Raw genomic sequence first — 72,089 nt, 5'->3', positions numbered from 1 at the left:
ATGCAGGAAGCTATTACCGGCGTCCGTGAGAAGCCCAGGAAGTGTATTTAACAGGGAGTCCTCCAATCAGCTGTTTGGAGGCTGATTGGATTAGATGCCATACAGCTGCCAAGCTGCATGGCCAGGAAAACAGATATCTATTAATTAAATTGAACCCAGCAACGGGGAAACGCAGTCCGTAAGTGCGTCCCCGTTGCTAGGGTCCGTGCGGCTCCGTGCGCCCGGCGTCTAGCGTTGCCAGGGAGCCGGCGGCTGTACGCGCACGGCGTCCCTGGTTGCTAGGCGCCGGGCCGCACCGACGAGCGGACCCCGGCGCCTAACACCTAGAAATATTGAATTTCTTGTCCACCTGACTCCCACCCCGTAATTCAAGTACCTCATCTATAGCTAAAGGGTATGGTACTAATCCTGACTTGCTCTGACCTTGAGGTACTTGTGAGCACACCCAGCATTCTGTCTGGTTTAAGACCTTACCCACTAGTGAGTGGTAATCACTCAATGGATGATGGTCCATGTTGATATTAAGGCTGGACTGACATCTCTGGATGCACCCATCCTCAACTATGTTCTCACAATTCCTACAAATGCAATTTTCTTCAGCCAATAACCTTTCACAGTGCCTCCGAGCTCCCTGACTACCAGATTGTTTTCTGATACTTGCCTTTGCTCGAGTTATGTGTTGGTCTTGGAATTCTACAAATCCGTCCTCGCCATCAGAACCCATTCCAGATTCTTTCTCGACCTCTCTGGGACCCTCACCGAAACAGACTGTTCTGGTCAACATCAGGGTTAACAGGAAAACCCGGAATGCAGTCTCTTGGGGTAAGTCCATCTTGTTAAGGGGAGAGAAAGGAAACAAGAAGGGGGAGGAAAAGGGAAGGAGAGAAGGATGGTAGTGGGAGATGGAGAAACTAATAAAAAAGAAAAACTGGTACGACAACCGCCTCTTGGTCTTGTTGTTCTCCGCGCTAAGGTGCCGTGACAACAGTCCTGCCTCTCAACCTTCCCGGTTGAGAACATAAATCTTGTATTTCAATGTGTTTAACTGTTGTATGAAGTAAACCATCTTTGGAAAGTGAAAAGAGAGGGGAAATAATAAAAAGAAAATTTGTCAGATTTGCGTTCGCCATCAGGCTGTCACACCATCATGTATATCGGTATCTATGCACAGTCTATCTTCACCAGTATTCCCTTTCTCCACCCTTTGTGCATTACCAGGCACACTGATACTGGTGTCCTTATGCTAGTGAGATATACTGGATTTAGGCAGAGCTCTGGCAGACCGAGTAGGCATGTGGCGTTTGAACTATAATCCTGTCAGTGAACGTAAGAGGATGAAGAGGAAACTTTGAAGACAAATCAGAGTTTAGTAACAGGTAAGTTTGTGAAGGCAAAGAAGATTTTACAAAGTTTGACATCTGGATTGGGCACTACGGGGAATGAGTCCCTAATCGATCTGTTCCCCTTAAAAAATTTTTTTTATGTGTGTTATATCTCTACTGGGACTATCCCAGCCATCAATCCAGTGTCTTGTCCATTCTAAGTTCATAGGGAACCCGGTATCCTTGAGATAATTTCCTCTACCTGTGATGGACATGCATCTAAAACAGTGGAATGCAATATTAGTCTCCGTGGGTATTTAACATATTTTGTGCTTCCTGGGTGGGAGCACTCTATATGTATACCATCTCTAACAAAACTCCTGTTAAGTTACTTAGAGGTCACTTCTGCTAGAGAGAGAAGCAGAAGTTTAGAGGCCTTCTCCTAACCCCAGTAAGTTCTGTCAAAAGGGTAAAGTTGCATTTATTCTGTTCTTCCCATTAACCGAATCTGTGTTTTATATATGTGGCTCGTGATTCCTTAATATATGTCCCTTGATCCCGTCTATGTGTTTAATAACGTGGCTTGTTTACTCTGTCTAGGGGTCTATATTGGCTATGTGCTGTACTACTCGTACAATTTCTAGCAAAATGTCCTTTATTTTTACAAATGTAACATATTCTCGGTCTTTTGTTACTACTAGGGTTTTGGGGATTGGTCTGATGAGACTTTGGTGTAAGAGCCTGCATACTTTCAATCCTCAGCCTCTCCTCTTGTAGTTTCCTACGCCTAGCAATATTCCTATGGTGTTCAATTGCGCACTCTCTAAGGCAAGCTACTGTGACCCCTCTCCAACCAGGCAAAGAGGATTGTACTCTGTCCCTCACTGTCTTATCGAGTCCGTCCATCAGCACAGAGACAGCCACCTCTCTGTAATTTTCATCGTTCCCTGCATCCGATACCCCTATGTATCTATCCATTATGTGCAGGGCCCGATGGAAATATTCAGATGCCATTTCATTTTCCCTCTGCTTTATGGAGAAAATTTTTCTCCACTTAGCAGTTGTGGGGAAATACAACTCTAGTTGTCTGTTAATTTGCTCTAAGTTCTCCTGATTGAGTTTGTCAGTCATACAACTATCCGACTCTAATCTACAATCAGTGATGATTTTTTTTTTGGTGTCAATATTAGGGGGTAGGCACGCATTTAAAAATATCCGCCAGTGTTTGTTTGTTGGTTCATACGCCTTACCCAGATCTCTGATAAATTTCTGACATCTGGCTAAATGCTTCCGAGGGTCGGGGAATTCTGAAATGATTGATCGCAGCTCATCTCTGGGCCACGGGCAATACTTTGCATTATTCCTGGTGAGGATTACTCCCTGACTATCGGTTCCCCTATTGGGAGTTACTATTTCCAAGACAGGGTGTAATTCTACCATTCCGTTCCTAATCTGTTTACAGTGAGGTGTTGTTGTCTCTGTGTAATGAACTGTCTCACACTTACCGGTAGCTGTGACCTCACCCGTTCTTTCATTGGGGAATATTGTTACTGCACTACCTGGTTGGACAGGCCCCACCTGAGTTTCCTGCAAGGTGACTGCTTGGAGGAGAGCTGCGATTTGGCTGAATCCTTCATCCTTCTGTGACCTAAAACCTTGGAGAGACTTCAAAACAGGATACATTTTGCAAAAGTTAGGGTTAATACATTGCTCTTTCATATTACTATCATTTACGGATGTATCATTGACTGTAGCCTTCTGTTCCCCTTCGACCTGTGTCGACAATGGTGTGTTTGTGTTCTCATTCCCGCTAGGTTTGGAACCGGCTGCATATGTTAATTTCCCTTGCATATCGCCCTCTTGCTGCCATAAATTTAAACAATCTGTATGTCTAATCCTTTGTTTTCTGGATTTTATTAGACATATCCTACTCCTTACATTGTGTAGTACCTCTGGATCAAAACTACCTATCCCAGGAAATTATGCTTTATCCCCCACCAGTCATTCGTGTCCATTCATCACAAAAGGTCTCAGTGTGGGGACCATACTTCCCCCACATTACCAACCGAGCTGACCCCCCTGGGTCTCAATTCTGCTGTCTGAACCCTGACTGAGGAACGTCCCTGTGTTGTGCACTTGGCTCCCATTGTGGACCCTTTTAACACGGGAAAACTTCCTAAAATGCTCCAAACACAGTAGTCTAACGGTGGAAGTCCTTAAAGTTCTTCCACTAACTTCTTCTGCTCCGAGTACCACGGATCCGCCCTTTTTAGCAGACACGTGTAGCCAATGCAGGCCCTACTTCGGCCTATATCCCCTGGGCCTTTAGGAGTAACTTACCATACCCAGTGAATATCTGCCTAAAAGACAATTTTTTACACAAATCACACTTGCATGTGCTCTACACAACGCGTATGATGACGAGATTTACGCACAAATATGCAAAACTTCGTATCACGTTGCGCCACGTATTGCTCACACAACCGTGCGGTCCAATCGTACCGCTTATAGACACTTGCTATCTATAAGTTGTAGGATCACTGGAGTCTTCACACTGTGCTCCAAAACAGCCGGAGTGTAATACCAAGAAAACAACACCTTTAAAAAGACCGTGCTCACCAAGTTCACCGAGTTCACCAAGCGGGGTTCAATACATTCACACCTTTTTCAGCCCACACTAACACTCTATAGTATTCTGATCAGAAAAATATCCTTTCCTGTTAACTGATAGCTTTCCCCAGAGGTAATACAGTAGAAAAGGTTTTATTTAAACTAAATTTTGGAAACCGAGCAATTTGTGCTATTGTAGCGTGGCTACTGTTCCGCCCCTAAACTAAACAATGCTATTGTGTAATTTGTACTTAGCGGTCGTACCCTTACGCACGTTGCGTAAACACGCGACCATGCGTATGTCTTTACGTTGCGTACGCAGTCCCGTACTTTGTCCGAGACACGTGTACAAAAAACGTACGTCCGCAATAGTACAAATCCCACACTTCTATAAATGTATGCGATATTACCTATAATCGCTCACTTAACACAACACAGTGTCTTTCTGTATAAACCTTTTTAACTAGGCCAGACTGTGTTTGTGTTTTACTTTTACTTCCTTAATATTTATTCTATATTTTTAACTAAACAGCAACAAATTTCTCCGTCTTTTACACAGGTCTAAATAAATCTAGTAATAATCAATAATTCAAATGGTATGATTCAGATTGGATAGCTATCTTGCAGAACATACACTGATATAAATATACACATAATTATAATAATATTATATATAATATATATTTATATAATATATATAACTTGACTCTCATAGAACCCCCACACAGTACACACCTACTGAAATTAATGCATTTCCTTTAAAGTCTCTAATTTGCATATCAATGCTGTGTGCTTTTTGACTGCCTGTTCAAGAGGGTTGTTCACTGCTAAGAAAAAGCAGTTACACAGGTTAATTTACATATCAATGGCTATCTTATAGTAAGCAGAGTTAGCTAAATCTTAGAGGTAAAAGAAAAAACAAACAAAAAAAAACTTTGTTTTTTTTATCTGTGTGTACTTCTTACATCAAGTATTCATCTCACTATTAACTTTCATTAAGCCCCATATGAAACTATTTGTAATTGACTATGGCATGGGTTAAATAAATGCATTGGTAACTCATAAATGGTGATTGATTGTGACCAGGGAGAGCTGATTATTCTTGAGCAGACTGAAAATCAGCCATTTAGAAAAATTACCTTCCAAAAATGGCCGCTGCTCCTCCCCCTTCCACATCCATGAGGGTTACACAAAATGGTGGACAGGCCATGTGGTTAGTCCAAAATGGAGGACAGACCATGCGGCTTCCTTTGTCACAAAGAAATCACACACCATGCAAGCACCTGAAGTTATTTTAGGCCTGAGTTAAAAATAAAACTATATCAAAGCTATGCAAACTTTTAAATATACTTTTAAACCTACTTAAACAGATAAACAATCCAATCTGAATCAAACACAATATGACCCATTTGAACCTTGTTTTGCAACAATAAAAATACATTTTAGCATCTTAAATATTATGAGAAACGCCTTGTCCCTTAAAATTTCATATCAGCGTCTTACTGATACCACAACAATACATTAACGTGGATGTTTTTTCATCAGCTTCTCAATGCATCCATTGGAGCCGGTCAATTACAGCCGCGTTTGTAATGTACAGTGCATCATTAAGAACGTGATATCCCGTGAGAGCCCCCAATTGATAATGTTGATATTATCTTAAACCATAAAGCTATACCTTTAAACACACTTTTACCATGGAGCCGCTGCGGCCGCTAGACTTAGTACACATGCTACGTACTCTGTACGCTATTTGCGTACAGAGTCCCGTACCTTGTACGGACTTAGCGTACAAACGCCGCGCTGGGGGTACAAAGTACACACAGCGCGCATACACTCTTGATATACTTTAAACCTTATTAGTAATGCAATGCAATGATATTATTACACTCTAAACCTTATGCAGCAAAGCACTGCAATGATGTTACACCTTAAACCTTATGCAGCGCTGACGGTACAAAGTACCCGCAGCGCGTACACAACTTATCAATACACTCTTAAACCTTATACAGTTAGGTAATGTAATACGCTTTAAACCCTAGCAGGGAAAAGAGGATACAACACAGATTTGTAGTTAAAACACTGGGCTCCGACACCTCAGCGTATATATCTGGAAGGGGATAACAATACAATTTATACACTACAATACAACAGAGTAAATGGCTACAGTCAATGTACATACGTGAGAATATTCGCTTGCGCAACCTGTTCCAGTCCTCCGCTAATCAGGTAGATAGCGTTAAGAGTCTTCTGACCGGCCAGGCAGCAACAGGCTTTTTATACACTACTTCCAAAAACAATACAATGGATACTGTAATCCCTTTGTCCATTGGACACAGGAATGCACTTTTACAGTATAAGAGAGGTCATAGGTCGATTTGAATAGGTGGGCGATGTCTTTCTTAGCTGCTCTTGTGGGTGGTCTCCTCTGGATTCCCGCCGCATACATAATATACAGTAAATACAGTTTAAACCTATATTCTGCTTCTGCACCTAACTATCCTCAGGAACATGCGATCTTCCTCAAACCAACAACAGAATGTTTCCCTTAAAATACCCTACAGCTCATTACCAAACACCACCTTGTAACCTTGTTCTGTCCCCTCCTATCCTGCAAAGGTGAATCCCTTTGTTCTGTAACCATTTTAAACAGCTATTTCTTTCTGATGTGGTGCAGGTGGGCTATGTGTACAATGTGCACTATTTGGATTAAATATGTAATGTTTGATAACCCTCCATGCGTTCACAAACTCCGCCGTTAATACCCATTCCACGCGCAGGACCGCGGGAGCGACCATACGCAAATTGCGGATATGTGCACGCACGACGGAACAAGTGCACGCGCAGCGGGCATGTGTGTGTGGTTAGTACGTGATGTGTGTACTGGAATATTTTTCGACTTTGACACAGGTTATTCCCATCAGTCCCCTCTCCTACAATGCACACTGCCCCTCCTCTCATGCACAACCTCCTCGTTTTTCCTGATCACAATCTAATACCGATGCAAAATCATTAAGAATGTTTTTGTCTCCAGATTACAAATCATCAACCTAACCTGAGCAAAGTACTTTCAAAACAGTCACTAAAATTTTTAGTACCCATGTTGGTATATGTTGCAGTGGTGGTGCATTTTTTGAGTAAGTAACAACCTGCACCCAAAATAATTCCTTAATTTATATAGCAGATATTTATTTATTACCAGTTATTTATACAGCGCACACATATTCTGCAGCGCTTTTACAGAGAATATTAGCCATTTACATCAGTCCGTGCCCCAGTGCAGTTTACAATCTATATTCCCTATCACAGTGGTGGCCAACGCGTGGCTCTTGAGCCACATGCGGCTCTTTCTTTATTCAAATGTGGCTCCCAACACTCAGTCACGTGACCACAAGAGATCTGTAAACCGCTGCACTCCAGCCAGATATGCAGCAGCACTACGTAGACTGAGAACTGAGGGAGCCAAATACACATGGGGGAGCTGGCTGGAGTGACACAGGCGGGTGCTGGCTGGAGTGACACATGGGGGAACTGAAGTGTGGTATGTGAATCTGGCTTTTAAATAAGAATTTACTTACCGATAATTCTATTTCTCATAGTCCGTAGTGGATGCTGGGGACTCCGAAAGGACCATGGGGGAAAGCGGCTCCGCAGGAGACTGGGCACAAAGTAAAAGCTTTAGGACTAGCTGGTGTGCACTGGCTCCTCCCCCTATGACCCTCCTCCAAGCCTCAGTTAGGATACTGTGCCCGGACGAGCGTACACAATAAGGAAGGATTTTGAATCCCGGGTAAGACTCATTACCAGCCACACCAATCACACCGTACAACTTGTGATCTGAACCCAGTTAACAGCATGATAACAGAAGGAGCCTCTGAAAAGATGGCTCACAACAACAATAACCCGATTTTTGTAACAATAACTATGTACAAGTAATGCAGACAATCCGCACTTGGGATGGGCGCCCAGCATCCACTACGGACTATGAGAAATAGAATTATCGGTAAGTAAATTCTTATTTTCTCTAACGTCCTAGTGGATGCTGGGGACTCCGAAAGGACCATGGGGATTATACCAAAGCTCCCAAACGGGCGGGAGAGTGCGGATGACTCTGCAGCACCGAATGAGAGAACTCCAGGTCCTCCTCAGCCAGGGTATCAAATTTGTAGAATTTAGCAAACGTGTTTGCCCCTGACCAAGTAGCTGCTCGGCAAAGTTGTAAAGCCGAGACCCCTCGGGCAGCCGCCCAAGATGAGCCCACTTTCCGTGTGGAATGGGCTTTTACAGATTTTGGCTGTGGCAGGCCTGCCACAGAATGTGCAAGCTGAATTGTACTACAAATCCAACGAGCAATCGTCTGCTTAGAAGCAGGAGCACCCAGCTTGTTGGGTGCATACAGGATAAACAGCGAGTCAGATTTTCTGACTCCAGCCGTCCTGGAAACATATATTTTCAGGGCCCTGACTACGTCCAGCAACTTGGAATCCTCCAAGTCCCTAGTAGCCGCAGGCACCACAATAGGTTGGTTTAAGTGAAATGCCGAAAACACCTTAGGGAGAAATTGAGGACGAGTCCTCAATTCCGCCCTGTCCGAATGGAAAATCAGATAAGGGCTTTTACAGGATAAAGCCGCCAATTCTGACACGCGCCTGGCCCAGGCCAGGGCCAACAGCATGACCACTTTCCATGTGAGATATTTTAACTCCACAGATTTAAGTGGTTCAAACCAATGTGACTTTTGGAATCCAAAAAAAAAAAACTACATTGAGATCCCAAGTGCCACTGGAGGCACAAAAGGAGGCTGTATATGCAGTACCCCTTTTACAAACGTCTGAACTTCAGGGACTGAAGCTAGTTCTTTTTGGAAGAAAATTGACAGGGCCGAAATTTGAACCTTAATGGACCCCAATTTCAGGCCCATAGACACTCCTGTTTGTAGGAAATGTAGGAATCGACCCAGTCGAATTTCCACCGTCGGGCCTTACTGGCCTCGCACCACGCAACATATTTTCGCCAATTGCGGTGATAATGTTTTTGCGGTTACATCCTTCCTGGCTTTGATCAGGATAGGGATGACTTCATCCGGAATGCCCTTTTTCCTTCAGGATCCGGCGTTCAACCGCCATGCCGTCAAACGCAGCCGCGGTAAGTCTTGGAACAGACAGGGTCCTTGCTGGAGCAGGTCCCTTCTTAGAGGTAGAGGCCACGGATCCTCCGTGAGCATCTCTTGAAGTTCCGGTTACCAAGTCCTTCTTGGCCAATCCGGAGCCACGAATATAGTGCTTACTCCTCACCATCTTATCAATCTCAGTACCTTGGGTATGAGAGGCAGAGGAGGAAACACATACCCTGACTGGTACACCCACGGTGTTACCAGAGCGTCTACAGCTATTGCCTGAGGGTCCCTGGACCTGGCGCAATACCTGTCGAGTTTTTCCCAACGGTTTATAATCCTGTGGAAGACTTCTGGGTGAAGTCCCCACTCTCCCCGGGTGGAGGTCGTGCTGAGGAAGTCTGCTTCCCAGTTGTCCACTCCCGGAATGAATACTGCTGACAGTGCTATCCCATGATTTTCCGCCCAGCGAAGAATCCTTGCAGCTTCTGTCATTGCCCTTCTGCTTCTTGTGCCACCCTGTCTGTTTACGTGGGTGACTGCCGTGATGTTGTCCGACTGGATCAACACCGGCTGTCCTTGAAGCAAAGGTCTTGCTAAGCTTAGAGCATTGTAAATGTCCCTTAGCTTCAGGATATTTATGTGAAGTGATGTCTCCAGGCTTGACCATAAGTCCTGGATATTCCTTCCCTGTGTGACTGCTCCCCAGCCTCGCAGGCTGGCATCCGTGGTTACCAGGACCCAGTCCTGAATGCCGAATCTGCGGCCCTCTAGAAGATGAGCACTCTGCAACCACCACAGGAGGGACACCCTTGTCCTTGGTGACAGGGTTATCCGCTGATGCATCTGAAGATGCGACCCGGACCATTTGTCCAGCAGGTCCCACTGGAAAGTTCTTGCGTGGAATCTGCCGAATGGGATTGCTTCGTAGGAAGCCCCCATTTTACCCAGAACCCTTGTGCATTGATGCACTGAGACTTGGCTCGGTTTGAGGAGGTTCCTGACTAGCTCGGATAACTCCCTGGCTTTCTCCTCCGGGAGAAACACCTTTTTCTGGACTGTGTCCAGGATCATCCCTAGGAACAGAAGACACGTCGACGGAACCAGCTGTGATTTTGGAATATTGAGAATCCAATCGTGCTGCCGCAACACTATCTGAGATAGTGCTACACCGACCTCCAACTGTTCCCTGGATCTTACCCTTATCAGGGAATCGTCCAAGTAAGGGATAACTAAAATTCCCTTCCTTCGAAGGAACATCATCATTTCGGCCATTACCTTGGTAAAGACCCGGGGTGCCGTGGACCATCCCTACGGCAGCGTCTGAACTGATAGTGACAGTTCTGTACCATAAACCTGAGGTACCCTTGGTGAGAAGGGTAAATTTTGACATGAAGGTAAGCATCCTTGATGTCCCGAGACATCATGTAGTCCCCTTCTTCCAGGTTCGCAATCACTGCTCTGAGTGACTCAATCTTGAATTTGAACCTCTGTATGTAAGTGTTCAAAGATTTTAGATTTTAGAATCGGTCTCACCGAGCCGACTGGCTTCGGTACCACAATAGTGTGGAATAATACCCCGTTCCCTGTTGCAGGAGGGGTACCTTGATTATCACCTGCTGGGAATACAGCTTGTGAATGGCTTCCAAAACTGCCTCCCTGTCAGAGGGAGACGTCGGTAAAGTCGACTTTTGGAAACGGCAAGGGGGAGACGTCTCGAATTCCAATATGTACCCCTGAGATATTACCTGAAGGATCCAGGGGTCTACTTGCGAGTGAGCCCACTGCGCACTGAAATTCATTGAGAACGGGCCCCCACCGTGCCTGAGCTTGTAAAGCCCTAGCGTCATACTGAGGGCTTGGCAGAGCTGGAAAGGGTTTCTGTTCCTGGGAACTGGCTGATCTCTGCAGCCTTTTTCCTCTCCCTCTGTCACGAGCAGAAAAGAGGAACCTTTTGTCCGCTTGCCAACAAAGGACTGCGCCTGATAATACGGCGTCTTATTTTGAGAGGCGACCTGGGGTACAAACGTGGATTTCCCAGCTGTTGCCGTGGCCACCAGGTCTAAAAGACCGACCCCAAATGTCCCCTTTCAAAGGCAATACTTCCAAATGGCGTTTGGAATCCGCATCACCTGACCATTTTACTGGTAGAATTGGACAACGCACTTATACTTGATGCCAGTCGGCAATTATTCCGCTGTGCATCATGCATATATAGAAATGCATCTTTTAAATGCTCTATAGGCAATAATATACTATCCTTATCTAGGATATCAATATTTCCAGTCAGGGAATCCGACCATGCCAACCCAGCACTGCACCTCCAGGCTGAGGCGATAGCTGGTCGCAGTATAACACCAGTATGTGTGTAAATACCTTTTTTTGGATACCCTCCTGCTTTCTATCAGCAGGATCCTTAAGGGCGGCCATCTCATGAGAGGGTAGAGCCCTTGTTCTTACAAGCGTGTGAGCGCCTTATCCCCCCTAGGGGGTGTTTCCCAATGCATCCTAACCTCTGGCGGGAAAGGGTATGCAGCCAATACTTTTTAAGAAATTATTAATTGTTATCGGGGGGAAACCCACGCATCATCACACATTTTATTTCTCAGATTCAGGAAAACTACAGGTAGTTTTTCCCTCACCGAACATAATACCCCTTTTTTGGTGGTACTCGTATTATCAGAAATGTATAAAACATTTTCCATTGTCTCAATCATGTAACGTGTGGCCCTACTGGAAATCACGGTTGTCTCTTCACCGTCGACACAGGAGTCAGTATCCGTGTCGGCGTCTGTATCTGCCATCTGCCTGACGGCCTATGAGACGTCTGGACAGGCACAAGCTGAGTAGCCAGCTGTCTCATGTCAACCACTGTTTTTTTATATAGAGCTGACACTGTCACGTAATTTTCAACAGTACATCCACTCAGGTGTCGACCCCCTCACTGTTACAGACACTCTGCTCCGCCTCCACATCATTTTCCTCCTCATACATGTCGACACACACGTACCGACACCCAGCACACACACAGGGAATGCTCTGATAGAGGACAGGACCCACTTAGCCCCTTGGGGAGACAGAGGGAGAGTTTGCCAGCACACACCAGAGCGCTATATATGTATAGGGACAACCTTACAATAAGTGTCTATCCCTTATAGCTGCTTATATCTGTTATTTTGCCAAATAAGTGCCCCCCTCTCTTTTTTACCCTGTTTCTGTAGTTGCAGGATGCAGGGGAGATTCTGGGAGCCTTCCTACCAGCGGAGCTGTGTGGGAAAAATGGCGCTGTGTGCTGAGGAGATAGGCCCCGCCCCCTTCACAGCGGGCTCTTCTCCCGCTTTTTACTGGAAAACTGGCAGGGGTTAAATACATCCATATAGCCCAGGAGCTATATGTGATGTATTTTTCGCCAACTAAGGTAAATTCATTGCTTCCCAGGACGCCCCCCCCCCAGCGTCCTGCACCCTCAGTGACCGGAGTGTGAAGTGTGCTGAGAGCAATGGCGCACAGCTGCAGTGCTGTGCGCTACCTTATGAAGACAGGAAAGTCTTCTGCCGCCGATTTATGGACCTCTTCTTGCTTCAGCATCTGTAAGGGGGCCGGCGGCGCGGCTCCGGGACCCATCCATGGCTGGGCCTGTGATCGTCCCTCTGGAGCTAATGTCCAGTAGCCTAAGAAACCCAATCCACTCTGCACGCAGGTGAGTTCGTTTCTCTCCCCTAAGTCCCTCGATGCAGTGAGCCTGTTGCCAGCAGGTCTCACTGAAAATAAAAAACCTATTTAAACTTTTACTCTAAGCAGCTCAGGAGAGCCACCTAGATTGCACCCTTCTCGTTCGGGCACAAAATCTAACTGAGGCTTGGAGGAGGGTCATAGGGGGAGGAGCCAGTGCACACCAGCTAGTCCTAAAGCTTTTACTTTGTGCCCAGTCTCCTGCGGAGCCGCTTTCCCCCATGGTCCTTTCGGAGTCCCCAGCATCCACTAGGACGTTAGAGAAAATATATTTTCTGCGGATCTGGCTTTTTAAATTATTTGATGTAGAAGTGCCTTTTTCATTGTATTTTATGTTAGATCTGGCTTTTTCAATGTATTTTATACCGGAGCGTGGCCTAGCAGGCACAAGGTTACACCCCATTTTTGCAAGTGCACCTTCGGCTCGCAGTCGGCTCTTTGATGTACCTAACCAGATTTCTTGGCTCTTTGTCTCTGACTGGTTGGCCACCCCTGCCCTATCACATGTACGTGCAGACACATTCACACTAGGATTAATTTTTTTGTTGGGAGCCAATTAACCTACCAGTATATTTTAGGTTTGTGGGAGGAAACCGGAGTACCCGGAGGAAACCCACGCAAGTACGGGGAGACTATACAAACTCTGCACAGTTAGGACCATGGTGGGAATCGAGCCCATGACCTCAGTGCTGTGAGGCAGTAATGCTAACCATTACACCATCCGTACTGCCTGAGATATGTTTTCTATATTACTCAGATTGGATTATTTCCAGAAATGGATAATGTGAAGTTGTTCTTACCTTACTTCACAGATGCATATTTGTGGGTGACATGTCTTAGAACACGGGTTGACAGTGTTTGCCTACAGTACCCCTGCTCTATGAAAAACCACTTGCCTACCCGTGATGGTGAAAAATATTACAACCCCCGATTGAATACGTTGCTGACCCTTACTCTAAGACATGTCACCCACAACTATGCATCACTGCACCATAATGCTGGTCTGCACCTGATCTATAGATAATCCATTATGATTATTATTATAATAAACACATCTGCTATACAAATAAAGACATTACTTACACCATATTAATTTCAGCAGAAATAACGCTGCATTTCAATTGCACGGTTCTGCAGTCCATTAAATGTGCATGCAGACTTATGTCTCTAGGTTGTCAGGAAGACTCTCTGGGACGTGTTACTTGATCATATGTATAGATATACCGCTAAAAACAGTTACAGTAGCTTTCAGATCAGTGACATGTAATAACACCAGATGTGTCAGTGCTAATGTAAGGAAATAAGTAGCTAGCTGTATAGCATGGGTCTGTAAAGGTTTATTTAGCACATATAAAGCTATTGTGGATTCAGCGATAATACAATATACTGTATAAAAAATTAATGTATGACACCACAATACCTAACATGCATGTAACTGCAGCATTACTCGCCCCACTGACATGTGACATGGCCATATACAGTATTTCTCCCTAAAGCATGAGAAACTATGATGAAATGCAATTTATAGTTTGACTTATAAATGCACAAAGAGAGTCCCAGGTTCAGCCATTGTTAAGAATACATCTTTTACAGCTGCACTGCCATTTGATTGAATTAATGAAATGGTATAAGCAGTGTGAGGGCATAGGCTGCTGTGACAAGGCAGCCATAGCCAGCCAGTGCACCATTTTCCTCCTCACGACAGACATGCACAAATAAGGGAAGGAGGCAGCGGCACGTCTCTGTCCTGGTTGCCTGAAACGACCTCTGCTGCAGGTCTGATATTACAGTGTGCGCGCCCCCCCCTCTTCTTCCTCCTCCTCCAAGGCTGGCAGTCAGCCACGTCTGTGCAGCAGCTTGGCCAGGGTTCATGGCTAGGATCTCAACCAATCTCCTCTGCTTGTATTTGTAGTTAGGGGATGCGGGGTTCTGCCTCCTAATAGTAAGTGATGGTGCAAGGCGCCAATCACCTCATGTGCACTGACTGGAGAGGCCGGTCTCCGGCTGCAAAGTGGGAGCAGCAGGGATCATGCGAGGACTGAGCTATGCACTGGTACTGGGGGGGCTTCTGTGCACCCCACCCGCAGCAAAGAGGAGGGGATGCAAAGGAGGAGCTGCGCCCTGGGAAGGGCTGGGCTGCAGGCGGCGGCTGTACCCGGGATTGGCTGGGAGGCTCTGGCTGCCAGACACTGGGGGGACTTTGAGTTGCAGATTATTGCAGACTAAGCAGTCTGGCTCTGCAGTAGCAAAAGCGGAGGCTCTGTGGGAATCCGGCCAGGGACCATGAAAATCAGCTCATTAATTCCGAATATTCATCATAGGTGAAGCCTTGCCTTGCAGAGAGGAGAGGCAGACACAATACCTCCTTACCTCCCTTCCCCTCACAGGGCTGCACTTCTTCCTAGAAGTACTAGCACTACTCTCCAGGAGAGATCCCCTCACAGCACAATGCCCCCTTTACAATCAGCTGTGTGCTAACTATGTAGAAGTAAGGAGAGAGTGGGAGCAGGGCGGCCGCCTGTAAGTATGCCCTCATATCCTTCTGTCTGTCTGTCTGTCGGTGTGTATGCATTGCCTTCCCTGCTCCTGTGCCCGGCTCCTTGCTGCAGCATTGTCAGCTTTTGTGCAGGAGCAGCCAGGGAAAATGGCTTGAGTGCCTGCTACTAGTTGCAGCATGACATCATCCCCGGCTAAACCTGCATTGGCTGAGCAGCTGCACTTCGGGCTCCAGGCAACGAGGCTTTTATATTTTATATATATATATATATATATATATATATCTAGATAGAATATCTCTCTCTCTCTCTCTCTCTCTCTCTCTCTCTCTCTCTCTCTCTCTCTCTCTATATATATATATATATATATATATATATATATATATATAATTGTGTGTGTATCTGCATCTGGAATGTATATTATAGGAGCGTGTATAAGACATAATACCTCAATACCTAACAAACAAAAAAAATATAGCATGTTCTAATTTAGAGTTTAGAGACATAAAAGTATTTTTTTTTAAAGTCTGGTGATTTTGTCATTTGAATGGTTCCAGAATAAGTTGAAGCTGTGGCCATCAGCATTTTCAGTGATGCCCTGGCACAATGAATTGGCCGGCTTTGGTTCATGCTGCACCTAGAAAGGTTATGCAGACTGGCGTTTCTAAAAATAACCCCCAGTGTCAGTAACTGAGTGAGATTTGGGCTATTGTTCCGCTGCGCTGTCTGTGACAGTACAAAGGTACAGTATGTCTGGGGATGTTCCGGGGCGCATGTCTGCACTGGTTGGGGGGTACAGTATATGCCTTTGTCTCATTCCGTCTATGAATCACTGGGTGTATTTCAAAGTTGTGAAGGCAGCTATTAATAGAGCAGGCTATGCAAGGACATGCAATAGGGGGTGCACTGCTCTCAGATGCTAAGCTCTGGAGAAATGGCATACAGAGAACTCTCATCTCTCTGCAATATTATACCCACACATACTGAGCAATATGGAAATGACTATAGTTGACATTATTCTCTAATGACAGTATCCTGCTCAATAACCTTTTTAATATCTTCAAAACACATTCATGTATTTCACTGTTAGATATGTCATTTATTGATTTTCTGTAATTATATATGTATTGTGTTTTTTTGCAGATTGTTCTCCTTGTGGTTATGACCACAATGCAGTCTCTGAACTGCTGCCATGTTGTTAGAATGGTAAGATACAATATTTAGGAATGTATATTTTGCTTTATCATGTCTGGTGTGCTGTATGTTGTGTAACTCCTCCCATTTCAGCTGCCAATCCCTGCAGGGAAATATCTACCTTCCAGCTTGTTGTACTGTCACAGCAGTAAGTAGGGAAGAAAATCACGAAGCAGCTGGTAAGATGAACATGTCATCCTTTCAGAATTAGGTCAGCAGAGCAGAATGAAAGATGTAGGTGTCAGCAATACTACGCGTGTGTTTATACACATAAGTAGCAATAGGAATTCCCCAGGTAATTCAACACTTGACACCTGAAGTCTATCCATACTACAGCATTCCAACTGTTGCTCAGTGCGCTGTAGCTGGTGTCCTGAGGAAGGTTACCTTAGGCTCTGTATTAGTGTCTTTCTGTTCCTGATAGTGTAGAACTACACTGTATGTAGCAAAATAAGTGGTTCCTTCACTAGTATTTATTTCAGGTTAGTTGCATAGTTAATAACCTATGAGCTTATTATTATTATTTTCTTTTATTAATAAAGGTTTCTTTATACTCTGGTGAGGGTAAATGGGCCATTTATACAGCTACACACATTTATTATTATTTATTTATGTATTATTTATGAACCGTTTCTTATATAGCGCAGCATTTTCCATTGCACAGTAATTGAACAAAACTGGGTAAAAACAGACAGACATAAAGGTAGGAAGGCCCTGCACACATATAAATAGACCCAATGAGCATAAAGGTCTTGATGATTCTTTGAATAAGCTCCCAGTAAGTGTGTGCACAATGCTAAAAGCCAAATATTTATTGATATAAAACAAAGCAATCTGTAATCTAATGTATAGAGGTGAGTATTTATTAATATCCCATCATATTACCTATATATATATATATATATATATATATATATATACCAACAATCAAAATCAGAGGCGGCACTCGGAGTCTTTAAAGGCAGTGAAAAAACTGTATTAGTGAGGTCAACGTTTCGGGGACCACCTCCCCGTCTTCAGGACAAACACACAGTGACAATGGTGAGCAATAAATACACACTTACCCCCCTCCTCTTTCTGATGTCCCCGCCAGCGTCCACCGCAGACACGCTGCCGCACTTCCTGTTCCATGTTCAGCATGCTTCGTCTATACCGGAAGTGACGTATCATTGTGGGCCGCGTGACCATGGCGACGCTAGAGGGGAAGGAGAAAGAGTGAACACTTAACCCTTCATATAATATCCTTATCAACAACATATTTAAAATACATATCTAAAACCAATAATACCTGGTGCTAAACTACACCGCTACACTCCGTAAAAATGAGTGCCATAAATACAATTAGTAAAAAATCCTTTTATCATAAACCTGTCTATGTGTTCACCTTAACCCTTTTAATACCAACTGTGCATCAACTTTTAATGTAATAAGACCCATGCTCCAACTAAATAATTATTATTAAGTAGCTGTCGGGATGGGTGTTATATTCATTTGTGCACAATAAAATCACACCCCTATTCCATATATTAAAATCTAGTGATCCAGATGTTTGGCTGCTTGTTGGAAATTCAAATCAGCTTGGGCCTGTTCTCCTTTTATCATTCCCTCTCTCCTAATGTGAAACCCTTTTTATATGTATCCCCAGATCATTTTTTCTGGGGGCATATTTGCTGACAGTTGCTTCTGTTGCATTATATCTGTTACTAGTCTCACAGGAAATTAATTAGGCCTAGACTGTCGTTCAGCCCACCCGGTTTCAAGGTGTTTAACCTGTGGATCCACCTGGACTCTAGTCGTAATAACTGTTGTCCTCGGTTACCACCTCTAGGCAACATTGGCACATGATCAATGATCCTGTGTTTGAATGTTGCCATGCCATGTCTGTTTTCCAAAAAATGCCTGGCCACAGGCTGATCTCCGCTGCCAGTGGCCAGTGCATTGCATATTGCCTGCCTGTGCTGTGCCATTCTAGTTTTGAACTGGCACTCAGTTTTGCCAATGTAATAGTGCCCGCACGGGCACATGATGGCATAAACCACGAATTTGGTGCTGCAAGTTAACGGCCACCTGATGGGGAATTTCTTCCCTGTATATGGATGGACAATATTGTCTCCGGGTGACATATGAGAGCACGTGGTGCACCCTGTGCACTTGTAGCAACCATTCTTCCGTGATAAAAAGTTCTTTGCCGGGGGTGCTTTTAATTTGGACATGTCCGTCTTTACCACAAAATCTCTGATGCTTTTGCCTCTTTTATGGCTTGGCATCAGTCTTTTATCTTTGAAGATTTTTAAATCTGGGTCAGAAGTGACAATGGGCCAAAACTTCCGCACTTTCTTTTTAACGACAGCACTCCTAGTGGAGAATTCGTTAACCCATGGAATGACCTTTGTCATATCCCTTGCTGCAGCTGGTTGCAGTAGCTCTTCTCTCTTTTTGTCCATGGCTTTTACCCTGGCTGCCTGTAATAATTTTTTGGGATATCCCCTTTGGAGAAATCTCTGCTCCATTTCGTCCAATTGGGCTATCCTCTGTTTCTTGTCACTATTCACTCTGCAGACCCGTACGAATTGGGAGTAGGGGAGCCCCTTAATTGTCGTTGGAGGGTGAAAACTATCATGCCTTAGCATGGTGTTTCGGTCGGTCGGTTTCTTGTACAGACTCGTAATGATCTGATTATCTTGGATTTTTGATGTGAATGTCCAAGAAACAGATCTCTGTCCTGTTGCTTGTTACGGTGAACTTAATAGGGCTGGTTGTGGCATTGTGTGTCACTACCAATTTATTTAATGCCTGCTCTGTGCCCTCCCAAAACAGCAATAGGTCGTCTATGTACCTATAATAAATGAACAGGCAATCCGACACCCCTTTATCTGCAAAGAAGAGCTCCCTCTCTACTTCCCACATGTAGGAGTTTGCGAACGAGGGTGCCACAGATGACCCCATGGCACACCCCGTTAGCTGTCTATAATATACCCCGTCAAAGATAAAAAAAAATTGTGGGTTAGCGTAAATTCTAACAGCGAGATAAAAAAAATCTACATCTGGTCCTTCATAATGTCTATTGCCTGTTATCAGCTGTCTCACAGCCTGTAGACCCTGTGCATGAGGTATGCACGTGTAGAGGCTTGTGACGTCTAAGGTGGCCAGTATCACGTCTGTTGGTACCCCCTTAATAGACAAAAACTTTCTGAGTAGCATACTAGAATCTTTTAAATGGGAGACCGTATTCTGGATACAGGGCTGCAGGTAGGTATCCAGGTACACTGCTGCTGGCTCGCACAGAGACCCCCGGGCCGATATAATCGGTCTTCCCGGAGGCCTCTGTGCGTTTTTGTGTATCTTAGGGATGGTATAAAATATGGGCGTTACTGGATGTTCTGGGCACAGCTTCCTGCCAACATCTGCTGTTATCACACCCTCATCCTGCGCTTCCTGAATCAATATCCCTAACTGTGTTCTGTATTCCTGAGATGGATCCGAACTCAGTCTGCAGTAAGTGTCCCGGTCATTCAGTAGGCGAAGACATTCTGTCTTATAATCTGTAATATCCTGCACAACTACGGCCCCTCCCTTGTCCGCATTGCGGATAACGATGTCTTTACGACTACTTAGTTCTTTCAAAGCAGTACGTTCCTCTTTTAGAAGATTATGATGTTTCTGAGGAATGGTGTCCCTTCCTGCTGTTTCCAGCATCCTGTGAAAAGTTTTTAGGGAGGAGTTTTGGGAGACAGGGTCGAACCGTGACTTAGGCCCCAAGCTCTGGATTCTTGCTGGTAATGTTACCTTATCTTTACTGGGGGGTATTTTACTAAAATGTTCCTTGATCTTTAAAGTGCGATGTAACTTGTATGTCTCCACCGTCCATCCAAAATCATCCCCAAAATTTGTGGGGACATAGGACAACCCTTTATTAAGTACACTCACCTCAGCGGGTGTGAGGGGGGTTGTAGACAGATTAAAAATTAGCGTGTCTTCCCCTTGGTGGTTTTTGTTTTGTCTTTGGCTTTGTCCTCCCCGCCGCGTTTGCCTCCTTTTCCTCCCCGAGCCGCCGCCTCCGCTCGGGTCTTTACCCCTAAAGGGGTCCTCTCGTTTGAGGAAATGGCTGAGGATGTGTTCGCTTCCTCCGAATCACTGGCTGAGGTGTAGCCTTGCCTGCCTCCACTTCTAAATCTCGGGTTACGGGTGGGCCTCCTCCTGATGTTCTCCGCTTTAGTATTGCCTAACCAGGTGTATACCCGGTGCTGCGTGTAATCCATCTGAACTTTTCTCAGTTTCTCTTTCTTGAATTTCAAGAGGTTATATTTGTACTGTTCCACTTGCTCATTAAGTTTTATCATCCAGGTTTTGGATTGTTCCAGGGATAAGACTGTAGCGTGTTCAAGTTCAAATTTGCCTATATTCTCTCTGGTTCGCTCCAGCTCTTTAGTGGATTCCTCTATCACTAGGAGTACCAAGTCCATGGAACATTTGTTTAGTACAGCAATCCATTTCTTACAAAATTCCATGCTGTATCGTCCGATGGTAGGAATATTGTGGACTCTAAAGCCCCTCGGTAGCTGTTTCGCTCTATAGTAATCAGACAACGTCCTGCTGTGGTAGAGGTAATCCAATTCACGTTTTTCTCTAACGTCCTAGTGGATGCTGGGGACTCCGAAAGGACCATGGGGAATAGCGGCTCCGCAGGAGACTGGGCACAAAGTAAAAGCTTTAGGACTAGCTGGTGTGCACTGGCTCCTCCCCCTATGACCCTCCTCCAAGCCTCAGTTAAGATTTTGTGCCCGAACGAGAAGGGTGCAATCTAGGTGGCTCTCCTGAGCTGCTTAGAGTAAAAGTTTAAATAGGTTTTTTATTTTCAGTGAGACCTGCTGGCAACAGGCTCACTGCATCGAGGGACTAAGGGGAGAAGAAGCGAACTCACCTGCGTGCAGAGTGGATTGGGCTTCTTAGGCTACTGGACATTAGCTCCAGAGGGACGATCACAGGCCCAGCCATGGATGGGTCCCGGAGCCGCGCCGCCGGCCCCCTTACAGATGCTGAAGCAAGAAGAGGTCCATAAATCGGCGGCAGAAGACTTTCCTGTCTTCATAAGGTAGCGCACAGCACTGCAGCTGTGCACCATTGCTCTCAGCACACTTCGGTCACTGAGGGTGCAGGACGCTGGGGGGGGGCGCCCTGGGAAGCAATGAATTTACCTTATTTGGCAAAAAATACATCACATATAGCTCCTGGGCTATATGGATGTATTTAACCCCTGCCAGTTTTCCAGAAAAAAGCGGGAGAAGAGCCCGCCGTGAAGGGGGCGGGGCCTATCTCCTCAGCACACAGCGCCATTTTTCCCACACAGCTCCGCTGGTAGGAAGGCTCCCAGAATCTCCCCTGCATCCTGCAACTACAGAAACAGGGTAAAAAAGAGAGGGGGGCACTTATTTGGCAAAATAACAGATATAAGCAGCTATAAGGGATAGACACTTATTGTAAGGTTGTCCCTATACATATATAGCGCTCTGGTGTGTGCTGGCAAACTCTCCCTCTGTCTCCCCAAGGGGCTAAGTGGGTCCTGTCCTCTATCAGAGCATTCCCTGTGTGTGTGCTGGGTGTCGGTACGTGTGTGTCGACATGTATGAGGAGGAAAATGATGTGGAGGCGGAGCAATTGCCTATAATGGTGATGTCACCCCCTAGGGAGTCGACACCTGAATGGATGGCCGTAATTAAGGAATTACGTGACAGTGTCGGCACGTTACAGAAAACTGTTGACGACATGAGACAGCCGGCAGCTCAGTTAGTGCCTGTCCAGGCATCTCAAACACCGTCAGGGGCTATTAAACGCCCGTTACCTCAGTGGGTCGACACGGACACAGACACTGACTCCAGTGTCGACGGTGAAGAAACAAACGTATTTTCCAGTAGGGCCACACGTTACATGATCACGGCAATGAAGGAGGTTTTGCACATCTCTGATACTGCAAGTACCACAAAAAGGGGTATTATGTGGGGTGTGAAAAAACTACCCGTAGTTTTTCCTGAATCAGATGAATTGAATGAAGTGTGTGATGAAGCGTGGGTTACCCCCGACAAAAAACTGCTAATTTCTAAAAAATTATTGGCACTATATCCCTTCCCACCAGAGGTTAGGGCTCGTTGGGAAACACCCCCTAGGGTGGATAAGGCGCTCACACGCTTATCAAAACAAGTGGCGTTACCGTCTCCAGAAACGGCCGCCCTTAAGGAGCCAGCAGATAGGAGGCTGGAAAATATCCTTAAAAGTATATACACACATACTGGTGTTATACTGCGACCAGCAATCGCCTCAGCCTGGATGTGCAGTGTTGGGGTGGCTTGGTCGGATTCCCTGACTGAAAATATTGATACCCTGGACAGGGACAATATATTATTGACTATAGAGCATTTAAAGGATGCATTCCTATATATGCGAGATGCACAGAGAGACATTTGCACTCTGGCATCAAGAGTAAGTGCGATGTCCATTTCTGCCAGAAGAGGATTATGGACGCGACAGTGGTCAGGGGATGCGGATTCCAAACGGCATATGGAAGTATTGCCGTATAAAGGGGAGGAGTTATTTGGGGGCGGTCTATCGGACCTGGTGGCCACGGCAACGGCTGGGAAATCCACCTTTTTACCCCAAGTCACCTCGCAGCAGAAAAAGATACCGCCTTTTCAGGCTCAGTCCTTTCGTCCCCATAAGGGCAAGCGGGCAAAAGGCCACTCATATCTGCCCCGGGGCAGAGGAAGGGGAAAAAGACTGCAACAGACAGCTTCTTCCCACGACCAGAAGCCCTCCCCCGCTTCTGCCAAGTCCTCAGCATGACGCTGGGGCCTTACAAGCGGACTCAGGCACGGTGGGGGCCCGTCTCAAGAATTTCAGCGCGCAGTGGGCTCACTCGCAAGTGGACCCCTGGATCCTGCAGGTAGTATCTCAGGGGTACAAATTGGAATTCGAGACGTCTCCTCCTCGCCGGTTCCTGAAGTCTGCTTTACCAACGTCTACCCCCGACAGGGAGGCGGTATTGGAAGCCATTCACAAGCTGTATTCCCAGCAAGTGATAATCAAGGTACCCCTCCTACAACAGGGAAAGGGGTATTACTCCACGCTGTTTGTGGCACCGAAGCCGGACGGCTCGGTGAGACCCATTTTAAATCTGAAAGCCTTGAACACTTACATAAAAAGGTTCAAGTTCAAGATGGAGTCACTCAGAGCAGTGATAGCGAACCTGGAAGAAGGGGACTACATGGTGTCTTTGGACATCAAGGATGCTTACCTCCATGTCCCAATTTGCCCTTCTCACCAAGGGTACCTCAGGTTTGTGGTACAGAACTGTCACTATCAGTTTCAGACGCTGCCGTTTGGATTGTCCACGGCACCCCGGGTCTTTACCAAGGTAATGGCCGAAATGATGATTCTTCTTCGAAGAAAAGGCGTCTTAATTATCCCTTACTTGGACGATCTCCTGATAAGGGCACGGTCCAGAGAACAGTTAGAGGTCGGAGTAGCACTATCTCAAATAGTACTACGACAGCACGGATGGATTCTAAATATTCCAAAATCGCAGCTGATTCCGACGACACGTCTGCTGTTCCTAGGGATGATTCTGGACACAGTACAGAAAAAGGTGTTTCTCCCGGAAGAGAAAGCCAGGGAGTTATCCGACCTAGTCAGGAAACTCCTAAGACCAGGCCAGGTGTCAGTGCATCAGTGCACAAGGGTCCTGGGAAAGATGGTGGCTTCTTACGAAGCGATTCCATTCGGCAGATTCCACGCAAGAACTTTTCAGTTGGATCTGCTAGACAAATGGTCCGGATCGCATCTTCAAATGCATCAGCGGATAACCCTGTCTCCAAGGACAAGGGTGTCTCTCCTGTGGTGGTTACAGAGTGCTCATCTCCTAGAGGGCCGCAGATTCGGCATTCAGGATTGGGTCCTGGTGACCACGGATGCCAGCCTGAGAGGCTGGGGAGCAGTCACACAGGAAAAAAAAAAAAAAATTTCCAGGGCTTGTGGTCAAGCATGGAAACGTCACTTCACATAAATATCCTGGAACTAAGGGCCATTTACAATGCCCTAAGTCAGGCAAGGCCTCTGCTTCAGGGTCAGCCAGTATTGATCCAGTCGGACAACATCACGGCAGTCGCCCACGTAAACAGACAGGGCGGCACAAGAAGCAGGAGGGCAATGACGGAAGTGACGGATTCTTCGCTGGGCGGAAAATCATGTGATAGCACTGTCAGCAGTGTTCATTCCGGGAGTGGACAACTGGGAAGCAGACTTCCTCAGCAGACACGATCTTCACCCGGGGGAGTGGGGACTTCACCCAGAAGTCTTCCACATGATTGTAAACCGTTGGGAAAAACCAAAGGTGGACATGATGGCGTCTCGCCTCAACAAAAAACTGGACAGATATTGCTCCAGGTCAAGGGACCCTCAGGCAATAGCTGTGGACGCTCTGGTAACACCGTGGGTGTACCGGTCAGTGTATGTGTTCCCTCCTCTTCCTCTCATACCAAAAGTACTGAGAATCATAAGAAGGAGAGGAGTAAAGACTATACTCGTGGCTCCGGATTGGCCAAGAAGGACTTGGTACCCGGAAATTCAAGAGATGCTCACGGAAGACCCGTGGCCTCTACCTCTAAGACAGGACCTGCTCCAGCAGGGACCATGTCTGTTCCAAGACTTACCGCGGCTGCGTTTGACGGCATGGCGGTTGAACGCCGGATCCTGAAGGAAAAAGGCATTCCGCATGAAGTCATCCCTACCCTGATCAAAGCCAGGAAGGATGTAACCGTACAACATTATCACCGTATTTGGCGTAAATATGTTGCGTGGTGCGAGGCCAGGAAGGGCCCTACGGAGGAATTTCAACTGGGTCGATTCCTGCATTTCCTGCAAACAGGACTGTCTATGGGCCTCAAATTAGGGTCCATTAAGGTTCAAATTTCGGCCCAGTCGATATTCTTCCAAAAAGAACTAGCTTCTGTTCCTGAAGTTCAGACGTTTGTCAAGGGAGTACTGCATATACAGCCTCCTTTTGTGCCTCCAGTGGCACCTTGGGATCTCAATGTAGTGTTGGGATTCCTAAAATCACATTGGTTTGAACCACTCACCACTGTGGACTTGAAATATCTCACATACGGACAGGGCAGAATTGAGGACTCGTCCTCAATTTCTCCCTAAGGTGGTTTCAGCATTTCACTTAAACCAACCTATTGGGGTGCCTGCGGCTACTAGGGACTTGGAGGATTCCAAGTTGCTGGACGTAGTCAGGGCCCTGAAAATATATGTTTCCAGGACGGCTGGAGTCAGAAAATCTGACTCGCTGTTTATCCTGTATGCACCCAACAAGCTGGGTGCTCCTGCTTCTAAGCAGACGATTGCTCGTTGGATTTGTAGTACAATTCAGCTTGCACATTCTGTGGCAGGCCTGCCACAGCCAAAATCTATAAAAGCCCATTCCACACGGAAAGTGGGCTCATCTTGGGCGGCTGCCCGAGGGGTCTCGGCTTTACAACTTTGCCGAGCTGCTACTTGGTCAGGGGCAAACACGTTTGCTAAATTCTACAAATTTGATACCCTGGCTGAGGAGGACCTGGAGTTCTCTCATTCGGTGCTGCAGAGTCATCCGCACTCTCCCGCCCGTTTGGAAGCTTTGGTATAATCCCCATGGTCCTTTCGGAGTCCCCAGCATCCACTAGGACGTTAGAGAAAATAAGAATTTACTTACCGATAATTCTATTTCTCATAGTCCGTAGTGGATGCTGGGCGCCCATCCCAAGTGCGGATTGTCTGCAGTACTTGTACATAGTTATTGTTACAAAAATCGGGTTATTGTTGTTGTGAGCCATCTTTTCAGAGGCTCCTTCTGTTATCATGCTGTTAACTGGGTTCAGATCACAAGTTGTACGGTGTGATTGGTGTGGCTGGTATGAGTCTTACCCGGGATTCAAAATCCTTCCTTATTGTGTACGCTCATCTGGGCACAGTATCCTAACTGAGGCTTGGAGGAGGGTCATAGGGGGAGGAGCCAGTGCACACCAGCTAGTCCTAAAGCTTTTACTTTGTGCCCAGTCTCCTGCTAAGCCGCTATTCCCCATGGTCCTTTCGGAGTCCCCAGCATCCACTACGGACTATGAGAAATAGAATTATCGGTAAGTAAATTCTTATTTTTTAGCCGGAACAATTCTCGCTGGATGTCTTCCCCAGAGGGTGTGACCGACTCTGTAAACGCTGGTTCCTTATGCAAAATTCTTTCTGCTTCTATGTCCGAGAAGCTCAGTGTGTCATACGTGTCACAGTGGAGCAGGAATGAAGTCAAGTCTCCGCTTTCTTGTGCAGCCATGGCCATCTTGTCACGTTTCAAAGTGCAATAGTGCTGGTGCAATAGTGCTGTGCACAAATCCGTGTATATAAAGTGCTCGTGCTGATAAAATCAGACCTGATGAAGCAGGGTGGTCATGTACCAGTTAAACAGTTACTGGGTGCCCTGAGTAGTCCTTTACGCCTGCATGGCGTGCAAGGGCTAATAGTATACCACAAATGGACTCCGGCACTCCAGTCCTCCCCCTCAGGGTGTATCCTGCTCCGGTGCCCTCCCCAGGGAAGCGCTCCCTGACATGTACCAACAATCAAAATCAGAGGCGGCACTCGGAGTCTTTAAAGGCAGTGAAAAAACTGTATTAGTTGACCTCACTAATACAGTTTTTTCACTGCCTTTAAAGACTCCGAGTGCCGCCTCTGATTTTGATTGTTGGTACATGTCAGGGAGCGCTTCCCTGGGGAGGGCACCGGAGCAGGATACACCCTGAGGGGGAGGACTGGAGTGCCGGAGTCCATTTGTGGTATATATATATATATATATATATATATATATATTTATTAAATTCTTTATTTTGCGTGGCAAATTACAATAGATAAACAGATATCGAGAGGGGGGACTGGTGGTCAGAAGGACCAACGTCCAACGGAAGCCACAATTTTAGAATAAGCCGTAAAAGCAAACAAAAATAACATAGCAGTAATTAAGTATCCAATTTGGGGGGGACGGGAAGGAGGGGGGAGGAGGGTAGGGGAAAGAGAAGACCACGACAGAGGAATCCAATCACAGTATATTTGCTGAGACTAGTGGGTATAGGGTAAAAGATAGAGAAAGAATGCAAGTGAAGAATAAGAAGGAGGCAGAGAGAGGTCAGTCGGCGATGCCCATGGGTCCACGTAAGAGGCAAGGTGGTGGTTGACGTTCAGCTGTGAGCCAGGGGGCCCAAACCTGCTCAAACACATGACCACGGTCATGAAGGTAGTACGTAATCTGTTCCATAGATGCAATATGACAAATTTTGGCTTTGAGGGCTGAGAGGGAGGGGAGGGGTCTTTCCAGTGGAGGGCTCTCAGTGATTTAGCTGCGGTTAAAATATGTGTAGTCAGTTTACGGGAGAATTTATCAAGTGTCGGAGGGGGGTAGCACAGCAGAAAGATCCAGGGATCTCTCAGTACGGGGGAATTTAGGAGAGAAACGATGGAGTGGACTAAGTTCCAAAAGGGGATGATGGACGGACATGTCCACCATATATGTAGCATGTCGCCTCTAGATCCACAATTCCTCCAACAAGCAGGAAAAGTAGACGGAAAGAGTTTATGTAGCCTGTCCGGGGTATAGTACCAACGGTAGTAGATTTTGTAAGCCGTCTCTTTGAAGGCGGTAGCAATGGAGCACTTAGCAATCCCCAGTCTCATGTCCTCCCAGTCGCCACCCTCCGGAGGGGGCCCGAGATCACGTTCCCAGGCGAGCTCGTGAGGCCAGGAGGAAGGAAGGGACGAATCCAGTAAAAGGGAGTAGAGTGAAGAGATTGAGCCTTTGGAGAGGGGATAGTGTACGCATAAACTTTCCAGGGGCGTGAGGGTTCGGAGGAGGGCAGGGAGCCTAAGAAGTTCCGGATTTGCAGGAATTGAAAGGGATTAAGTGGGTGCGAGGGGGTCTTCTGTTGTAGGTCAGGGAGAGACAACCATTGGCCCCGATCGGCAAAATCGGTTGGGAATTTAAAACCCAACGTTATCCATGTACGGAATCTCGTAGCCGAGTATCCAGGAGGAAACAAAGGGTTCTGCCAGATAAGGGTCAAGGGTGAGGGGGTAGTGGTAAGGCCCATCTTCAAGGGATAGGAATCCCAAATTTTAAGATTAAATTTGATCGTGGGGAGGAGTTTGGAGGCTGGGGGTCAGGAGGTCGAGGGCAAACCCCACAGGGGAGACAGGTCCAATAGGTTGAGATAGGCTGCTTCAATATCTAGCCAGGAAGCAGACCCCGGGGGGGGCATAGGAGGCAACAATATGGGAGAGATGAGAGGCCAGATAGTAGAGTTTAATATCCGGGAGACCTCTGCTGCCTGCGGAGGTCGGCCGTTTTAGGGTATTGGCAGCAATGCGGGGAGGTCTGTGGTTCCAGATAAAGCGCACGAGTGCTCGCTGGATAGTACGGAGAAAGGAGGCCGGGACTGCCACAGGGAGGGTCTGGAAAAGGTAGAGCCATTTGGGGATTATGTTCATTTTAACCGCAATGATCCTGCCCAGCCACGAAATAAAAAGACTCCTCCAGGATGTCAGATCAGCAAGCATTTTGGTGAGGAGGGGTGGGAAGTTTTCTCTAAAGAGAGAGTCGTAGCGGGAAGTCAAATAAATCCCTAGGTTTTTGATCCTCGTAGGCTGCCATCTAAAATTGAAATTGGTACGGAGGGAGTCAGCCTCACGGGGGGGGGGGGGGGGGGGGGGGGCGTGAAGTAGCATGGCCTCGGACTTGGAATAATTGATCTTGTAGCCTGATACAAGACTGTAGGAATGGAGGACTAAAAATAGGTTCGGGAGCGAGATAAGGGGCTGGGTTAAGGAAAATAGGACGTCATCGACGAAGAGGGAAATTTTGGGCTCGGTACGACCCACTGGTATACTATGTATACCCTGGTGAGCTCTAATTTGAGAGGCGAGAGGCTCGATGACAAGGGCGAATATCAATGGTGACAGGGGGCAGCCCTGACGTGTACCATTCGATATATTGACCGGGGCGGATGGGACCCCATTAATTAGGACTGTGGCAGAGGGGGAGGAGTATAGCGCCAGGACACCAGAGAGGAAGGCACCAGACAAGCCGAAGGCCTCCAGGGCGGCTCTTAAGAAACTCCAGGAGATCCGGTCGAAAGCTTTTTCAGCATCCAAGGAGAGTATGATAGTGGGGGATCCCCTGGAGTTCAAGATATGTATAAGATCCATAGCGCGTCTGGTGTTGTCTCTCGCCTGGCGGCCCGGGATAAACCCCACTTGGTCGTAGTGGACAAGGGAAGGGAGATACGGGTTGAGGCAGTTAGCTAGAATCTTAGCAAAAATGTTAAGGTCCAGGTTCAGGAGAGATATAGGGCGGTAGCTAGCGCAGTTGAGGGCGTCCTTGCCTTCTTTAGGGATCACCACAATTCTAGCCTCCAACATCTCGGATGGAAGGGGGTCGCCATGGATGATCTTATTAAACAGGGATTGAAGGTGGGGGGAGAGGAGATCGGAGAATTGTTTGTAGTAAAGAGCTGTAAACCCATCCGGGCCAGGAGATTTACCAATCTTTTGTGAGAGAATGGTCTGGGTAATTTCTTCCACCGAGATCTCCCTGTTAAGATGGTCCATGGCGTCTCGGGGCAATTTAGGCAGGTTGGAGGCCGAGAGAAAGTGAGAGATCAAGTCAGAGTGGGGCTGGGAGGAGGGACCTGGCGGGGGTGTGTGGGAGATTATATAAATTATTGTAATAGGATTGAAACGCCGCCCTAATGGCGGTAGGGTCATAGACTAACCGATTAAGAGGGTCTCTAATGGAAATAATATTAGTTTTGGCCCTAGCAGAGCGGAGTCGTGCCGCCAGAATCTTGTCCGCCTTATCCCCCTTCTCATAAAAAGACTGGCGAAGCCATTTAAGACGTTTAGCCACCCGTCTGGAGAGAAGAAGATCAAGTTCCGCCTTAACAGTACGGAGTTCGGACAAGATGTTCTGGTCGGAGGACGCCTTATGCTTGGTCTCGAGTAAATGGAGTCTGATAGAAAGTCTATTAAGCTGGGTGAGGGATTGTTTCTTGGCCCGTGAAGCTAGGCTGATGATGTGCCCCTGGAGGACCGCCTTGTGTGCCAGCAAAAGAGTGGACCTGGAAGTGTCGGGGGAATCGTTCAGGGTAAAATAGTCAGAAAGCTTATCCCGAAGGTGGGAGCGTGTCTCCGGGTTGTGAAGGAGGGAGTCGTTGAGGCGCCAAGTCATGGGGCGGGGGCGAGAGAGAAGACCCGAGAGAGATCGCAGGAGATAGGAGCATGGTCAGACCATATCAGTAGGTGAACATGGGCAGCCCGGAGGTTCAAGGCAAGTTCGTGGCTGAGCATGATCATATCGATGCGGGAGTAAGAGTTATGAGGAGCGGAGTAGAAGGTGTAGTCACGTGCTGCGGGATCTTTGATCCTCCAGGAGTCGTAGAGAAGCTGGGATCGCATGAGACGGAGGAGGGATCTAGAGCGGAGAGAGTCCGACAGGGAAGCAGAGGAGAGAGAGGGAGAGCGGTCTATGTTCGGATTTAACACAGCGTTAAAATCTCCAGCTAGTATGAGGTCGCCCTGCCGGACTTGAGTGAGGAGCGTGTCTAGTTTCGCAAAGAACCGCTCCTGTCCCTGGTTAGGGGCATAGATGTTCTAAGGTGCACAATTTGTGATTAAGTTTCCCCACCAACACAAGGAACCGGCTTTCCCTGTCCCCATGGGAGTCGAGGAGTTCAAAGGTGAGATGGCTGGCAAAATAGGATCGCAACTCCCCGCTTTTTAGCCAAATGGTCACAGGCATGAAACACGTCAGGGTACGGTTTACATTGTAGGGTAGGGTGGGCATCATGTAGAAAATGAGTCTCCTGGAGGAAGACCAGGTCACCTCTGTGAAGTTTAAGGGTGGCAAAGAGCTTACCTCTCTTTTGAGGGCTATTCAGGCCCTTCACATTAAAAGAGAGTACCCGGAGACCCATGGCAAGCAGTAAAGAGGAATGCAGAATAGACGAAGAAGCAGAGCAGAGGATAGCGTGGTCAGAAAGGAGGGGGGAAGGAAAGAGCACCGGAGGGGGGGGGGAGGGTAGGTGGTCGTCCAGCAGTAGAGGCCAGGACCAATGGTGTTGACAGGGGGAAGGGATGCTAGGCGTCGGGAGGGCACCTAGGTCAGAAAACGGGCTCGAAGCCCGTAGGGGGCGCCGCCTGGCATCCAGGCGATGCATCACCAACTGCATGGTGATGTCCAATAAGCGGGTCCCCCCTGGAGGGACCTTCAAAGAGAGGTTGGAGAGAAAACAGGAATGAAGAACGGGTGGAGCGCCAGCTCCAGAGAGGTAGTGAAGAAGAGAGAGAAAAAGAAGCAGGAGAAAGAGGAAAAAGGGAAATAAGAACCATAAACAGGGTCACATCGCAACAAAAGGTAACAATAAAACAGTTGAGAACCGACTAAGGGATCTAGGGGTGAGAACATGGGAGATCTAAAGATAAACAGCTCCCCAGGTGGGGAGTACGACCAGGAAAGGCCGGCATAAACATAGGCAAAGTATAACAACTCAAAGAGCTACAAGTCCATCAGGGATCTAGTGGATGAGTCCGAGAGGTCGAAGACGCTGGAACCGTGAACCACTCCGAGCTGGGGTCGGAGGCAGGTGCCGCTGCGTCCGGGGAGGTAGCAGAGGGGTCCTGTACGTTGGTGTGGATGCTCAATTTGGAGAGCAGCGATTGAGCCTCGGGTGGATTTCTGGCTGTTAGTAGTTTCCCCTGATGCCAGACCAGGATACGGAACGGGAAGCCCCAGCGATACTTGATATTGTGCTGGGAGAGCAGGGAAGTGATGGGCTTAAAGTCCCTACGCTTGGCCAGGGTGAGGGGGGATAGGTCTTGGAAGATCAGCAGGGAGACATTTTGGAAAGTCACAGACCTCAATCGCCGCGCTTCCCTCATGACGGACTCTTTCGCGGTGAAGTAGTGCATTCGGAGAATGACGTCTCTAGGCTGAGAAGAGTCTTGGGAGCGGGGCCGAAGAGCTCGGTGTGCTCGGTCCAGGAGTAGGTGGTCTTCGGGGGTCTCAGGTGACAGGAAGGTGAAAAGGCGCTTGAGGTAAAGTTCAAGGTAGCCCGCTTCAACGTCTTCTGGAATGCCCCGAATCCTTAGATTATTCCTCCTCGCTCTATTATCCTGGTCCTCATGCTCCTCCTGCATCCGGGCAACATCCTGTCGGAGTTGGTGGAAGTCAGTCTCGACAGTTTCTGGAACGTCACCACCTCCTCCACTCGCCGCTCGAGTTGTTCCGTTCTGGAGCCAATTTCGGCAATATCAGACTTCAGGGAGTGGAGAGCTTGAATGGAGGTCTTGACATCCCGCATCTCGTCTCTGCGGGTAAGAGGCGTGAGATCGTCGTCATCGGGGTCAGAGTCGGGGGTACCCTGAGGGTGGTCGGGAACGTCAGGCCTATTCTTGGCAGAGGTGCTCTTTTTGGTAAGGAATGGTGTGAGGTCCGATCCCTGTGGTTTTTATATATATATATATATATATATATATATATATATATTAAAACTTCACTACTGATTTTTAAATATTGTCATGTGGTGGCTCCTCCCCTAAAATGGAGCTTCAGGCAAAAATATTGCAATTATATAGTGCTATATCTGGGCGAGGGTCTTTAGCTGGTGGGAGGGGTTTTGGCTAGGAGGAGGGGCTTTGACTAGGGGGAGGGTCTCCATAAAAAAAGAAAAAAACTTACTGATTTTATATCTTGAAGAGATCCCAAGTGACATAATATGGCCACTTAGGTGTAGGAGACAGGCAAAAATAACATAACAAAAGAAAACAAAATACAGTAAGATGCAGATAAATTATGTTACATCTTCTCATTTCACAGTGAAAATCATAGAGATTAAGATAGATTTTATATATATATATATATATATATATATATATATAAATAAAATCTATCTGTATTTTAGTGATTTTAAAACTTTTTTAAATGGACTGTTTATAGTACTGTATGTGGGCTATATTGTATTCATCCAGGAATCTGCATATCCTATGTTTATTTTTACTGTATTTATGTTTTTGCAATATTTACATGAAAAATGTTTCTTGAATTGCGCAATAATTACTTTTACCCTTATATATGTTTTCCTTTGTTCCTGTGCAAAATAACATAATAAAGTTATTTTATGACTGTGGAAAGTATGTAATTTTGCTCTTTCTCCTTTTGTGCCTATTGTTGCCCTTTTGCACCTGTTTTTTTCTGGTAAGCAGTTGGGTTTTTCTTTATTTGCATCAAGTTAATGCCATCAGTGGGAAGCAGAACCTTACTCTGTCCAGTAGGATGGGAAATTGGGATGACAAATGTGGGCTAATTGCAGTAAGGTACCCTGTGCTGTATCCAGATAGTAAGAGTTCCTGTAGTGGAGTAAGGTAGGCTAATGCAGGTTTTGAGTGGACATTTAGAAAGGGAAACATTGTTTACTGGGTGTCTGAAGAGAATTTTTTGCCCTGTAATATAACTTGATTTTTGTTCTTTGGTGGGTCATTACTATTTGCAAATATTCACAAAATATTTGCACCTCTGCATTATTTGGTTCCCATAATGTTATTAATATTTCTGTATTTTTCATTTAAGCAGTTTTGTCATGTGTATCCTGTGATGATCATATTGATTTAATATTTGTTCTACATTTCACATATAGGGCCTAATTCAGACCTGATCGTAGCAGCAAATTTGTTAGCAGATGAGCAAAACCATGGTGCTAATTCAGACCTGATCGCTGCTGTGCATTTCCGCACAGCGGGCGATCAGGTCTGAACTGCGCTTGTGCCGCAGTGCACATGTGCATGCCAGAGATACAATTGGCATCTCAGCCCAGCGATCGACTCTGCCTGTTCGCTGGGCGGGAGGGGGCAGGCCGGTGGCGTTTGGCTGCCATTGTGGGGGCTCAGACCGGGCAACTCAGGTGTGCCTGGACCATGCGCGGGGGGAGGGGCGTGGCGGCTGCATGATGTCACACGCAGCCACTGTGACCCGGCGAAAAGTCGCCTACCAGCGCTGCAATACTGTGCAGGTAGGGACTTACTCGCCGAGTGCGCTAAGACTGGACAAGTTCTGAGATGCTTTAGCTGGGAACAAGTTGCAGAGCCATGGTATTCCTAGATATACTGAAAGCAACAACTTCCAATAGCTGTCAGGTTCCCATCCCTCTTCTGAAACAGCACTGCAGAGAGATTGGATGAGGATCCAGAATACTGTGGTACAATAACAACTATAGAGGCAGAAGTTACCTATAGTGGAGAATTGGCATCATTTAGGGTCTGCTTCTGAGTTGGGAGTAAAGCTAGAGTGACCATATTATACCTTTTACGTGGGACGCTCATGGATTACACAGGTTCTCTGGCTGATTAAAACCAGCTGAAATGTAGGCTTGAAGTCAGCCAGCCACAGAACCTGTGTAATCCATGAGTGTCCCAGGTAAAAGGGATAATATGGTCACTCTAGTAAAGCAAGCAAAAGCAAGTTAGGCTGGCCGCCGCCGCTGTGAATGCTGGGCTGCGCTTCCCTCATCCCAGCATTCACAGCAGCGGCGGCTGCCAGCCAGTGTGGAAGGAGAGGGACAACTGCAGCGGCGCCGCCACCAATTACAGTGCGCTGCTGCGGTTCCCGAGTCCACCCCTGCCCGGGATCCTCCAGCAGCTGCTGCACTGAGGAGCCTGACGTCTGAGCAAGCGGGGAGAGACAGTAAGTATCTATCCATCCATCCAGTCTACCTAATGTGTAAAAGGTGGACTCTGTGTGCCGTAATGTGTGAAAAGGGGACGCTGTCTGCCGTAATGTTTAAAAAGTTGTACTCTGTCTGCTGTAATGTGTCAAAAGGGAACTCCACCTGCCGTAATGTGTAAAAGGTGCTCTACCTGGTGTAGTGGCGCTAATGTGCGGCGTAATTTAAATCATGGAGACTACTGTGCACCGTAATATGAATTGGTGGTATTTTGTGGCTACACCCCTTCCCCATGAAGCCACACCCCTATCTTTTTGATCTGCGCCTATGGCGCACACTGCTCCTACTTTACATAAGGGGGGTGGGAGCGCAAATGGCATTTCTTTCACACAGCGCTAAAATGTCTAGTTACGGCACTGTGTGTTAATAAGAATACATTGCAATTGGGCACAGTTAGTAACCATAAAGAAATCACAAGATGTCAAATATGAGAAAGTAGGTGAAGAGCAGATCAAGTGACTAAATGGTTATTTTCTGCTGACAAATTCAACACTTGAACGTTGTCAGCTGCTCCATGTTAGCTGATCACTGTGATAAAATATTTCTCTGAATTAAGCAAATAGTTGCCACTTTTTGAAGTTGGAAAGTCTTGATAAAGCATAATCTGTAGTCTTTTCTCATTTTAATCCTTAATATATATATTCCTTTGAGTGGGCTATCAAAGTATTTAAATGTGGAGATAGTTCATATTTGAGGCAATACATTCAATACCACAAATCCCATCCATATTTCCCGCACAACTTGTTGGCTCACTGAAATCCATCTTTGTTAAGGTGCAAAATACATACACTAGTTGTTCAGTAAGAGTTGTAGTTACTTAAGGAATGTGTATTTAGTGGCATGTTGCTTGAATGGGACCCTCCAAGTTATGTTATATGGCTGTTACCTATATTGACAGCATCCAAAGACTCCGTTGTATAGCTTTGTTTATAAATTCTGTTAGACAAGAGGTTCCCAATCTCAATCCTCAGGCACCGTAACAGTCTAGGCTTTAAGGATAACCATACTTGGGCACAGGTAGCTTAATTAGTACCTCATCAAATTTGATTTTACCATCTGTCTCAACCATGGATATCCTTAAATCCTGGACTGTTAAGAGTGCCTTGAGGACCTCATTTGGGAACCACTGTGGTAGACCATTGACTACTTAGTTGTGACATAAATTGGGCCTTCTAAATTGGATTATCTGGGCAGCATTAACTTGTGGTTTTTTTAATGTAGGTTATAAGATGAAATGCGCCTGCCCATTCTGTTTATAATGATGTGTAGTTCTACACAGCTGACAAGCAGTCATATGCCACCCCCTGTGGTACTGTACGCCTCCCACCAGCACTGTCCAAACCACTATAATAGTCCCCAAAAGCAGCAGTATTTAACAAGAGACAAGAATTGTTTCCCGCTCCTTTAATAATTGAAATGAATATAGCCATGATGTACATAACTAAAGGATAACTAATTGTATTTTATAGAGATTTCAGCTGAAGCTTTCTTATTTAGAAAAGGGCTGACATAAGCTATTGTTACATCCTGGGAACACCTGCAGCTTTAATATCTGCCACAAGAGGGTATATTTTGCATAGCGCCAACATAATCATTCTAGGGGTCACCTAAGAAAAAACATATAGAATACTACATTTAAAAATGGAGTACAGTTATTAAGCCTGTCACCCTGTAAGCGAAATCCAGTTTTAAACTTATCCATTTGAGTTTGTTTTATAAACTAGTTCAAAATGCATGATATACTGGGACGGATTCAATTCTTCCATTTCCACTCCTGCCCCCTATCGCGCTCACCAGTGGTATTCTAATGTTACTGCCAACGGGCACGACAGCTTCATTTCAGCTCGCTACCCCGGAGGAGTGAGCTGAAATGCGTGTGAAGAGACCTGTTTAGGCGTCCAAACAGGTCTCTTCACAATCGCGCCCATTACTTTAGTTGGGTTTAGACTGTAATGAGCGCGATCAGCGCGAAAACGGAGCACATTTGAATATCGCCCCTCTATCTCCCGTCACTTAAGGTGGGAGATAGCGGGTGCGATATCATTTGAATCCAGCCTAATGAAACTCACTGGAATTTTAATTCATTAGTGACAGTTTGTGCTACAGTGTCCCACTGTGTATGAACACAGTATCTGTAACTGTAAGTACTGTCGCCATACAAGTAGTGAATGAAAAAAGTTAAATTCCAATACATTGTCATTTAATAATGCATTGAGCCAATATGTACCGTGTTACGGAGTCTCCAGTGTCTGCGATTGTGCAACAATCTTTCTCAAGAAAGTCACTCAGCAAAACTTGGTTCAGAATGTTGTTCTTCCAAAGTATCCCATGAATACTTGTTTGGGTCAGGTCTGGTGACTGAGAAGACCCTGGCATATGGATCATATTATTGGCTTGCTCAGCAGAACATTGAGTCATCACATGTTCTGTCATCCTGGAAGACAGAAATGTTGCAATGTGTTCTTTTTTTTCATGCAACTATTTACACCTCAGATAATTGATCTGCAGTTGGGTGATTGTTGTGGGTTGCAATTAATATACCAACACCGCAATCCTGAAGTGTGCATCTCACCCCACTGTTTCCCTGTATTGATAATGTCTTTCTTTCGGACATCCATGCTGACTTCACTGTTGCTAATTAAACATTAGCAAGTTGTCTTGGTCGTGACGCGATCCAACAAACATGCTGACATATTATTAGTTTAGTTAACATGAGTGGCCACTCCTGTAAGGTATGTGCTTGGTGACCCACATTTGCTAAGGTTTTGCCATTGTTTTGGCCACTGCTTGTATTACAATCCTCAAACATGACAAAGGGCCTAATTCACTATGGATCGGTATTGAGGCTGAAAAGTTCTAAAGCTAAAAATCGCATGTGAAGAGCAGCCCAGAAAGGATAAAAGATGCCCACCAGTGTGGTCGCAAATCTCAGTATGCATTAGCAGAATCGCAATGCGTACGCAAAAAACAAGCACAATCGACAGTTACGGCTAACCCATGACAATGAGAATGCAGTCGCACCGGCCGCCATAATTTTAATCGCAGCGTTAGCAGATGACATCATATACACACCCTGAAAACAACCATGACACGCCTGTGTTTTCCCAACCACTCCCCACAAACGTCATGTTACCACCCGTGAACGGTCACTTCCTGTCAATCAAATTATGATTGATTCACACAGGCTGCAAACGCAGAGCGAATTTGACCTTAGTGCACGTACAATGCATTTGCAGTACATGCGCAGTCTGCCTATAATCGCTAATGATAGTGACTCAGGTCCAAAGACACTATATAAGTGCCCATTCTTGTGAGTAGATGATCCTTCCAATTCTCTGATGTGTACAAATGTCATCTAATATTACCTAGCTCTCAGCATATTTACTAAATATATATAATATTGTTCATTGTTAATGCTATATCATAAATCCGATGAGAGTACTGAGAGATAGCAGAATTTATTTATAATTTAAATTAAGAATGATTTATGAAATATAAAATATGTATTCCTTGTTTATGTCCTGTTCCACTGCTGTTGGAATAAAAATCTGCTGAACAAAAATGTTTAAAAGTTGTGAACATAAAATAGTCCTGTACAGAATATCTGCAGAGAAGTGACTGTATGCGATCTCTGTAAGAAGGAAATGTGATGTCCTTTCTGAATTCTGCTGTTGTAGTGCCCATACACTAGTGCGATTTGGGCACTTTTCATCCAATTCCGCCGCATTGGGCCGAGAAATCGGATGAAAAGTGTCAAATCGCATGTGTTTTACCTCCGATCCGATGCGCGGTCCCGTGCACATTGGATCGGAGCCGGAGATTGCAAGGGCTGCACTATAGATTTATCGGATCTGGCAGCCTTGGCTGGGATCGCATACTATACATCGTATGCAAAGGACTGCATGTATCGTATGCTATCCTGCCGCCTGGGCAGCTGCAGGACAGTTCAAGGGAGATCATATTCTCCCCTCGGAGAAGTCGCAGTAGTGTATGGGGACCTTTAGACTGCCCTATACAGTACAATAAGTCTGGCAGTGAAGTCAGCTTTTACTGAATATATCCCATTATGTTTCCCTTTTTGTGTTCATTGGAAATAATTATTTTTACTAATACAGGTTGAGTATCCCTTATCCAAAATGCTTGGGACCAGAGGTATTTTGGATATGGGATTTTTCCGTATTTTGGAATAATTACATACTGTAATGAGATATCATGGTGATGTGACTTAAATCTAAGCACAGAATGCATTTATGTTACATATACACCTTATACACACAGCCGGAAGGTAATTTTAGCCAATATTTTTTATAACTTTGTGCATTAAACAAAGTGTGTGTACATTCACACAATTCATTTATGTTTCATATACACCTTATACACACAGCCTGAAGGTCATTTAATACAATATTTTTAATAACTTTGTGTATTAAACAAAGTTTGTGTACATTGAGCCATCAAAAAACAAAGGTTTCACTATTTCACTCTCACTCAAAAAAGTCCGTATTTCGGAATATTTGTATATGGGATACTCAACCTGTATATGAAATATTGTTTTGTGGTAAAGTGTGCACAGTATTGCGGAATGCAGAGATATACTCTGTAGCTTCCAATGGTCCACATTACATGATTATTTGTTCAAGTAATTATAGACCTGCTTCAAATTGAAATTGAAATATATTGCTTACAATTTGACAATAAAGACAAATAAAAGGGCTGTATTTACTAACACTTCTTAAAAGGAAAAGTGGAGGAATTGCCAATAGAAACCGATCAGGTTCTATCTATCATGTCTCTAGTACTTGCTAGAAAGTAATATTTAGAATTTGATTGGTTGCGAAGTGCAACATCTCCACCTTTCCTATTTAGAAGCATCAGTAAATCTACCCCTAGGTCAAGCTATAAGAACTCTGAAGATGTATTAGATATAGTGGGCAATTCAGTTTGTTGCGAAGTGCTGCTGATCATCGCTGTGGTTTTGACACTATTAGGACAGTATGAGTGAGCTGCTGGAGTGGGGAAGCCGACCCGGCGGCCCGTAGCAATCACAACACCTGCACCTGAAGTAGTTACTTCCCTGTACTTGGGACACCCACTTATTTAATTTCTACTGTAAACTGCAAATGTAAATACGTGGCCTCTACCCATTCTGGTTTACGAGATTACCTCATCCTGCAGCATGTTATCTTGTTTCTGGGTACAGAATGAGATACATTACTGTGGCTAGCGGCCCTCTGCAATCCATGCAGTTCCTCCCTTCAGGAGAACCAACATGTACTTTCTGCAGCTGCTGTCATTTTCACATGTAAACTTTGCTTACCAGTAAAAACAGAGAAAGTTACCCAGAACAAGGTGCATCATGTCACAAAAGAATTGCATTTTCACTACAGGCCTAATTAACCTTTCACAGTGCTCCTTTCTAAATATGTCTTTGTAATTCATAATGACTGAAGCCTTTTATGTTTTTGTACAAAATGCAGAAGAATGTAACACTTTTGTAATAACTGTCTTTATAGGAATACCATCCACATTTAACAACCTATGGTACAGGAGGCCCATGTGACACCACAATGGCAGATGGAAGATTCCCTAAGGTAACATCTATAATGAATATATTTACCTAATGTCCATTCCTAAGTGTCTATCCGTGGCGGATTTTACCAACTGGCTGCAGGTTTGCAGCTACCCAGTAAATCCTCCACGTACAGGGACTACTATGCAATGGCAGTAACTTCCCATTGGAAGCACTTCCTGCTAATCATAGACAGGCAGCCAGGGAAAGGGGGACGGGGAGGTTTTTTAACCCCATGGGACTGCCAGGCCTTGACTGTGATAGCACAGTGTGCTTCCCAAAGGAAGCCCCTCCCCTGCTATTACGGCAGCCGATGCAGTGTCTAGAAGCCGAGTTCATTTCATCCTATAATCCAAAAATAATTGTGTATGGTTAATTGGTCCTAGTTATTGGTGTAGTTCAGGCTTTTTCAGGGAGTGTGCCGTGGCACACTAGTGTGCCGCGACCAGTTGCAAGGTGTGCCGCAGAGCCAGAGCAGCTTCCTGCACCTTCAGAGTGAACTGTTGGCCCGGGCTCTTCTTAGAGGATCAGTTGTGCTCTGGCCATTACCTATGCCTTGAAAACGATGTGATATCATAGGTCACAGCGGTCGCTTCTCACCACCCAGCCAGCCCACCCGCCTGCGTACACATCTTCCAGTTCCCGCATGCATACACAGCTTTCCTTGCCCACCCACATCCACACCTGCCCGACCGCCTGCTGCTCAGTATTCGCAGAACTCCACTGAGAGACAGAGAGGAGGACATCTGATAATATTTGTTATTTCTCTAACATCCTTGAGGATGCTTGGACTCCGTAAGGACCATGGGGAATAGACGGGCTCCGCAGGAGATAGGGCACTTTAAGAAAGCTTTGGACTCTGGGTGTGCACTGGCTCCTCCCTCTTTGCCCCTCCTCCAGACCTCAGTTTTACACGGTGCCCAGAGCAGGATGGGTGCACCGCAGAGAGCTCTCCTGAGTTCTCTGCCTAAAAGCATTTTTGTTTGGATTTTTTCTCTACTTTTTCACAGGGAGCACTGCTGGCAACAGGCTCCCTGCATCGAGGGACTGAGGAGAGAGGAGCAGACCTTCTTGTCTAAGATAGGCACTGCTTCCTCGGCTACTGGACACCATTAGCTGCAGAGGGGGTGAACGCAGGTTCTTACTGGGCGTCCACCCCCGGAGCCGCGCCGCCGTTCTCCTCACAGAGCTAGAAGACAGAAGTCGTCAGGCGGCAGAAGCCTTCAGCTTCACGGAGGTAACGCACAGCACTGCAGCTGTGCGTCATTGCTCCCATACACCTCACACACTCCGGTCACTGTAAGGGTGCAGGGCGCAGGGGGGGGGGGGGGGGCGCCCTGGGCAGCAATATAAACACCTCTTATGGCAAAAGACAATATACATGTACAGGTGGGCACTGTACATGTATATAAAGAGCCCCCGCCATATTTTTGTAAGTTTGAGCGGGACAGAAGCCCGCCGCCGAGGGGGTGGGGCTTCTCCCTCAGCACTCACCAGCGCCATTTTCTCTCCACAGCACCGCTGAGAGGAAGCTCCCCGGACTCTCCCCTGCTTACACACGGTGAAGGGGTGTTTAAAAGAGAGGGGGGGGGGAAGGGGGCACATAATTGGCGGATAACATATTATACAGCGCTGCTGGGGAAAAACATTTTGTGTTGGTCTCCAGGATCATTGCGCTGGGGTGTGTGCTGGCATACTCTCTCTCTGTCTCTCGAAAGGGCCTTGACAGGGATACTGTCTTCAGGAAAGGGGTTCCCTGTGTGTGTGAAGTGTGTCGGTACGCGCGTGTCGACATGTTTGACGAGGAAGGCTTGCTTAATGTGGAGGGGGAGTGCTTGAATGTCATGTCGGCAACGCCGACACCGGAATGGGTGGATATGCTGAATGTCTTGAATGCAAATGTTAATCTATTGCATAAAAGGTTAGACAAGGCAGAAGCTAGGGATCAGTCAGGTAGCCAGTCCATGCCTGTCCCTGTGGCGCCAGGCCCTTCGGGGTCTCAGAAGCGCACCATATCCCAGATCAATGAGAACCCCCGGTCCCTGACACGAGGGTACACATGTATAAAGGGAAAAAGCCTGAAGTCACCTTTCCATCCTAATTTGAACTAAGTGAATTGTGCGAAAAGGCTTGGGAATCTCTGGATAGGAGACCACAAGTTCCCAAAAGGATTCTTATGGCGTATCCTTTTCCACAAACTGATAGGATATGCTGGGAATCTTCGCCTAAAGTAGACAAGGCGCTGACACGCTTGTCCAAAAAGGTGGCACTGCCTTCTCAGGATACGGCTTCCCTCAAGGAACCTGCTGACCGCAGGCAGGAAATTACTTTGAAGCACATTTACACTCATTCAGGTACTATTGCTAGACCGGCTATGGCGTCGGCCTGGGTTTGTAGTGCGGTTGTGGCATGGGCAGATTCCCTATCTATGGAGATTGACACCTTAGATAGGGATGCTATTCAAATGACCATAGAGCATATCAGAGATGCTGCCTTGTATATGAGAGATGCTCAGAGAGACATTTGTTTATTAAGCTCCAGAATAAATGCTATGTCTATTTCTGCTAGGCGGCTCTTGTGGACCCGACAGTGGACGGGAGATGCCGATTCAAAGCGGCATATGGAGTCCTTGCTTTACAAAGGGAAGGAGTTGTTTGGAGACAGCCTCTCGGACCTTGTCTCTACGGCTACGGCTGGTAAGTCGAATTTCTTACCTTATGTCCCCCCGCAGCATACAAAAAAGGCACCTCATTATCAAATGCAGTCCTTTCGTTCCAATAAAAACAAAAAGGTGCGGGGATCGTCCTTTGTTGCCAGAGGGAAAGGTAGGGGAAAGAAGCTGCACACAGCTAGTTCCCAAGAGCAAAAGTCCTCCCCTGCCTCTGCAAAGTCCACCGCATGACGCTGGGGCTTCCCGGGGGGAGGCAGATCTAGTGGGGGCTCGTCTTCGGTTTTTCAGCCACGTCTGGGTTCACTCGCAGGTGGATCCCTGGGCATTAGAGATTGTTTCTCAGGGATACAGGCTGGAATTCGAAGACTTGCCTCCTCGCCGGTTTTTCAAACCTGCTCTGCCAGCTTCCCCGTCAGAGAGATGGAGCTAGTGTTGGCGGCAATCCAAAAATTGTATATTCAACAGGTGATTGTCACAGTTCCTCATCTCCAGCAAGGAGAGATATTACTCGACCCTGTTTGTGGTTCCGAAACCGGACGGTTCGGTCAGACCCATTTTAAACCTAAAATCTCTGAACCTGTACTTGAAGAGGTTCAAGTTCAAGATGGAATCACTCAGGGCGGTCATCGCCAGCCTGGAGGGGGGGGATTGGATGCTGTCCCTGGACATAAAGGATGCATACCTTCATGTTCCGATATTCCCCCCTCATCAGGCGTTCCTGAGATTTGCAGTGCAGGACTGTCACTACTAATTTCAGACGTTGCCGTTTGGGCTTTCCACGGCCCCGAGGATTTCACCAAGGTAATGGCGGAAATGATGGTGCTCCTGCGCAGGCAGGGGGTCACAGTTATCCCATACTTGGACGATCTCCTCATAAAGGCGAGATCTCGGGAGAAGTTGCTGGACAGTGTGTCTCTGTCCATGAAGACGTTGCAGATACACGGCTGGATTCTCAATATACCGAAGTCCCAGCTAGTCCCTACAACGCGTCTGACCTTTTTGGGCCTGATTCTAGACACAGACCAGAAAAAGGTTTTTCTTCCGATCGAAAAGGTTCAGGAGCTCATAGCCATGGTCAGGAACCTCTTAAAACCAAAAAAGGTTTCAGTGCATCATTGCACGCGGGTCCTGGGGAAGATGGTGGCTTCATACGAGGCCATCCCTTTCGGCAGGTTCCATGCGAGGACCTTTCAATGGGACCTCTTGGACAAATGGTCCAGGTCCCATTTACAAATGCATCAAAGGATCACCCTGTTTCCCAGGACCAGGGTATCTCTCCTGTGGTGGCTGAACAGTGCTCACCTGCTAGAGGGTCGCAGGTTCGGCATTCAGGACTGGGTCCTGGTGACCACGGACGCAAGCCTCCGAGGCTGGGGAGCAGTAACACTGGGAAGAAATTTCCAAGGTCTCTGGTCAAACCTAGAGACTTGTCTCCACATCAACGTCCTGGAGTTGAGGGCCATATACAACGCCCTGTGTCAAGCGGAGGAATTGCTTCGGAGAAAACCGGTTCTGATTCAGTCGGACAACGTCACGGCAGTGGCTCATATAAACCGGCAAGGCGGAACAAGGAGCAGCGTGGCCATGGCAGAAGTGACCAGGATTCTACGCTGGGCGGAAGGCCATGTAAGCGCACTATCAGCAGTGTTCATCCCGGGGGTGGACAACTGGGAGGCGGACTTCCTCAGCAGGCACGACCTGCATCCGGGAGAGTGGGGACTTCATCAAGAAGTCTTCGCACAGATCACGGATAGATGGGGACTGCCTCAAATCGACATGATGGCATCCCGTCTCAACAAAAAGCTAAAGCGGTATTGCGCCAGGTCAAGGGACCCTCAGGCGGTAGCGGTAGACGCTCTGGTGACACCTTGGGTGTTCAGATCGGTCTATGTGTTTCCTCCTCTTCCTCTCATACCCAAAGTGTTGAGAATAATAAGAATGAGCAGGGTCAGAACAATCCTCATTGTTCCAGATTGGCCACGGAGGACTTGGTATCCGGAGCTGCAAGAGTTGCTCACAGAAGATCCGTGGCCTCTTCCTCTAAGGCAGGACCTGCTGCGGCAGGGGCCCTGTCTGTTCCAAGACTTACCGTGGCTGCGTTTGACGGCATGGCGGTTGAACGCCGGATCCTAGCGGAAAAAGGAATTCCGGAGGAAGTCATTCCTACCCTGATCAAGGCTAGGAAAGACGTGACGTTAAAACATTATCACCGTATATGGCAGAAATATGTTTCTTGGTGTGAGGCCAGAGCTGCTCCTACGGAGGAGTTCCATTTGGGCCGTCTGCTTCACTTCCTTCAAACAGGAGTGACTTTGGGCCTAAAATTAGGGTCCATAAAGGTCCAAATTTCGGCCTTATCCATTTTCTTTCAAAGAGAATTAGCCTCTCTTCCTGAAGTACAGACTTTTGTGAAGGGGGTGCTGCATATTCAGCCTCCCTTTGTGCCTCCGGTGGCGCCTTGGGATCTTAACGTGGTGTTACGTTTCCTCAAGTCACCTTGGTTTGAACCACTCAAAACTGTGGAGTTGAAATACCTCACGTGGAAAGTGGTCATGTTGTTGGCATTAGCTTCGGCTAGACGTGTTTCAGAATTGGCGGCTTTATCACATAAAAGCCCATACTTGGTTTTTCACGTGGATAGGGCAGAGTTGAGGACTCGTCCTCAATTTCTGCCAAAAGGTGGTCTCATCTTTTCATATGAACCAACCTTTTGTCGTGCCTGTGGCTACACGGGACTTGGAGGATTCCGAGTCCCTGGATGTGGTCAGGGCTTTGAAGATTTATGTGACCAGAACGGCTAAAATCAGGAAGACTGAAGCTCTGTTTGTTCTGTATGCGGCCAACAAGGTTGGCGCTCCTGCTTCAAAGCAGACTATTGCTCGCTGGATCTGTAACACGATTCAGCAGGCGCATTCTACGGCAGGATTGCCGTTACCGAAATTGGTTAAGGCCCATTCCACTAGGAAAGTGGGCTCTTCTTGGGCGGCTGCCCGAGGGGTCTCGGCATTACAGTTGTGCTGAGCAGCTACTTGGTCGGGGTCTAACACCTTTGCAAAGTTATATAAGTTTGATACCCTGGCTGAGGAGGACCTCCTGTTTGCTCAATCGGTGCTGCAGAGTCATCCGCACTCTCCCGCCCGTTTGGGAGCTTTGGTATAATCCCCATGGTCCTTACGGAGTCCCAGCATCCTCAAGGACGTTAGAGAAAATAAGATTTTACTAACCGGTAAATCTATTTCTCGTAGTCCGTAGAGGATGCTGGGCGCCCGTCCCAAGTGCGGACTTCTTCTGCAAGACTTGTATATAGTCATTGCTTACATAAGGGTTATGTTATAGTTTATCGGTTGAACCGTGGCTATGTTGTTGTTCATACTGTTAACTGGGTAGTTTATCACAAGTTATACGGTGTGATTGGTGTGGCTGGTATGGATCTCGCCCTTAGATTTACAAAAATCCTTCCTCGTACTGTCCATCTCCTCTGGGCACAGTTTCCCTAACTGAGGTCTGGAGGAGGGGCATAGAGGGAGGAGCCAGTGCACACCCAGAGTCCAAAGCTTTCTTAAAGTGCCCTATCTCCTGCGGAGCCCGTCTATTCCCCATGGTCCTTACGGAGTCCCAGCATCCTCTACGGACTACGAGAAATAGATTTACCGGTAAGTAAAATCTTATTTTTATTTCTCCTGTGGGGAACAATAGGATTTATGTGGGGAGAATAAGGATTTATGGGGAGAAATGTGATTGATTTATGTGTGGAGCAATAGGATTTATGTGGGGAGCAATGTGATTGTTTTTTCTGTGTAGGCCAATGTGTGGATTTTTTTTTTTATTGTGAGGGCCAATGTGTGTGTATAGTTTTTTTTCTGTGGGGAACTGATGGTGTGCCTTGGCAATTTTAAAATATTGTTCGGTGTGCCGCGAGTAAAAAAAAGGTTGAAAATCACTGGTGTAGAGGATTACATGGTATATTCCACTGGAAGAGGGTTTGATCTAAATGAATAAACATTTTTCTGACTATTCACTAATAGGATAATGTAAACCACCTCCAGTTATAAACTCACACAAAACTCCTTTAATGAGAAAGCTGTATGTTTATGTACATGTGTGTGTATATGTATGTGTATTATTTATACACATTCTGCTCTAATAATAATGATGATAAAACATGGCTCAGTGTAAGTGCTTGCACAGTAAAATCTGGGGGTTTTCATGCCCTACTGCACTCACTTTTGACTATTACTATTATGGAGAGTTGCCGGCCGATGCAGGGCCGATGCATAACTGCTGGGCCCATGCTCTAAATGTTCAGATGTTGCCCAGGTGGGAGCCTAAAGACACAGATTCCTGATTGGCTTAGGGTTTTCACAGTACAGGTCAGTCTGTAAAACTGGGTATACACTAGACGATGTGTGTACCCGGCGATCTCGCTAGTGACAGGACCTGGCAGGTGCCGAAATCGGCAAGTGCACACACATTTGCTGATGTCGGCTGCAATGGAGCTGTGGTGAGGAGAGGAGCGTGGCCATAATGCATTCCGCAGCATGGCATCGCTAGTGACATCACCAGATTGAGCTGCATGTGCAGGCGACTGGGGGTGTCGCTGACGACCCATGGGAGTGGGCATCGCTAACGATCTAGTTGCGTATACACTGGACGATAAAACGCGTGCTCGTTATCAGCAAATTCACTTGACATGTCATCTAATATGTACCCAGCTTAAGACTACAGTGTGCTTTGTTACATGTTCACAAAATGAATCTAGCCTAAACACATGACTGGCTACCTGTGGCTTTGGGCCGGTTCAGTATGTTAGATCGACATTCAGAATGTTGACAATGAGAATGGGGACAGCGTGTGATGTAAAGCATTTCAAGAGTGTCTGCTTTACAACTTCAGATATGATCCTTTAAATCCCAACATGTCAGCGTCCCGGGTTCGACCTCACAGGGCCCCTGTTCCGATTATCAACATTTTGAATGTCGAATTTGCTACTACATCCCCTTTGGACAATATGTTTGCTGCCATCTCCCTAGATGCAGACACCTTCTCCTTTTACATATACCATGGACAAAAATGCTCATTTTATGCTGGAAGGACAGAGCAATGGGGGTAATTCCAAGTTGATCGCAGCAGGATTTTTTTTAGCAGTTGGCAAAACCATGTGCACTGCAGGGGAGGCAGATATAACATGTGCAGATAGAGTTAGATTTGGGTGGGTTATTTTATTTCTGTGCAGGGTAAAATACTGGCTGCTTTATTTTTACACTGCAAATTAGATTGCAGATTGAACACACCACACCCAAATCTAACTCTCTCTGCACATGTTATATCTGCCTCCCCTGCAGTGCACATGGTTTTGCCCAACTGCTAAAAAAAATCCTGCTGCGATCAACTTGGAATTACCCCCAATGTTTGCTGGTACATATTCTACCATAGTATGGCACTAATACTATGCTTGTTCTTGTTTTGTCCCATAGATTGGGAATCTGCCCTTATAGCAGATACTCGCAGTAGAGAATTTGCTCTACAGTTGCAATTTTCAGTCATGGGTATACCAGCGTTTAGACTACTACTAATAATATGGACCCGGCATATGCCAGGTGACCCCAGCCCCACACCAATGTAATACTTACCTGTATCTGTGCTTTTCTGCTCTGATTAACAGGGTTTCAATGGTAGCCTATCACTGCCTTAAGCCGGCCAGACAAGTGACCACTTAATCAACTCTTAATATCTGTGGCCAGTTATTATTATTATTATTATTATTATTATTATTATCCTTTATTTATATGGCGCCACAAGGGTTCCGCAGCGCCCAATTACAGAGTACATATGCACATAATCAAAACAGGAAAACAGTGACTTACAGTTGAAAACAATATAGGACAAGTACAGGGTAACTAAGCATAACTACACCAGTAAACGACATAGAGATAAGTTTCAAGGTGGCCAGAAAACTGCGGGATTTGGGCAGTTGAGGATTATTAACGTAAGAAAAGGATAAGCACATGAGGGAAGAGGGCCTCAAGTTAGTTATAAACTAACTTGTGTCCCACTTATACATTTGCAGTTTTTTGTGACCGTCTCCATGGGTTTATAAGGAGCATGTTAAGCATATATAGCAATGCCTTACTGTAGTACATGCTATAAAGCACACCCTGCAGATGGTACCCAATTTAATTCTGGGGGCTATATTTACAAAGCAGTGTTTTTTTTAAGTTGCCCTTCTCTGCTGGTTGGAGCTGAAATTTTAAAGCCACAACATTCAGTGCTGCCTTAAACATTCAGTGCTGCCTTAAAATTTCCCCAAATTGCCCAGCATGCTTTACACTGAACAAGAGTGCTGCTTTAAATATTCAGCTCCAACCTGCCGAGAAGCTCACAAAAACCGCCACTTCTTAAAAATAGCTCTTAGGGGGACATGTACTAAGCAGTGATAAAAGTGGAGAAGTGAGCCAGTGGAGAAGCTGCCCATGGCAACCAATCAGCTGCTCTGTATATGTTTGTAGTATGCAAATTAAAAATGTTACGTCAGTGCTGATTGGTTGCCATGGGCAACTTCTCCACTGGCTCACTTCTTCACTTTTATCACTTCTTAGTACATGTCCCCCATAGTCTGGTTTATAGGTGCTTTATTTGTTGAGGGTTTTAGTGACAGATTCTCTGTAAGTTTTGTTCTCAGCGCTTGGTTATATGGTGACTCATTTATTCTAGAAAATTATCTGGCAGAAATTTCAAAATGTGACTAAACCAAACAGAATGCTATTTGTTTTTAATATCTATTAGTAGTCTGGGCTGTCTCGCTAACCAGTCTGTGTAATTTCATGCTACTCAAATCACAGAGACATAAATGCTCACGTCAGCTTTGTACATTACTTCTCACCGATTTGGGACCCATGTCTTAATTCAATAAACATGGAGTTAATTTGCAGAGACTAAACATGCAGAAGATGTCCACTAAAGTCGGATAGAGTTGCTGACAGACTGTGCATTCTTAATGTTGCTTTTATTAGGATCTTTCACTCACAGATGCTTTGAACAGAATAGTTTCATGTGGAAAAATGATCTCAATGTTTATCCACTTCAGTCAATATAGAACTTGTGGGAGGTAAAACATGTTTTGTGATAATTTAGTCCTCCAGATGTGCACAACAAGACATTTTGTACTGATGGGCCTCCGTAGTGTGTCCAGTGTGCAGGAAGCAGTCTGTATAGAGAGGTGGAAAAGTGTAAATATCACAGTAAAGTCCTAGCTCTTTAGTACACCACTACCTTTTGACTTTAATAAAGCCTTCATTGTTTCCCTAAAAAAAAATTTTGGGTGAGGGGACGTTGTGCCTGTGTTTATTAATGTGTTACTGTGAATCGAGTAATGCAGTTCTCCTTCAGGGGCTTGTACTGTTTACAAGACCTATTCAGTAGATGCATGCCCTCCATCCTACAGTTCCCATTTTACAGATGCATTACAGCCGTCCTACAGTTTCCATGTACAGAAAAGGCCTTCATTGGACATCAGCACTTCTTGTGGCAAAGACATACTAACATTCCTGATGGCTTGGATTTATTTAAACTATATAAATAAGACTAAACTGAAAAGTGTCTGACTAAGGTCTCTGCACTGTTGAAAATAAGTCGATGATGGTCAAAACGTTAGTTTTTATTAAACCATGTTAAGTGCCATTGGTTCCTGCTCTCCAAGATTTATTTAGTTTTGGGTTATTAGCTTTTATTAAATATGGAGCCATAAGAGTTCCCTAGTGCAATACATAGTGGAGGAAGCATCAAAATAACATAGCACATGACAGCACCATTCCAGACAAGTTTACAAATATATATAATTATAATCTGCATACATAATTACTTAGAGATCACAGAGATAACTTGCTGGATTCCCAGTTGGATGCCAGTACAGCTCATCATGATCTAGATTCTAGAGAAGTAAATCTTTATTAGATGATGACTCAACTGCCACCTTCAATTTGTTTTAAACGTGGGGGCAGTATAAGCACTGCTAATTGCCCTTCAGTGTTAGGTGCCTGACTCAAAGCTCTTGTTATATTTAATAGTACCTAGGTTCTTTTGTTCAATATTGTTGTATAGAGAAATCATTTTAAAAGTTGAGGTCTTTGAAAATATATCAAATGTTTGTGAAGCTGTAGCAAGTGCACCTTTAGCAATGTCACGTACCCCATACCAAGTCAGTTAATCCGGACAACTAACAGTAAAAATTCATCAGTGTCCATGAAACGTGACAAAAAACATGCCCTCAAAAACTTTGAAATAAAACAGATTAAGTTAAAAAATTGTAATGACTGATTGAGCATTTTTATTTTATTGGGTAATGACCTAGAACCAAAACTTTACCAGCAAGTGGATGTTTCTTGCAGTGTAATTAAAAAAGGTCATTTGAAATACAGTAGCTCCTATAAAATATTACTGTTGTGTTTTTTCCCGCAAGTAAGGGGATATGTGGCTATAGTTCCTTATAGCTAACATTTCCACATTGGGGGGAAAAAATACAAAATTAAATAATGAAATAAATGTATGTAATCTCAGAATGCATGGTACTGTTGGCATACCCACTCATTGGGCCTGATGTAAAGAGTATCTGAACCTCAGCATAGTGTGTTCTAATTAATCTCAATGTCTCCGAAAGTTCTCATGTAAGTGGATCACACCATTTATTTTCATTGCACATGTGCACTGTCTTCACCATGAACAATATTTATCAACATGTATTTATATAGCGTTAGCATATTCTTTTACGCTATCACATCACTGGTGGTATTGGCAAATTTGCACACCATTGCTGCTCACCTGTGCCCACAAATAAACACAATACCCAGTACAAAATAAAAATTGGCTGGAACACATCCACACACAGCACTATATCCTTTGAGTATAGTGTCCACTATCTCTTAGAGCTGAGAACCACACTGATCAGTTCCAAGTCTTCAGGGGGGTACACACAGAGAGATATTAGCCTATTTTCTAAGTGATCTGTCTATATCGTTTAGAATTTAAGCACTGATTGCTCTGTGTGTATACCTATCGCCGTCTCAGATCTTGACTGCAATGAGAGCCTTGCGGTCTAGTTAGGATCGGGTTAGCACACATTGCAGCGTGTGTACAGACGCCTGCTGCAATGTGTGCTAAGGCCACATCGGGCTCAGCACACATCGCGCTGAGCCCGAATCGCTACATGTGTGCCCCCCTTTCCAGTTACTTTTAGTGCTATTTGATGAATTTACCAATTAGTTCATCCATGTGGCCAAATTGCAAACATCCTGTCGTTAACTTCTCAGGCCAAACCACAGGATTGTTCTCTTCAGGCCTCCTAATAGACTGGCCATCTTGATACAGTAGTTAAAGCATTTGCACTGATGTACAAACTGAGTGTTTATATCCTGTTATTTCCCAATCTTGTAGAAATCGCCACAACATCGCGTTTCCTCTGGGGTTTCAAAACAGAAGAAAATTTTGATGTCTTAAACATGTGTTGTCTTCTGATGGACGTTCAAGGTGGTTTGTCAGCACAAAATAAATACTACAGTATAGTAAAGGCAATCAGTGTGTCTTTTTTATTATTTGGAATATTTAAAAGAAAACATTCTAACTTCTTGTTTTTAAACACCTGGAAAGATCCCATTGCATTTCAGCATATGATGAGCTTTCATCTCCCTTCATGTTTTCACAGCTGAGAGGAATTGCCCAGCACAATACACTGGGACCTTTTCCCAGACTGCAGTCTGTATGTTCCTCCCTCCCACATCCTGCAAAACTGCCTTGGCTGGAAGAAAAGCAGCCTATGCTACAAAAGTCTATTTTCTGACAAGACAGACAGCTCTGTTGATTGATCATTCTCTAATTAGAAATACATATTAGTGTACTCCTTCTGGCTAATTTGGATTAAAAATTATTTTCAGTATAAACATGAACTGTTAAAAATCATTTGTTTGCCACAACATAGATCTGTGTTCTGGATGCCGTTCGATGAAGAACATTATCATAATTATATGCCAGACACATCAATGTATTTCAGTGCAGAGAACTGGATATATGCTACAGCCAATTGCTTGTGGGCCAAATTCTCTTTTAATAAATAAAAAAAGAATATACAGGTTGAGTATCCCTTATCCAAAATGCTTGGGACCAGAGGTATTTTGGATATCGGATTTTTCCGTATTTTGGAATAATTGCATACCATAATGAGATATCATGGCGATGGGACCTAAGTCTAAGCACAGAATGCATTTATGTTTCATATACACCTTGGGGGTCATTCCGAGTTGTTCGCTCTGTAAATTTCTTCACATCGCAGCGATTTTCCGCTTAGTGCGCATGCGCAATGTTCGCACTGCGACTGCGCCAAGTAAATTTGCTATGTAGTTAGGAATTTTACTCACGGTTTTTTCCTCGTTCTGGTGATCGTAATGTGATTGACAGGAAGTGGGTGTTTCTGGGCGGAAACTGGCCGTTTTATGGGTGTGTGTGAAAAAACGCTACCGTTTCTGGGAAAAACGCGGGAGTGGCTGGAGAAACGGAGGAGTGTCTGGGCAAACGCTGGGTGTGTTTGTGACGTCAAACCAGGAACGACAAGCACTGAACTGATCGCAGATGCCGAGTAAGTCTCGAGTTACTCAGAAACTGCACAGAGATGTCTTATCGCAATATTGCGAATCTTTCGTTCGCAATTTTAATAAGCTAAGATTCACTCCCAGTAGGCGGCGGCTTAGCGTGTGCAAAGCTGCTAAAACCTAAATCTAAGCACAGAATGCATTTATGTTACATATACACCTTGTACACACAGCCTGAAGGTAGTTTTAGCAAATATTTTTTATAACTTTGTGCATTAAACAAAGCGTGTGTACATTCACACAATACATTTATGTTTCACATACACCTTATACACACAGCCTGAAGGTCATTTAATACAATATTTTTAATAACTTTGTGTATTAAACAAAGTTTGTGTACATTGAGCCATCAGAAAACAAAGGTTTCACTATCACAGTCTCACTCAAAAAATTCCGTATTTCTGAATATTTGGATATGGGATACTCAACCTGTATCTTTAATATCAAATTTTACATGTAAGGGGGGAAGAAGAGAAAAAAAGGGCCAAGTGAGAAGGGGAGAGGTACAGCACAAGTTATCATTCTGTAAAATATTGTTATACAGGTTGAGTATCCCATATCCAAATATTCCGAAATACGGACTGTTTTGAGTGAGACTGAGATAGTGAAACCTTTGTTTTCTGATGGCTCAGTGTACACAAACTTTGTTTAATACACAAAGTTATTAAAAATATTGTATTAAGTGACCTTCAGGCTGTGTGTATAAGGTGTATATGAAACATAAATGAATTGTGTGAATGTACACACACTTTGTTTAATACACAAAGTTATAAAAAATATTGGCTAAAATTACCTTCAGGCTGTGTGTATAAAGGTGTATATGTAACATAAGTGCATTCTGTGCTTAGATTTAGGTCCCATCACCATGACATCTCATTATGGTATGCTATTATTCCAAAATACGGAAAAATCCGATATCCAAAATACTTCTGGTCCCAAGCATTTTGGATAAGGGATACTCAACCTGTATTACAAAGAGAATGTACAAAACAAAGTAGCTATGACACAACAGAACAAATCCAAGTCACGTTTAGGAGGATATGTAAGAGTGGGGTGGAAGTATAAAGAGTAGAGCAGCCCCAGGCCCCATGAAATACAAGCACACAGTGCAGAAAATGTAGAAGCAGAATAATTACATTTGTATTAGAATGTTATACTGTAATTATGCAGGAAGGTTATTAGGTCAGGTAGAGTCCACACAGAGGGTCGCTGCCAGTCCATGTAAGCCAGTCCTGTGTAGGAATATGGGGGGTAATTCTGAGTTGATCAGAGCAGGAACTTTGTTAGCAGTTGGGCAAACCCATGTGCACTGCAGGGGAGGCAGATATAACATGTGCAGAGAGAGGTAGATTTGGGTGTGGTGTGTTCAATCTGCAATCTAAATTGCAGTGTAAAAATAAAGCAGCCAGTATTTACCCTGCACAGAAACAATATAACCCACCCAAATCTAACTCTCTCTGCACATGTTATATCTGCCTCCCCTGCAGTGCACATGGTTTTGCCCAACTGCTAACAAAGGGGGTCATTCTGAGTTGTTCGCTCGGTAAATTTTTTCGCATCGCAGCGATTTTCCGCTTAGTGCGCATGCGCAATGTCCGCACTGCGACTGCGCCAAGTAAATTTACTATGCAGTTAGGAATTTTACTCACGGTTTTTTCTTCGTTCTGGTGATCGTAATGTGATTGACAGGAAGTGGGTGTTTCTGGGCGGAAACAGGCCGTTTTATGGGGGTGTGCGAAAAAACGCTACCGTTTCTGGGAAAAACGCGGGAGTGGCTGAAGAAACGGAGGAGTGTCTGGGCGAATGCTGGGTGTGTTTGTGACGTCAAACCAGGAACGACAAGCACTGAACTGATCGCAGATGCCGAGTAAGTCTGGAGCTACTCAGAAACTGCTAAGAGGTGTGTGGTCGCAATTTTGAGAATCTTTCGATCGCAAAAGTAGGCGGCGGCTTAGCGTGTGTAAAGCTGCTAAAAGCAGCTTGCGAGCAAACAACTCGGAATGAGGGCCAAAGTTCCTGCTGCAATCAACTCAGAATTACCCCCTGGGGTTATAATAGTGACAAGTATCAGATGATAACGCAAGATGTGAATCCTTTGCTGCAGTCAATACATAGTGGTCCTCTTGCCCTAAGTAACTTCATTATTTTTGCAGGAACACTGGAGATGGAAGGTGGCTTTTCATATGAGAACTAGTATATAGATTTTGAATTGCGAGCAGGGCCCTCATCGTTTAGTCTGACTGTTATAACCCAGTTGTTTTGTTCCCACTTATAAAGCGCAATGGAGTTTGCTAGCGCTATGGAAATAACACACTATTATTTTTAAGTCCATCTTTGGCAAGGGTGACAGAATGGCGCTGAATACACCATTTAGTTAGACAAACATACAGTAGGACCTAGCTGAGACATGAAAGAGATGCTTATTAAAATTGTAGGAAGTGCCACCAATATTCTGCAAGCAGTACAGCTTTTAGGGACTGTGTTCACATGGCTCCTGGAGTTAGACCACCTGAATTATATTGCAGAGCAGAATATATTGGTACAACATATGATAAAGTTATGCAACTTTGCTCATTATTCAGTTGGTCTGGTTCTGTAGCCAGTTTGTGCTGTGTGTCAGTCTTCATTTGTATCAATGGAACCTGTAGTCTCACAACCCTTATTGCTCTAGGTCCTATCCAGTCCACTAGCCATATCTTTTCCACAGGACATGTAGCTTTACCAGTCTTATCAAACAGAGTGACTGATGCTGCTGTCTGCTATACAGACAAGTTGATTTTAATCATCCAGTGCCTCTCTGCCCCAGCCTCCACTGGGTACAACATTTTGCTCATACTGTATGTAGCCCTGAGTTTGTGGATGTCTTTTCTGTGTTTTGACATAATGTCATAGTAATGAACGCCGCCAAGTCATTACGTTTTTGATTTAAAAAAAAGTGGAAATGCTGCAGTGATGCGTGGCTGTGTCCTTGTTGCTATTGCAGTGTACGCCAGTTTCTACATCATCTACTACATATCTTACAGTACCTATAGATGCATCAGAGCATAGACTTTTTGCCTCATGCCTCAGCGAAGTCCATAGTTATTAGTGGCTGCATCTTGTGAATGTTACTGTTGCACTTTACAAAATAGTTTAGCAGCTGTGACTAGTTTACTAGGAAGTATTGTGCTTCCAGGGTTGAACACCATGACACCATGTCCATGAGGAGCACTGTTTTACTGTAATCCTTATTGCACAGTCAGTAGTACATGTCATATGGCTCTGTGTTTCAGCCGGATGTGAGTTGGCAGAAAATAGCATCATAACTAGTGTATATATTATGTGTGATTATGTAGATCTGTCCTTAAATTTACAATAAATTTTAAAATAAAAGTCTGACTCCTATGGAATGTGTATATTGGTCATGCCATAAACTCAATATTTCCTGTTAAGTACTAGCTCAGGCCACAGTTATGAGTGCCTATTACGTATTTCCTATGAATATAGATTCTCCTAGAAAAAGAGGGAACTGGTCCTGAAAAACCAGGACATACAGGAGACCTCATTTTGCTAAAATGCTTCTATGTCTTGTAACACAATTTATATTAATCCATATAATGTTTAATCCTTGACTTTCTACTAAGACATCATAATTTCTGCTGTGTTGTTTACTAGTTTAAAGTCTCTGTTCTTTTCTGTACCAGGAATCTCTCCATCTGCCCAGAGGGGTCAACCACAAAGAGGACAATAAGGCAAAAAGATCCCTGACTCCAGAAAATGGCTGCGGTCTTCATTTCACTGAAATTAATTACCTCTTCCTTTTTTAATCATATCTCTTCCATGTGTAGTACATTTGGTTTATGGTTGTTGATACGCTCATGATGTTATATATTGGGAATTGTTCCTGTGTAAATCATCAAGTGTAAGAATATATGGGACTCTGAGCCTTGCTTAAGAGAATGGTCACTGTCAAAGTTGTACCATAACTCAGTTTATACAGTCTAGATCAGGTGAATCTCTTCACACTGTGAATCCATGTTTACATACAGTACAGGTGGGCCTTGTGGCCTGTTTCTACCACAACAACGTCTTCCTATTCTCAAGCACCAGTGTTGACAATAAACCGGTAACATAAAGCCTTTCTAATTCAGTACTATTGCTTACACACGTAGCACCAGCCAGTTTGTGCATGGAAACATTATTCATGTGAAAGTGGCTTATTTGTTCACTAGGAATTGGTGTCATCACTCATCAGGTATTTTGATCGTCAGTGATATCATTAGTTACTAGTGAACAAATAGGCAGTCATCTTGTGAATACTGTTTCACACAGAAAATGGCTGCTTCCACGATGTGTATGTGACAGATGCAATTTCAAAATAAACTATACTCTCAGAGGCTAAGAGTTCCCCTTATATTATGTATTCTTTTCATCTAGATGTAGCATACATGTTTACTTTATTTTCATCCATTGTCTGTATAGCTCTATATTTTATCCATGTACACTTTTTAATGTATAGAAATAGTTGTTGAAACACATTGTTTCCTTGTGGTAAGTGACAGAGAAGCTGCCACAGGATTTGAGACACTGATGAATGGTGCTATTTTGGACTTTTAAACATGCTCCTTGGCAAGTTAGCTCTGTTGGGGATTTTTTATTTTATTTTATTTTTTTATTTTATTTTCATTTTTTAAGAAGGTGTTGGTACATTTTCCTGATTGTTGTTCTTTAGGCAAGATTGATTTTTTTTTTTTTTCAGTGTGGCTTTTTAATTAAGTCGTATAGGGTAACTAGGAACAGGCCAAGTTAGAAGGGGTTTTTTTTTCTTTTTTCTTTTAATGCACTTCTGAGTAGTTATACCAACAAGCAATTCTAGTGGGAGCAATCACAAAAATGTAATTTTCATAAATCTTTAATCTTTAAGCCCCTGTCCGTATATTTAAGTGATATAGCAATAAAAATGCACACACCTTGTAGAAATCTTTCACTATTATTTTTTTTTCCATCTTTTTAGAATGTGCGCATAAAAGAAAAGGGCATGTTTTTAAATGTCCTGGGATCTGTGGCAGGTATCACATTTAGGATTGAGGCAGCTAATAATTTTGCATATTCCCCCTTCCCACCCCACTCTTTTTGTCCTAGTACTCACAAATATATACTTTTTATTTTTATTTTTTTTTATACACTTTTGTTCTTGCTCTCGGTGACAAAATAAAGAATCTACTTCTGAAATGCTGTTGTGTTAGATACGATCTGGAAGGCCACTTTTATTATTATTTAACTTTTTATATATAACCCTGTCTTTAGCTCTTCCTTCACAAGACAGACTATGCTCTGAACTGTTTTAGCCTATTGACTGTTACTATCTAGATGCATGCTTAGCCTTTGTTTTTCTTTATCTTGTAATCTATTTTTTTTGTTTTGGGTGTCATATTGTATGAGTAGAAGATATCAAATGTGCTGTATATAGTAGAGCAATTTAATCAGTATTAAGCAGTTGTGGCATATATGTATGGTTGCAGTTGTGTATTGATAAAAGGCAAGCTTTTGTAATAATGTGATCTTTAATGATGCATTTCAAGTACCCAATGTATTTTAACTATTTTAGTAGAATTTGTTCAATAAACATGCAAGCTCTAACAGGTTAAAGCTGTGTTCTTTTTCTTATCCTACTGTATATTAGTAAAAATCTGCAATAAGTCTTTTATTACGAATTCTAGTACAGTACAACATTTGGGGTAGATTCAATTAACTGATTTTCCTTTCTTAGTAACCCATCAGATCCTCACAGTTGTTTAATACATTTTTCGTAATAGTGTTGCATATATATAATTATATTTAATAATACAAATTAATATAAAACAAAGAAAAAAAATACTTATCATTTGTATATAAATAAAGCCTGCTTTTAGTAACCAAACATGTGGGTAACTCAATGCGTACACTTGGGGAACCCAGGAGGGCCATTCATTACTTACATAATCGTTAGGACCTAGGCCAAGAGCCTCTTGTCTTGTGGATGGTATTAACAGTGGCGTCACGCGGGGTGTGTGGCCTGTTCACGGGTGTCACTGTTACAGTATGTGCAGCACTCAACTCCTGTCACGGTGTAAGAGCCAGCACTGCAGGTACAGCACTCTCCGGGAAAGAGTCTGCACCTCCCAAACCCACCAAGTGACGAAAAACGGGTATCGGAACGCAAAGCCCTGCCCCTCTGTTGAAACTCCGCCCCCTTCCTGCAAAGATCAGTCTCTTTTCAGACCCCAAGTGACAGAAAAAGGATGCCACATGTGAAGCCCCACCCCTTTTTCGTCGCTGCACCGGGTGTCCAGGAGGTAAGTAACACCTCTGATTATAAATCACACTAAAGCTGGGTACACATTAGATGACTTGCAAGAGATGCAATGTCGTCAACAATTTTTCGTGAACTCCCTTGACCCTCCGGACAAACAATATAGTGCAACTGCATACACACTGTGCAATCTTACAAAAGAGTGGCCACATCCTGATGTATGCTGTCGTTAACTATACATACAAATCTTCATGCATGTTCAAAAGAGCAGAAGAAACAACCAACGACCAATGGGAACGCACATCGGCATCTCAGCCTCTGTGATAGGCAGCTTGAGCGTCCCCATGGGTGCCGCAAACCCCCCGATGGTGTGTGAATGATCCAATGCTGCATCATAGGACACAGGTCAGATCACTACAGCAGCTGGAGGTGTCTGCTTGTAATAGACTCTTCCTGCGGCATCACCATACAGCGCTATAACTGCTGCTTCCATGGAAGCAGCAGTGATTGGACCGCCAACCACATTTGAATGACCATCAGTTATACTGTGGCTGTATATATAGCCATCAAATACGATATTTATAGTGTATGCGATGTTAGCCTTTTTTGTGCGATTGTAAAATGCGATAATTTGAAAGATTTGTATCGCATTTTTGTACTGTGCTCTTGAACGTGAAAGACACTGCAGGAATCACTGAGACACCATATTCAGCCTCGGAGCAGTGCCAGGTGAGGTTGATGTCGTAGTCGTGGGTCTGTCTCATGACACTGCAGGGGTCTTTAAAAAAATAAAGAAAAATGTAAAAAAATATATGTTAACACAGCTAAAAAAAAAAGGGCCATATATAACAGACAATTGATTTTAAAAAAAAATACAGAATAATTAGATGAAACTACATCAAGGGCATTTAATGCCTTCTACAGCTACAGTTATTATTATTACTACCCTTTATTTTAATGGCACCAGATGGGATCCACAGCGACCAATTACAAATAAGTAAAACAAGAAACCAATGACTTACAATTCCATATAATATAGGACAAGTACAGGATATATAAACATAGCTGCAGCAGTAAGCAGCACTGAAATAAGTATCAGGGCGGCAGAAAACCAGGGGTTTGGTGCCATCAATGGAAGTATTGAAAAGAAGATAGAGTAAGAGATGTAAAGGCACATGAGGGAAGAGGACCCTTCTAAAGGGGAGGGGCACACAGACAGTGGTGACACAAATGGGGTAGAAAGTGAGCATGGGCCACAGAGGGCTGAGTATGAGAGACGGCTGGGTTTGGTGAAGAAGTGTTCCTTGAGAGCCCGTTTGAAGTTTTGTAGAGCGCCAAATACAGTTTAATATATATAACATTTTCCAAAAAATATCTGCCTGGATTATTTGATACATATGATTTATATCGTATTAAATACACTCCAATGGGTCTGGAATGCTTTTTGTGATAAGAGAAAAACAGATTTGTATCTCCCAAAAAAATGAGATAAGAATCTGATTAACAGCTTGTTACATAAGACCGAAAACAAAATATTGCGATAAGCATGCTTATCGGGAAAAATTACTGAGGAAAAATAGAAACTGATCCAACATGAGAAGGTTAGCTACTAAAGGAATATTTATTAGATTTTCATAATCGTGACAGAATTTGACATATTTCACATTTTATTGCTATGGAGATGAATGTGAGTTCTAGTCATCAATTACATCACAAAGACACCTGTATATAGGAAATAATCTTACCCTAATGGTCGCAGCTACAGTAATCATCTTTGTTTCTAATAAGCTCCTGAAATGTATGTTGCTTTTAGCTACTTATAAGCAGATCACGAGGACTGCACTATAGACACGTCAGTGTAAAGATTGTATTTAGCCGACTTGTCTTAAAGACAATGGCCAGTATTTACTAAAAATCCGAGTTTGTCCGTTTTGTGTTTTTTTTTCTAAGTCCCAATCTGTGAATTCACTAAGCACAAATCTCGGCAGTGTTTGGACTATTCGTAATGGTTTGAATGCCAATGTTCAGAAATACAAATGAATAGACCATCGGTCAAACGCGGCTGTTATTTCATACAACACGGGTATTCACTATTCATTCGTATTTGGGTGTTAGTCTCTGAGTGCTCAAATGCGGCCGTTTAATTTTTTTGCGATTCGTTAAAAAAAGCGGCAGAAAAATAGACCTGCTTTTTTCAGGCGTGTTTACATGTGTTGCCAGTAAAAAATCACTCACACCTGAATTAGGATGCCTATAAAAGGATGTTAGGCCCATTTCAATACACCTACACTCAGAAATGGCAGCAGGACTGTGGGCCAGTGATCTTTTGTGCGCTGTGGGATTCCTCAGACTCAGACATCAGCCTGTAAGTACCCAGGGCCAAGAAACAACATGGTCAGTAGGTTGTACAGGTTCCGCGGAGGCTGCGCAGGCCTCGTTTTTTAGGGGGCATTTAAACTTGAACGCATTGTCCGATGATAAGGTCATACAGATGTTCCGTCTAAATCGTAACAACATTTTCCGTCTGTATGACCTTGTCAAACTGGGCCTAGACCCTGAGACAGTACGCTCTCGCTCTGTCTCAGGCCTGCACAAACTCCTGGCTGTGTTGCACTTTATGGCTACTGGCAGCTTTCAGGCTGTGTCTGGGGATGTCATAGGAATCTCACAGCCCTCATTTTCCAGAATCTTAACACAGGTGATGTATGCCTAACTACCTCTTCTGTTTTTTGTTTTTTTTTAATTTCTCTGGTGCCAGTTCTGTCCTAAAATCTCATGTTTATTGTTCTTTAAAATATACACACAGGTGTTGGCTGTTTTGCAGCCCCACATCGAGGCCTCAATCTGCTTCCCTACTCAGGAGTCTCAGTGGCATGCCGTCTGGGTAGATTTCTATGAGCTGGCTGGCATGCCCAATGTGCTTGGAGCCATAGATTGCACACACATTCAGCTGAGACCACCTAGGGGCAGGCAGCACATATATACTAATCGCCATTTCGAACACTCCACAAATGTGCAGGTGGTTTGTGATGCAAATCTCAAAATAATGAGTGTTGTTGCTGGTTACCCTGGGGGCTGCCATGACTCCTTCATCCTCAGTCAGTCATCCCTCTTTGATAAGTTTGAGGACGGACAAATGCCAGATGGATGGCTGCTGGGTATGTAATTTGATATGTGTAGGCCTGCGTATACTTTGTCCAAATACAGGTGCAGATGTATTAACCTGTAGAAGGCATAAGGAAGTGAGAAACCAGTGATCTGTGCAAGGTGATAAAGGCACCAGCCAATCAGCTCCAATATGTAAATGAACATTTAGGAACAGATTGTCTGCTGCCTTTATTACCTTGCACATATCACTGGTTTATCACTTCCTTATGCCTTCTACAGGTTAATACATCTGCCCCACAGTGTGTTACTTATGTGTTGCTGTATCTTAACATGAATCACGTTACTATATCTGTCTTTTAGGTGATGGAGGATATGGCTGTTTCTCTTGGCTTCTAACTCCATTGTCCCGACCTGATACCCCTGCTGAACACAATTACAATCATGCACATAAGTCCACGCGGAATGTGATAGAAAGATGTTTTGGTGTGCTGAAATCTAGGTTTCGGTGTCTGGATAAGTCTGGTGGCCTTTTGTTGTATAGTCCCTCCAAGGTGACTCAAATTGTGTTCTGCTGCTGCTTTCTTCATAACATGTGTTTGCAACAACATCTGCCACATGTTGAGGAGGAGGAGGAGGAAGAAAGCAGCCAGCAAGCAGAGGAATTAGAGACATCTGGTGATACTTGGAGTACAGATGTAGGGAGGCAGGTTAGGCAAGAGCTCATCACTCGCTATTTCTAAGGTAAGTTTGCTTTGCTTATTTCATTTGTTGTGTAATCATAAATAGATGTTTTGCCATTTTTTTTGGCAAAACCATTACTCAGAATGTGTCTGCCTCCTTGACACATACAAACATACCCTCGCTTTATGCAAACCAAATGTCGCATGTGTATTGTGTGTATTTTTAAAGTCAACAACAGATTATGAGTGGCATGCATTAAGTCTGGATAAGTGATCGTAAACTTGCAGTGCAAATTTATTACAAGCCCACATAATCCATTTAGTATTTCACTTTATCATTGTGTGTAACGTCCTAATGCACATGTTCACAAACTCGGCCCTCAGGACCACACACAGTGCATGTTTTTCACGTAACCCAGTAGAAGCACAGGTGTATGAATTACTCACAGACATATGTTAAAAGGTTCACAGGTGGAGCTAATTATGTCACTTGTGATTCTGTGAGTAGACCTGCAAAACATGCACTGTGTGGGGTCCTGAGGGCCGAGTTTGAGAACCTGTGTTCCCAAAAAACACTCCTCAACATATAATATGTTAGCCTTCAGGAATACATGTGTCCCTATGTGTGATGCTCCATCATATTTAAGACACACAAACTTACTGTAATCAGGAATAATTTATTTCCTAATGTTTGATGCAGTAAACTTGATGATGTGTAAGTAAATACACAGTTTGCCACATATATACATTATTATACACGTTCTTTGTTTTTTGGTTAAAAAGTTCTTATTTGTTGGTTTCTGCATCATGTGTAATAACATTCTTACTAATTTTTAACACACACGAACATGTCCCAACAATACTGACATTCATTTTGTCAATGTTTTGTTAAAAATTCAATGCCAACATATTAAAAGCTTTTTACGCAACTCAATTGTGTTCTTCTTGTAATGTTGTATAGAGAAGAAAGGTAAAATAGTTAACAATAACATTGTAATTTGGATTGTCTGCAGGAAAAGAGAATGATTGGAATCTAGAAACAGTAATGATTAGAAAAAAATCAAGTGGTCAGTTTACTTCCTGCTAAAGACATTCTGCCTGGCTGCCAATTATTGTGTCTGCAGGAAAAGAGAATGATTGGAATCTAGAAAGAGTAATGATTAGAAAAAAATCAAGTGGTCAGTTTACTTCCTGCTAACATGTATGTGCGGCTCCATCAACATTTTCCTCCTCCAATACCCCAAAAAAATGGTAAAGAATAAATGTGCGTACAAATTTTATGTTGTCGTTTGTACCACTTATAACTACTGATGTTGTAAAAATTGTCAAGGAGCTAAGTGTTATATATTTTTTTGCCAAACATACACTTACTAACTATTTTGAGTTACTTATCACAAATGTCTAACTTGTATTATTTTCACGTTTTTTTTGGTGGCCGCTTGTCCTGCCCTTTGCCTTTAGCACTGTCATGTTGTCGTGCTCTGGTGGAGCGTCTTGGTGGTGATGAAACTGGCGTGATATTTGGAGTAGTCGTACCAGAACTGCTGCTTGTTTGCTGTTGGTGCATGCATCTGAGTGTTTCATTCAGGTTAGTGAGGGTGGCATTTAGTTCACGTGTAGCAGCATTTTGATTGTCTACAATTCGGAATAAACTTTCATTAATCTTTTGATTGTTTTGAAAAATGTTCATATAACTTTGCTGTTGTCTGTGCTGTTCTTCCATTAGTCTGTGCTGTTCTTCCATTATGCGTTGTAAGTTGCCCATGACCTGTGTAATGTCTGTACGCATGAGTTCCATGGTATTACCTATTCTGGTTGTTTGTTCATTTTGTCTACTCAGATTTCTTGATATTCTTCTGAGGTGAGATGGTAGGCTTGCAAACATTTGTGTCTGCCTATGCAAGCAATCTTCATTAGTGGCCTGCTGTCTAGCCCAAATGGACCAAAACACCTGATCAGGGCCTTGTGTTATTGGTGTTGTTGGGCTGTGTTGTGGGTGGTGGTGTGCTTTGCTGTGGTGGTGTACTCACAGGTGCTGGGGGGCTCATTCCTTGCCTTAATGTCTGCATTTCTAAGATGTTTGTCTCCTCCATGTCACTGTGTTGCTGTTGTTGCGGAGAGATGCTGTTTCCAGGACTAGAAGCTGAAATGTAAAAAAAATCTCCGTTAGCTATCCATATGTTTGAGAAATGTAAACAAATCACTACACATGGAACACATGTCATTCACTGTTGCTTTCAACTATTCTGCCTAGCAACACCATCACTCATAACTTAAATACATACATATGCCTGTTTGTGGAAAATGTGTCTGGTTACTTAATTGTGAAAGCAAACACTTTAGGTTAATTGTAGCTCACACATACTCCACCATAAAAACACATTGGAATCCATAATGTGTTACCTTATAGCTTTGATCAAACAAACATAGTAATGTTTTTATATGTATTTTGCAATGTTACCTCAAACACACACGTGAAATTTGGAAAAACAACCTTACTTTTTTCAATTATAATAACATGCTTTTTTGTTGCAGCATCTTACACACAATGTCATACTGTATGGCTCAAGTGGACATACATACCTTTACTGGATGTGGACAAGGCCATTTAGCTAGGATTCCATTTCAGCTTTTACTTACTGCAGTACGTATCTAAGTTTTTGATGTGTTTTGGCTTAATGCGGTTATGAACATTTTTGATTACGTTCTGAAATTTTTTACATTTATTTCAGTTTGATACTCATAATCAAGATGAGGGGAGTGTGGAGGATGTTTTGGAGGTGTGTCCAAAATTTGGAGTGGGGGGACAGAACATACAGATGATAATCTTCGTGGCGGGGTAGCCTGCTGTGGTTGGCCCGGGACATACGACCTTGCTTTCTTTTCGGCCACAGGTTTTTTGTGGTGATGTCTTACAGAAATGCCACTTCTGCTGCTCCATACTTCTTTTGATGGACCTTTTAATGAAAGTACAATTTTGTTATGGCCATTCCTTTACAAACATACCCTATACTACAATGGACACTTTACCTGCTTCCGCAGCGTCATCATCATCAGATGTCATAAGAGTTACTGGCCGACGAGTAGTACTGCTTATTTCAAACACTGTATAAAATAAAAAAAATAAAAAATGCATGCTATTGTGGATACATCCACCCATTATGCTTATAAACATTTATTCTTTAAGAAATGCTTCTTTTTTTTTTAAAAAAAAAACCATAAGGACCGGAAACAAAAAAAAAACATAAAACAATAAACATTGTCCAATAGACATATGCACTATGGCAAAATCAACACAGGAAAACATGTACAGGACACTGACATAGGCCACAAGTAAAAATAAAAAAATTACCAACCAAAAACACACACATCTTCATTTTGTATTGAAAGGAAAAATATTACAGATGCAATATATAAATTGCTCTGTGATGTGGCACTCCAAACACACATTACCACTATATGAGCCAAACCAAAATGTAGCAATATTTTAAAAATTACACTGCAGTGTGGTGTCACGGTACAAATACAAGCTAAAAATTATCAATGAAATAGTGTTATTTTGTTTAAATATTTTACATTATCTAATAATGACATTACACATGTAAGTGGTTTCCAAACCACTTTCCACTACTCCAGCCTCTAACATGACAACCACTGTTTTTTAAACATTGCACATGGATCACAAAAATATAAAACATAGTCACAATTTTAAATTAAAAAACGCCCAAAAGGAAAACATTATTGCAGGACAATTCAGAGACACACCAAGTCCAAACTACACATGCAAAATATCTTTCATAAAAACACATGACTAGAGATGAGCGCCTGAAATTTTTCGGGTTTTGTGTTTTGGTTTTGGGTTCGGTTCCGCGGCCGTGTTTTGGGTTCGAACGCGTTTTGGCAAAACCTCACCGAATTATTTTTGTCGGATTCGGGTGTGTTTTGGATTCGGGTGTTTTTTTCAAAAAAACCTAAAAAACAGCTTAAATCATAGAATTTGGGGGTAATTTTGATCCCAAAGTATTATTAACCTCAAAAAACATAATTTACACTCATTTTCAGCCTATTCTGAACACATCACACCTCACAATATTATTTTTAGTCCTAAAATTTGCACCGAGGTCGCTGTGTGAGTAAGATAAGCGACCCTAGTGGCCGACACAAACACCGGGCCCATCTAGGAGTGGCACTGCAGTGTCACGCAGGATGTCCCTTCCAAAAAACCCTCCCCAAACAGCACATGACGCAAAGAAAAAAAGAGGCGCAATGAGGTAGCTGTGTGAGTAAGATTAGCGACCCTAGTGGCCGACACAAACACCGGGCCCATCTAGGAGTGGCACTGCAGTGTCACGCAGGATGTCCCTTCCAAAAAACCCTCCCCAAACAGCACATGACGCAAAGAAAAAAAGAGGCGCAATGAGGTAGCTGACTGTGTGAGAAAGATAAGCGACCCTAGTGGCCGACACAAACACCGGGCCCATCTAGGAGTGGCACTGCAGTGTCACGCAGGATGGCCCTTCCAAAAAACCCTCCCCAAACAGCACATGACGCAAAGAAAAAAAGAGGCGCAATGAGGTAGCTGACTGTGTGAGTAAGATTAGCGACCCTAGTGGCCGACACAAACACCGGGCACATCTAGGAGTGGCACTGCAGTGTCACGCAGGATGTCCCTTCCAAAAAACCCTCCCCAAACAGCACATGACGCAAAGAAAAAAAGAGGCGCAATGAGGTAGCTGTGTGAGTAAGATTAGCGACCCTAGTGGCCGACACAAACACCGGGCCCATCTAGGAGTGGCACTGCAGTGTCACGCAGGATGTCCCTTCCAAAAAACCCTCCCCAATCAGCACATGATGCAAAGAAAAAGAAAAGAAAAAAGAGGTGCAAGATGGAATTATCCTTGGGCCCTCCCACCCACCCTTATGTTGTATAAACAAAACAGGACATGCACACTTTAACCAACCCATCATTTCAGTGACAGGGTCTGCCACACGACTGTGACTGATATGACGGGTTGGTTTGGACCCCCCCCAAAAAAGAAGCAATTAATCTCTCCTTGCACAAACTGGCTCTACAGAGGCAAGATGTCCACCTCATCTTCACCCTCCGATATATCACCGTGTACATCCCCCTCCTCACAGATTATCAATTCGTCCCCACTGGAATCCACCATCTCAGCTCCCTGTGTACTTTGTGGAGGCAATTGCTGCTGGTCAATGTCTCCGCGGAGGAATTGATTATAATTCATTTTAATGAACATCATCTTCTCCACATTTTCTGGATGTAACCTCGTACGCCGATTGCTGACAAGGTGAGCGGCGGCACTAAACACTCTTTCGGAGTACACACTTGTGGGAGGGCAACTTAGGTAGAATAAAGCCAGTTTGTGCAAGGGCCTCCAAATTGCCTCTTTTTCCTGCCAGTATAAGTACGGACTGTGTGACGTGCCTACTTGGATGCGGTCACTCATATAATCCTCCACCATTCTATCAATGTTGAGAGAATCATATGCAGTGACAGTAGACGACATGTCCGTAATCGTTGTCAGGTCCTTCAGTCCGGACCAGATGTCAGCATCAGCAGTCGCTCCAGACTGCCCTGCATCACCGCCAGCGGGTGGGCTCGGAATTCTGAGCCTTTTCCTCGCACCCCCAGTTGCGGGAGAATGTGAAGGAGGAGATGTTGACAGGTCGCGTTCCGCTTGACTTGACAATTTTGTCACCAGCAGGTCTTTCAACCCCAGCAGACCTGTGTCTGCCGGAAAGAGAGATCCAAGGTAGGCTTTAAATCTAGGATCGAGCACGGTGGCCAAAATGTAGTGCTCTGATTTCAACAGATTGACCACCCGTGAATCCTTGTTAAGCGAATTAAGGGCTGCATCCACAAGTCCCACATGCCTAGCGGAATCGCTCCGTGTTAGCTCCTTCTTCAATGCCTCCAGCTTCTTCTGCAAAAGCCTGATGAGGGGAATGACCTGACTCAGGCTGGCAGTGTCTGAACTGACTTCACGTGTGGCAAGTTCAAAGGGCATCAGAACCTTGCACAACGTTGAAATCATTCTCCACTGCACTTGAGACAGGTGCATTCCACCTACTATATCGTGCTCAATTGTATAGGCTTGAATGGCCTTTTGCTGCTCCTCCAACCTCTGAAGCATATAGAGGGTTGAATTCCACCTCGTTACCACTTCTTGCTTCAGATGATGGCAGGGCAGGTTCAGTAGTTTTTGGTGGTGCTCCAGTTTTCTGTACGTGGTGCCTGTACGCCGAAAGTGTCCCGCAATTCTTCTGGCCACCGACAGCATCTCTTGCACGCCCCTGTCGTTTTTTAAAAAATTCTGCACCACCAAATTCAAGGTATGTGCAAAACATGGGACGTGCTGGAATTGGCCCAGATTTAATGCACACACAATATTGCTGGCGTTGTCCGATGCCACAAATCCACAGGAGAGTCCAATTGGGGTAAGCCATTCCGCGATGATCTTCCTCAGTTGCCGTAAGAGGTTTTCAGCTGTGTGCGTATTCTGGAAAGCGGTGATACAAAGCGTAGCCTGCCTAGGAAAGAGTTGGCGTTTGCGAGATGCTGCTACTGGTGCCGCCGCTGCTGTTCTTGCGGCGGGAGTCCATACATCTACCCAGTGGGCTGTCACAGTCATATAGTCCTGACCCTGCCCTGCTCCACTTGTCCACATGTCCGTGGTCAAGTGGACATTGGGTACAGCTGCATTTTTTAGGACACTGGTGACTCTTTTTCTGAGGTCTGTGTACATTTTCGGTATCGCCTGCCTAGAGAAATGGAACCTAGATGGTATTTGGTACCGGGGACACAGTACCTCCAACAAGTCTCTAGTTGGCTCTGCAGTAATGATGGATACCGGAACCACGTTTCTCACCACCCAGGATGCCAAGGCCTCAGTTATCCGCTTTGCAGTAGGATGACTGCTGTGATATTTCATCTTCCTCGCAAAGGACTGTTGAACAGTCAATTGCTTACTGGAAGTAGTACAAGTGGGCTTACGACTTCCCCTCTGGGATGACCATCGACTCCCAGCGGCAACAACAGCAGCGCCAGCAGCAGTAGGCGTTACACGCAAGGATGCATCGGAGGAATCCCAGGCAGGAGAGGACTCGTCAGACTTGCCAGTGACATGGCCTGCAGGACTATTGGCATTCCTGGGGAAGGAGGAAATTGACACTGAGGGAGTTGGTGGGGTGGTTTGCGTGAGCTTGGTTACAAGAGGAAGGGATTTACTGGTCAGTGGACTGCTTCCGCTGTCACCCAAAGTTTTTGAACTTGTCACTGACTTATTATGAATGCGCTGCAGGTGACGTATAAGGGAGGATGTTCCGAGGTGGTTAACGTCCTTACCCCTACTTATTACAGCTTGACAAAGGGAACACACGGCTTGACACCTGTTGTCCGCATTTCTGGTGAAATACCTCCACACCGAAGAGCTGATTTTTTTGGTATTTTCACCTGGCATGTCAACGGCCATATTCCTCCCACGGACAACAGGTGTCTCCCCGGGTGCCTGACTTAAACAAACCACCTCACCATCAGAATCCTCCTGGTCAATTTCCTCCCCAGCGCCAGCAACACCCATATCCTCCTCATCCTGGTGTACTTCAACACTGACATCTTCAATCTGACTATCAGGAACTGGACTGCGGGTGCTCCTTCCAGCACTTGCAGGGGGCGTGCAAATGGTGGAAGGCGCATGCTCTTCACCTCCAGTGTTGGGAAGGTCAGGCATCGCAACCGACACAATTGGACTCTCCTTGTGGATTTGGGATTTCGAAGAACGCACAGTTCTTTGCGGTGCTTTTGCCAGCTTGAGTCTTTTCAGTTTT

The 72,089-nt window shown here is 44.6% G+C and overlaps 1 protein-coding gene across 2 annotated transcripts; it reads left to right on the top strand.

The window, feature by feature from the left end:
* Positions 1 to 14,777: 14,777 nt before the first annotated feature.
* LOC135062237 (neuronal regeneration-related protein-like) lies at positions 14,778 to 59,801 on the top strand. Of its 2 annotated transcripts, none has more exons than XM_063964119.1 (4): positions 14,778 to 15,297; positions 16,416 to 16,478; positions 40,822 to 40,899; positions 53,243 to 53,657. In XM_063964119.1, the coding sequence occupies exons 2-4, from the start codon at positions 16,434 to 16,436 to the stop codon at positions 53,375 to 53,377; spliced, it is 258 nt and encodes an 85-aa protein (XP_063820189.1). In that variant the 5' UTR covers positions 14,778 to 15,297; positions 16,416 to 16,433; the 3' UTR covers positions 53,378 to 53,657. The 2 variants fall into 2 exon arrangements, with proteins under 2 accessions (XP_063820189.1, XP_063820190.1); XM_063964120.1 differs by lacking the exon at positions 53,243 to 53,657 and adding an exon at positions 57,866 to 59,801 and having other exon boundaries at positions 14,875 to 15,297.
* Positions 59,802 to 72,089: the final 12,288 nt, after the last annotated feature.

The sequence above is a fragment of the Pseudophryne corroboree genome, chromosome 1, assembly GCF_028390025.1.
Source record: "Pseudophryne corroboree isolate aPseCor3 chromosome 1, aPseCor3.hap2, whole genome shotgun sequence".
NCBI lineage: Eukaryota > Metazoa > Chordata > Amphibia > Anura > Myobatrachidae > Pseudophryne > Pseudophryne corroboree.
This window is presented reverse-complemented; position numbering and strand designations above follow the sequence as displayed.

Excerpts from the sequence above, each read along its gene's own strand:
- LOC135062237 (XM_063964119.1), top strand. The coding sequence starts at position 16,434 with ATGACCACAATGCAGTCTCTGAACTGCTGCCATGTTGTTAGAATG. Across the intron at positions 16,479-40,821 it reads GCTGCCATGTTGTTAGAATG|GAATACCATCCACATTTAAC; the intron begins GTAAGATACAAT and ends CTGTCTTTATAG. Across the intron at positions 40,900-53,242 it reads CAGATGGAAGATTCCCTAAG|CTGAGAGGAATTGCCCAGCA; the intron begins GTAACATCTATA and ends ATGTTTTCACAG.